The sequence below is a fragment of the Arvicanthis niloticus genome, assembly GCF_011762505.2.
Source record: "Arvicanthis niloticus isolate mArvNil1 chromosome Y unlocalized genomic scaffold, mArvNil1.pat.X SUPER_Y_unloc_1, whole genome shotgun sequence".
Lineage (NCBI taxonomy): Eukaryota > Metazoa > Chordata > Mammalia > Rodentia > Muridae > Arvicanthis > Arvicanthis niloticus.
In genome coordinates, this window is record NW_023044978.1 from 5,402,681 (window position 1) to 5,474,769 (window position 72,089).

Consider the following 72,089-nt stretch of genomic DNA (forward strand, 5'->3'; position numbering starts at 1 on the left):
GTGGTATTGGGGATGTTCCTGGTCACAAGGAATTACTTAATATGTCTCCACTTAACAAATTAATATGAAATGCTTTCATTTTGTTCAAGAGGGTTTGTTCCTGGCTGTTTGGCTTCTCTGTCTGACACTACCCCTCTAGTGCCTGACACAAGAGACTTTCTACTTCTCCTCAAAAAGGTTTCATCTCTAAGCTTTCTAACCCAACAGGACGGGTTCCTACATTCTTCTTGACTTGAAATGCTCTTGGAAGATTCCACATTTCACCAAGGCTGTCCTCTCTGGTTAGAAGTCCAAGAAATACAAGCTGGTCCAGAAAATCAAGTATAGCCTTGAGTCCAATTACTCATAATGGTGTGGTTTCATCTACACACAGATCTGAGTAGATGAACCCAAACCTGAAGTGTTAGTCTTGTTTGGCATAGCTATCCAACCTGTCCAAAAATAATGTAATTGCTGCCTGGATTCTCAAAGTTTCTACTAATAATATGAACATCCTAAGCTGTAAGGAACTGTAGACTGAGAGGACAATAAACGTACGGGTAGAATTTATTATTAAATTTATTATCATTAAATAAAGATAAATCAGTATAGAAGACACCATTCTGTTTCTATGAAGCATTAATACCATAAAGAAAAGGAAAATGATGAGAACAATTGGTTATGTAAAAGCTTTCTGATGTGACAGCAACATGAATTGAGAAGCAATTTCTTTAGTACTGCACATGATGTGAAAACAACAGTGAACTATTGTAGTTGAAGTCTACAAAGTGATTTGCCATTCAACTAAAAAATTAAATGTCTTTACTTTTCTGGCCTCCCTGATTGATTCTTCCTGGTTTAAGTTTAAAGTCCAAGTTGTTTCTCAAACAATTTTTGTTCATAATTAGCCATTATATTCATATGACAATGTAATTTTAATAGGAATCTACTTAGCTTGGACTCTGTGTGAACATTTTCCTGCATTTGAATATAGAGACCATGGTACATAGATTCAAAATTTTCTTAGGGTGATATCATGAAACTTTGGGAAAAGTAGAGTAAGGAACAGGCAAGATGGCTAATGGTCATCAGCTATTGGATTAGGGTACCTGGAATGCCTTATTAGCATGGAAAAACATTTCAGGAATCTCAGTTACTGAGTGAAAAGTGTTTATAAGAAAAAATAAAATCGATACCATAATAGAATTGAGAGTATGTGATGTTCATCTGGTAGAGAGAAAAGTGGATGTTTTCCCCAAACAAGCTCAGTGAAGAAGAAATCCTGCTATTTTAAGGAGTCTCCCATATTGCATTGATAGTAGAAGATATCCAATCACAGTGGGCTTCAATGTAATTTAGAAGAGTTTCTCAAATGTATATGTGTGTATTCACGCACAAACACGCAAACACACATACAAATATATATATATTTATATATATATTATATATATATTATATATATATTATATACAAATATATATATTTATATATATATTTATGTATAAATATATATATATATAAATATATATTTATATATTTAATTTAATGATTTCTTGAAAATAAAGAAATTGCCCCTTCCCTGAGTGCTGAATTATTTCTCAGCCATTGTGTTAGAACAAACGATGAGTGAGTAGACCTGCTGAAAAGCATAATATTTTGATTAACATTTATTAAATTCCTGCCCATGTTTAAAAATTTATTTTATGAGACCTTGACATTGTTTCAGGATAAACAAAAGTTTACAAAGTGGAAGATTCTGTGTGGTTTTATTTGTCAGTTTTTATTTATCAGTTTTTCTCAGAATCTCCTTCCTGTAGCATAGCTCCCAATTGCATGAGTAAAAATTGTAATAAGCTCAATAATTTTAATTAGAAAAGTTTCCTTTTGTGAGAGCATACACATATGTGCATGCACAACCCAATCAGAAATGCCAAAGCTCAGAGGCTGTATCATCCACAAGGACTACACATTTGTTTCCTGTGGTAGCTTACCTATGGTTGCTTTTCTGTTTAGCACAAGGGAATTTATTAATTTCCCTTAACCTTGGAATTGGTTATATGAATCTATACAGCTTAGACTCTGTGCAAACTTTTTGCATTTGTTTGTCAGAAGTACTCTTTTATGTGATCTTGGCCTATAGATATCTGGTAGCTAAGACATTTAAAGACATAAGTGTGTTTGCAGAGTACAAGAGGCTATAATTACATGATACATCAGCCTCAGGATATTCAAGTGAAAGTTTAATTTAAATGAGTAGGTAATTTTAGTAGGTTTATGTGAATGTAGGAAGTAACTTCCAGGAATCTTCAGGCAGGTGTTGCTGAGACAAATCCCTCAGCTCAAGTCTTCTGATGGAGATGCTTCATGGCAGCCACAGGCTTAACTCTGCTCTTTGGTCTAATTAAGCACATCCCCAACAACAGCATAATGATGTTGAAGGCTGAACGAACAGCTGTCAGCATTCCCAATGGGAACACATGGGTTTTGTGGCTTCTTAGCAGATCATTTTTCCAACAGGAAACGTTGGTGGAAAATCAAGGGTACTTTCTCCATAAAGGTCCACCACATGGTTCCAGCTCCCAGTGAACTTTGCAAATAATAATTAGAAACAGAAACAAGATGGAAGTGTTGTAGCACTTGATCATAAAATCAGAATATGGGGCTCTGATTCAGCAAACCATAATAGCTACAGAAGTAAAAATAAGGACAATGGGCTGCATAAAATTAGGTAATATTATAAGGTAATATTATAAGATCCCAAGCATACTCAATTTCAATTGAAATAGTTCAGTTGGAGTTCATAGCGCTGTGTACTGGCATTCTGATTATTATACCTTATATGTTAACTTCTTGATAATAGTAAGATTTCCAAAGTCCAATGTTATCATACATAGAGCCTTGTGGTTAAATTCCCAAAAATGCCAGTATCTACACTTCTGATTGAGCATTACCAAACTTATAAAGGCTTTGATTAACATTTTAAAAAATGTATAAAAGCAAAAAGGAAAAGACGGCATGGAATAGTGGTTTCCTAGGTAGAGAAATGGGAAAAGGGGATGGCATTTGAAATGTAAATAAAATATAAAATAAATAAATAAAAATGAAATACATGAAAATACAATAAAAAGGTTGAAATCTTTAAAGAGGAAACAAACAAATTTCTTAAAGTTATACAGGAAAATATATTTTAACTGGCAAAAAATAAATCAAGATCTGCATCACCTGAAAGTGAAAATAGAAACAATAAATAAAAATAGAGGAATTTTAGTTTAGCAATAAACTAAACACAAATAAAGGTAATCATAGAGATGGAAACCTGGGGAAGAGAGCAGGAACAAGAACAAATAAAAACATCACCAACACAATACAAGAGATGCAAGAGGGAATCTCAGGCATAGAAGATACAATAGAAGAAATTGATAATCAGTCAAAGTAAATGTTCAATCTAAAAAATTCCTGACACAAAACAGCAAGGAAATCTGTGATATTATGAAAAGACCTAAGCTAAGAATGATAGGAATAGAAGAATGTGAAGAGTCCCAGCTCTAAGGCCCAGAAAATTTTCTCAACAGAATCCTAGAGAAATCTTTCCCAGCCTAAAGAAAGCAATGCCTATAAGCATACAAGAATCATAAAGAACAACAATTATACTGAACCAGTAAAGAAAATCCTCCTTCCACATAATAATCAAAACACAAAATCTACAGTGCAAAGAAAGAATATTAAAAGCAGCAAGGAAAATGGGGCAGGTAACATACAAAGGCAGACCTATCAAAATTACAAACTTCAATTCTCAACAGAGACTGTAATATCTAGAAGGTCCTAGACAGATACCCCCCCAAAAATCAGTCAAAATAAATGATGGAAACAAGATATTTCAAGACAAATCCAAATTCAAACAATATTTATCAACAAATCCATCCAAACAGTTAATACTAGAAGGTAACCTCTAAACCAAGGAGGATAACTACATCCAAGAAAAAACAAGATATAAGTAATTCCATACCCACAAAACCAAGAGAAGTACACAGTACACACACACACACACACACACACACACACACACACACACACACTAACACTAACACTCCTGACATTAAAATAACAGGAAATACACACTGGTCATTCATATCTTTCAACATCTGTAGACTCAGTACACCAATGAAGAGATACAGGATAATAATATGTATGTGAAAACCGGATCCATCATTCTGCTGACTTAGTACTTAAAGGTACTTTCTGTCCATCCTGATAATCTGAAACCAATGCTAAGAACCACAAAATAGGAGGAGAAAAATCTCAAAAGCTGTCTTCTAAACTTCATACATATGAATGGTCTGCACGTGTGCACAAATGCTCTCTCTCTCTCTCTCTCTCTCTCTCTCTCTCTCTCTCTCTCTCTCTCTCACACACACACACACACACACACACCACTTACAAAATAAATAAAAAAGACATATAATAATACAGAATTCTTCTAATTAAATAATGAAAGATATTCCTGGGAATCATAGTGTTGAATTAATTCTAGGGGAAAAAAGCAGGCAACATGACTTTCAAGGTCTCTGCCATTGGCAATATTCATAACCTGGTCATGCCAGATTTCAAAGCTATTTCATTCAACCTGAGAAAAAGGTAAATATTTATTCAGGTCTTTCAATTTTGAAAAAATAAAAAGGCTCAATTTCTTGAAACCTTACTTTTAAATGAGTCTAAGTCCAGGACTCCTTGTTCTGCAAGCTGCAAATGTCCTCCACTATGAGCACTCCCTTTGTCATACCTAGAAGTCTACACAATCCAATGCTGTTTTGTTTCTTTAGTTAAATTAAAAAGTCCTTGCACATGGCTTTATAGAACTACCAACTGCGTCACTACTTATAAGCACAGTGTGAATTTACAGGGTAAGTTTAGGAACAGAAAATCAAGATAAGAATATCAAACATCAATGGATTTCTCTAGCTACAAAAATAGTTTATACAAGTGATATGAAATGAAAACTTTTGTTTCTTCAACACAGACTAGAAAGCTATTCGTGACAAGCCATTACCTTCAGTAAAAGTCTCTCCAATCAGGTCCAGACCATGAGGTTCCTTTATACATTGATAAGAAATTCAAAACAGCATGTGCACCTCTCTGGGACCTGTATACAGAAGGATTGAGAGGGAAGGCAATCCTCAATTATATAGCAAGTTCAAAGCCAACTGGGACTACATGAGACTCAGTCTTAAATCATAAAACAAAACAAAAAATACATGAAATATATTAATGTATGAAATGAACTTCTATCAAAAGTCTCCAAGTTTCACATATTGCTAGATAGTGATATGCATTTTGAACAAATCTACTCCCTGTTGTCTGTTTTATTTAGTTTTGTTTTTGGTGAGTGGTATAGGAAATGGAATGCAGGACTTTTCCCATGCTCAACAAACACTTTCAACTAAACTATATACTCAATCAGGTCTGTTTATGAGAGATAAACTCATAGAGGGAAATAGTATTATCTTAATTAACTTTGAAATTTTACACATCAACTGATGAATCTTGAAAGTATATACCTTTATATCTATATGCCTTTCATATAAATCTATCAAGTCTATAGTTGCCTCAATTGCTAACCCAGGAGTACAGACATAAGTAAAGATTCTAGATGCTGTGTGTGCCCTATATAGCTTGGTGAAAAAAATCTTAGAAAAAGGGTCTTATCTTGTAAGACTAACAATGACCATCAGACACAAAAATGTGCTCTCTCTCTCTCTTTCTCTCTTTCTCTCTCTCTGTCTCTCACTCTCTCTCTCTCCCTTTCCTTTTTCCTTCCCCCTCTCTGTTTCCCTCTCTCTCTCCCTCCCCCTCCACTTTTCTTCTTCCCATCTCTCTTTCCCTCTCTCTCTCCCTCCCCCTCCACTTTTCTTCTTCCCATCTCTCTTTCCCTCTCTCTCTAAATCTCCCTCCCTCTCTACCCCTTCCTCTTCCTCTCTTCTTCTCTTTTTCTCTGATGTGACTGTGTGTGGTGTGTGTGTGTGTGTGTGTGTGTGTGTGTGTTTGTGTGTGTGTACATATACCCATGGTTAGAACCAACTCAAAAGAGCTCTCTTTCTCAAGATTTTACTTAGCATTATTTGAAAGAGGTCATTTTTAGTATAATCACCTAAGATAATATGATTAAAAAATGGATTTGATAACTAAAAGTTTTGGGGTTCAAAACATCAAAACAACCTGAATAGTCACAAGAGTCAGGCAAAGCAAGATCTTTATTTGGATTAGGTAGCAAAAATTGACCAGTCAGGGACAACAGCACAGAGTCAGGTGCTGGGCCTTTGACTATTCATCATAATAAGTATACAGATGGCAATTTTTTATTGTACTCAGGCCCCTACTGATCCATAAGGGTCACAGAACAGATTCAGGAGCTGACCTGTGACTCTGAAGGGAAATTGTACATTATTTTTAAAGGATGAGATCACAAAGCCAGGGGGAGTGGGTGGGCTGTAGCATTGTCCACTCATATTTTGACACACGGAGTTGAACAAGGATGTAAGCATTGGTGACTAACCCTTATCTGCATCACATGCTTTTCAGATCCTTGATTAATAGTATTAGTGGTCCTTCTAGTGGACTTTTGGTCCTTCTGGTGAACATTTGGTGCAGTAACAAAGGAAAGGAACGACTACCTGTAGTCAATTAAGTCATAACAGGCAATACATTTACAACTTGGGTGTCTTAGTTTAGATAGCAGGACACTTCACTCTTCACATTCTTTACTAGTTGACAGCCAAACATGAAACACCTAAAGAAGCAGGATAGGAGTTGGTGCAAGAGCTTGGAAGCATGAACTCAGTTTTGACCCTGTCAGCAAGATGGAGATTGTTCCTGAGATGACTCGACTCAGGCACTTTTTCAGGAACAACCAAAAACATAGAAAGTCTTTTGGGATTGGGCTTAGGATGTAGGTCAGTTGGCAGAATGATTACCTAGTATGCACAAAGACTGGGGTTCTATTTTTAGGACCACATAAACCAAAAGATTCATACATGCCTATAATAATCCAAACACCTGGGAGGTAGAGGCAACAGGAAAAATCTCAATATTATCCTCAGAGCTATGGAGACAAGAAGAAACCCTGTCTCAAAAATGTCCTAAAGTCAACACAATGACTCTGTGTGTAAAGGTACTTATAGTCAACACTAATCTAATCAGTTCAATCCCTGAAACCCACAGAGTGGATAAAGAGAATCAACTGTCAAATTATCCTGTGACCTCCCAAAGCACACCTTGATATGCATGTATGTGTTCATGTGCACACACATAAATATACACACATTAATACATACAAATTTTAAATTTCTTATGGACTCTATAAAAAAATCTACTAAAAGTAAAAATGGAAGACAATCATAGAGTATATAACCAATGCCCAGAAACCTGCTGTAGGCCTTTCTATGGGAAGATTGCATTTTGTATTTGACTGTGGGGATTGCAGCAGGAGATAATAGGGATGAAGAAAAAATATTCAACATGCTTCTCCTTATCACCAGAAATGTTAAATTAAATCTCCCTTGAAGATGGGGAGATCCAAGGGTCTGGTTCATAATCCCTCCCCCAATTTGTGATTTTTCAGAGAGAAATCTATGGATTTTTCAAAGACCATCAACTCTTCCATGCATCCTAAGGATTTCTGGGAACAACAGTACAGGCAGAGAAATTTCTTATCAACAAATCTCTCACCTTAAGTATAAAAATTCACTGAAAAGACATGAGACAGCTGCCCATCCTTTATAAGAGTTCCCTTTTCAGGTTTCTCTATTTGTGTTTTGTTCTTCTATGTCTAATAGTGGTGCATAATTTAACTGCATGATTTAATTATTTGCCAAAGTTCAAAAATGCAAAATTTTATGTATGAATAATTACTGACACAGGCAAGCAGTTGTTATTTCAGAATAAAGAGCCAGGAGCTAATTGTGCTTGCAATTACTTAATTGAAACTGTAGCAAATTCTGAATTTGTTTTACATTCAAAACAGATTTCATCCTTTTAAATTAAAAAATAATTTGAAATTTAAAAAGTAAATATAAGATTTTATAAGCCATTGGGCATAATACCTAATTAGAATGTCAGTGAACCATTTGTAGCAGATGAGATTGAGCATTGGATTTTTGTTACAGCTGACAGATTGTATAAGATTGAAAAAAACAGTGAAAGAAGACATGGGAATTTTTTTATTGTGTTTCCAGAAAACACTTCAAGGCCAACTTTGATTTTCTCCTTTCTCATATCAAATCTTCTATTACTTCCATGTAAGAAGGCTGTATAAATACAGAAGCCTACTTCTGATATACTGGATCTGAGTACTTCACACAGAAATATTGTGAAGATACTACTAAACAATGACACCACATTTCTAGATATTGTCACCTGTAAGATGGCAGTTCTATTTGTAAAAACATGCAGGAAAATGGAGGGTTTTAAATTTTTCTTCAATGTAGGTTACATCTAAACGGCCAGTCTGGTATCTGTATTTTAGGGTAAAAATAAGTAGCCATAAGTCATAGAATTAGATATTAGGTAAAGAGAAGAGAACAGAGAGAGAGAGAGAGAGAGAGAGAGAGAGAGAGAGAGAGAGAGAGAGAGAGACAGAGACAGAGACAGAGAGAGAGAGAGAGAGAGAGAGAGAGAAACAGAGAGACAGAGAGAGACAGAGATAGGGAGGGAAAGAAAGAGACAGAGAGATCACCTATGGTATAAAGAATTTAGATAAAACTAAGTTCCAAGAATTAATTTCTTTAATATAGAGAGGAATAGTCAGCAAGAAAGAGTAACAAGGAGAAGGTTCTTAGCCAGAGGAGGCAAAAGGGAAATGGTTAGCAAAAGAATCAGCATTGGGAGTAAATGGGGGATTTGACAAACTGCTGGTTTTTATTTTCTTTGGTACGACCTGGTTCCATAAAGGTGTAGCATGGAAGCTGCACATTTGTGTGTTAAAGAGTATTGTGAGCAGGGAGAGAGAGAGATGAATGAATGAAGACAAGGGCTCATAAATTGAGTAGAGAACTGTCTTGCTAGAGGAGAACACATGGATATCAAAGAATGATGTATTTTAACTTAAGGGACATGAACACCATGCTTGCATGCTGATTGGAACTGGTAAAATAGAAAGGTGGATTATGGTGCTGCAGAGGGACTTACACAGAATGGAGTGATAACCAGAATGTACATAAAGATATCACTCACTGTTAGGCAGAAAACTTCTTTTAGCATGAGGAAGGATTGAGTACAGAAGTTGGCCAAAAAAAAGTTCCGCTGAAGAGATTCTGAAGCAACTCCTGCCACATACTTCTGACTTCTAAATTGAACATAAGGAATGCAAGGCACAGTGAGCTTGAGAACTACCAGGAAGTCTGAGCATGAGACTGGAAAGACTCAACACATGAACCTCCTGAACAAGGAAGAGTAAGTGAGACTACTGAAGCTTGTGAGCTTATAAGCTATGTGATTTGTTCATCAACATTTGTGCTTATTTTTCTTTGTATGGAGACTCTGAGAGTAGACAAATGGATTTATCCAATACTGGCTACTTGTTCCTCAACTGGAGCACAGGCAAGGAGGGCAAAAGACTGACTGTGGTAAGAGAACATAATGTCTGAAAAGGCTGAGAACAGAACACATGGGAAATATTAACTTGAAAGCTCACAAAGGAGGCCACTGAAGAGCTACAATTCCTATACTGTACACGAAGGGGCAAAAGATGACCAGAAATGAGTCTGACCACTTCCTATCTTGCTTGGGACTCTTGTGTCCAGAGTATCTTTGGCTCTATTGCCCCCTCTAAACACATCTTGAACTTCAAAGTGCCTGGAGATACTTACTAAGCTGGAACCATTGCTGATACCCACCCAATGGCTTATATGTGGTGTGGTGTGGTGTGGTGTGGTGTGGTGTGGTGTGGTGTGGTGTGGTGTGGTGTGGTGTTCTGTAGTGTGCTGTGCTATGATGTGCTGTGCAGTGGTATGCTGTGGTAGTCTGTGTTGGTGTGGTAGTATGATGATATGGTATGGTAGGCAAGAACAGAAGAATCTGTGAGAATTAAGAAACAATGGGAACCTTCTTTATCTGTGCTTGTCTTGAGTTCCTGGTCCATGTTAAGGATTTGTCAAGACTCCAACTTTAAAATAAGCACAGAAAGCACACACTGTGTGTTCTTGGACACCACAAGCTATGGGAAGTTGTTGTGAAGATGAAATTTAATTTATATTCTGGGCTTAAAAAGCCTTTAGACCTTTGATTTGAGCCTGAGACCATGCTATGTAGCATCACAGGCTGAACCTAAACCACAGCAATCCTGGAACCCAATGTGCAGAGCCTTTCCAATGTGTTCTTGCTGATGAAGGGAGCCACTAGCTAGTAAATCTTCCCTAATGTCTTGTTGTCAGGCCTAAGATGAACATGGGCTGATGAGACAATATAAAATCTACTCATTTTTGCCTTTATCTCTCATTCATTTACTCTTTACCTTTTCCTTCATGCATGACAGGAGAAGAGACAAACAGGCATGTCCTAGGTCAGTGATTCTCAACCTTCTTAATATTGTAGTGACCCCCAACCATAAAATTATTTTTGTAATTTGGCTAATGTTGTGAGTGGTAATGTAAATATCTTACATGCACATGGTCTTAAATAGCCCCTGTGAAAGTGTTGTTCTAATCCCAAAGAAGTCAAAACCAAGAGGGGTGAGAACTACTCTTCTAGGTGACAGATGGGAGAAAATGGCAGATTCAGGTAGATATCTGAGAATTATCTGGGTGACTGAGAGTCTGGAAAGGACTGTTACTGAGGGAAGAAAGTACAATGACTAGATGAGGGAACCAAGAGAGAAGATTCAACTGGACCAAGTAAATGGAAGGGACTGTGAAACCTATTAGGAGGGGCTTGTCTCACAGCTGCTCGGGAGGAGGCTTCAGGGTGAGTTTAAGATGACTAAGATTTCTTTGTTCATTAGTTCTGAGATCCTGGAGAGCTTTGGAGTACAAATAAAGCTTCTGCTGTCAAGCAACTGTCTTTTATCCTTTTCCCTGTGATCTCATGAATCAATAGAGATTCACAGGAGGTCCAGGTCATAAGTCAAAGTATTGTCTTGGTTCTCCTAAATCCAGAAGAATGCACTTGTTGGACAACAACTCTCAGTAGATGAGGAATGTGGAATAGAATAGCAGCACTAAGCCAGATAAACCACATCACCTGTCCTGGGAAATTCACTGTGCAAGAGGACTCTACAAAGTCTTGCCTAGCAGATCCAGAGGCTCAGGTTTAAACCACCCCATGATATCAGCCCTCTCCTAAAACCTAGAGCTTATTTTCTTGCTGCAGTCATACCGCATACCTAGACAGATGAATATTCAGCTCCTCTCTCACCTACTTGCTCCACAGGCTGCAATTTGGATTATAAAAACACTTGAAGTCTCTATTCTAAATACTGAAGTTTGTCTGTTCTGTCTGCTGACATTTGCCTGTCTGCATTTGCTAGGTTTTGATTCTGTAGTTTTGTGGGTTTTGTTTCATCAACAAGGTGACTATGTGATTAAGGAAGCTAGGGCTTCCTCCCCAGTTTCTACAATCTAGAGGGTTTTGCAGCTTTCCTGTTGTGTGGAAGGGAGGAACAGGTCTCCTGGAACAGCATGGCATGCCAGATTCAGCTGTTGACTCCAGTGCTCACAAGCTCTGGAGAACTCTGTGCTTCTACTTCCCCTTAGCTGTTATGGTCTAGGCAGATGTAGCAAGGGAAACAGCCAAACCAGTAAACTCAGTATGTCTCAGCATTTACTCAACAACCTAACAATGTGAGGGCACCTGTGCTCAGATGTCCCAGGGCTGTGTGAGGAGGTTATCACCAAGAACAGCCACACTCTAAACAGTGAAGTAATCCAGTTTTCTCCACAGGTGGCCTCTGGTCTCCTGGGATTCCCATGCCTCTCCCTTAGATGTGCTTATTCTGATTGCTGCATTCTGTAGTCTTATGTTTGGGAGTAAAGTGTTCTGTTCTCCCATGTCCTATTCTGCAGCAGAAGACCAAAGTACTAAAGTCCCTTTCAAAATGCAGAGCTATACCTGTGATTGTAAGAAATATAAGTGATATGTGGGAAGACAAAGGGAACTCCAAAGTCACTCTGGTACCAGGATGGTTGAGGAGCTATCAAAAGCCACTGCCATACTCCTATCCTCAGAACCATAATCACCTCTCCAAGACCTCATCTCCAAATCCACCACACTGGAGATTAAGGATCCCAGTGAATTTAGGGAGCACAGAAACTTTCCTTTTCTAACCCTCGGGCATAAACCGTGAGCCCGGAGGCATGCCAGACTATTCTTGGTTTTATTTGATTGTTTTGTTTTCTTTAAAAGTAAGGCTGAGACAACACACACATAAAGACAAACCAAAAAGAAAGGCTGCACTCAGGAGGACAGTGTCTATACTCATAGCCACATGCAAGAGTAGCAGCCAGTGACATTGTAAGTGTGGCAAAAAAAATGCTAATACACTAGGAAAAGGTATTGCATGAGATGTTTAGCTCTAAAATATGGGCTCTTCATCAGGACATAAGCACAGTCTACCAAGTCAGTAATATTCCTAGGATATCAAAGTCAACAATACAGACATAAGACTTGTAGTCGAGCATAGTGTTTATTAAGTAAATATGTACATTATTCTGAACAGATATTAGTTGCTCACAATTGGATAACCATTTAACATAGGATATCAAATAGCACCAGGCTACAGAGAAGAGATAGAAATTAAAAAAAATAAAAATAAACAGGGCATCAGAATTTGGGAAAACTGCATGATAGAACAGGTTCCTCCCTGTGTTGCAATTCTATGGTATTTTAAATTTCATCAAGAAAATTATGTAGGGCCCTGACATACTGCTCATGCCACAACAAAAGCACATCTGGATATACATATACACAAAGTGGTGTTGAAAAAGCAGGGGCCAGGGATCACCTGTTATCACACACCAAGTTGGATGTAACAGTCAACTTCTTCAGCAATATTTACAATAAACTGACTATGCATACGAATAACTACAAACTTAATTTGCAAGCAAAGCAGTATAACCCACACACCCTCTCCCATCAAGGGACTCTCCCATTTTGTATGGCCTTTTTCCATGCAGACAGTGGAGGTCTGTCTTCAGCCTCATCTTCCCTTCATGGGTGAGGATTAGTATCCTCTTCAGCCCAAAAGGAACCAGAGTGATCTTGTCCAGGGGGCAGAAAGCATGGAATGTTCTCTCTTCGGTGGTCAAAAGAAGCATGCTGAGAAAATAAAGGGGGGGTGTGAGAGTGGTTAACTTAAATGCTTGGCTAGAATTCTTTCATTAGATAATCTGTGCTGAGGAAGACAGAATGTCGATTGTACCTGAGAACCATCCATCTAGTTCAGTCATATACACATCCTAGTAGACACTGGTTTTACAAAGCAATGAGTTCTACATGTGTAACTTCCTCAACTTGATAATACTTCATGTCTGCATTTCAAGTAGAGACTATATTTCTAGTGTGTTTCCCTTATGAAGAAGAGGCTCAGAATCCTTCTAAATGCAAAATAATAAAAGCTATAGAATATCTCAACTTTTAATACTAATTCTCTCTTTGCCTGGAAACCCAAGAGTGGACCTTTACTAAATGATAATGTTCTGTAATGGGGCCTATAACATTATTCTATAGCTGCATAAAATTTTCTGAGGATTCCAGGGCAGGTATTTTTAAATCAAGGTTTCCAGATGATTGAGAAGCACCTACAGGTCACATTGCTGATTGCTGATATGATGCTGCCAATGCTTGTTGTGACACCACTGATGCTTGACGTGATGTTGCTGATGCTTGACATGGTGGTGCAGATGCTTGATGTGACACTGCCAATGATTGACATCGAGGTGAAGATACTTGATGGGTCACTACAGATGCTTGACATAACAGTCCAGATGCCTGATATGAAGCTGCCAATACTTGACATAACTGTGCAGATGGTTGACATTTTGATGCATACATTTGGCTTAATGGTGCATATGCTTCACTTATTGGTGCAGAAACTTGACATATTGGTACATATTCTTGATGTATCAGTACAGGTACTTGACATGATGGTGCAGATGCTGAACATGATGGTAAAGATGCTGGACATGACACTAATGATGTTTGACATGACAGTAATGTTGCTTGACATGAGGCTGCCAATGTTTGATGTGATGCAGTCATTTCTTGGCATGATCTTGATGAATGATGCAGAAGTGGAGGGGTACAATCAATAGGATCCTCCCAACATCTGTAAGAGAAGAAATTTGGAGCAGTGACATAAGTCAAAGTATGATGGCTCATGAGAAATTCTCCATGCTACATATAACCTGACCCACATTTATATATTATTAGCTCTCCACAGCATGTAACAGAAATCTTACATCTATATCCCTGGTTTTCATAGCCAGTGCCTTCATTCCAAAATGTTAAAGAACAGACATGAAACTGGGGAATTACTCAGCTGTGGTCAATAAAGACTCTCTACAAACACCCTGTACAGAAACTCTGAACTTGAGTAATGAAGCCAACTAATTTCAAGGCTTAGATTTGAAGTCTCTCGATTTGAGGCTGTCTTATCTAGGCTTTCTGTGTGAAAGATCCTCCATTCTATTAATAGGTAATCAGATAGGCACTACTAGGCAGGAACAAGGAAAAAGGCGATGGCCTCCACCCTTCTTCCCAATCTATCTCTCACCTATGTGTCTCATTTTGTGAATGCTGAGAATTGTCATTTCCAAAAAATTCCATGGTGGGTGACCCCAAGTCATCAATAACAGTCACCACCTGTACAAAACAACAGAGTTATTGTAAAAAAGGTACAGGTATACCATACATCCCTGTCTTACATTTCATGCTCAGTCTATCCCAGTACCTGTTCTCGTGGACGATGCACACAAGATCCTTGTCCTTGCCTGGTTTGATGCTGCCCTGGTCGTTCATATTTTAAGTTTTGAAGCTTTTCAATACATTGGGCAAATTCATATTCACATTGTTCTTGTTCTCTATCCTACAGGTTTTGATTCATCAAAAAATAAACATAAAAGTAATTCAATGTCTGAAAAAGACACTGCCTCCCAAGAAATGAACTTAACATTCAAATGAATTAAAAACAATAAAAGTCTGGTCTCTGTACATATGAGGCTATAGGAACTACTGACTGCTTTGCTAGCACAGTATTCCGGGACATGCCCCTGGGTTACAGACTTCTAAAAATCCAGAACACCCACACAAACATGTTTATATCATCTAGCCTATATTCATGTCTACCTTGAACAGATAATTTTCACTTTCTGGGACCACTGAATTACAACATATTGAGTAGGCTAAGCCAAGTAAAGTAAGCAACCCAACATTTTTTGAAAATGAAATGTCCTTTCAGTTATAAAAGTAAACTGAATTTCAAACCGACTCTTCAATATCTCGGTAAGAATGTTGTTCATCATGGAAGGATCTACTTATATTCAAATCATAGACCTCTGTCATCATCACTCATGGCCCACAGAGTTGGACAAACTTTTCCCCAATAAGTGGACGCTGGTATTCATATGTTCTCTTTGGCTGCATTTGTAAGTAAACAAAGTAACAAAGATCTGCTCTTAGTCTATGCTTTTCCTTAATGTACGAAACACAGTGAACATGGAGAGCAATTGCTTACCCAAGCCCTGAAGAAACCCCAGACATATAGATGTTCCACTGGTCCCTGCTAAGACCTGCCTGGGCCACCACCTCCTATACATAACCAGACTGCAGACCCATTACTCATTATTATAAGAAATAAAAAATCATATCTACACTGAGAATTTAATTGTGTACTAATTCAAAAATTAAAAAACCCAAAACATTTTAGTTTAAAAACTTTTTAAAAAGGATAAATGTATTCACATAAATTTTCTTCTAAATAGTTCAATGAAATTTCATGATACTCCAAAAAAAAAAAAATCCCTGCAAGGCAAGAAGGCCTTTTCAAAATCAAAGATGCCAAGACTCAGGAATTTGCCATTGTCACATTGCTGGGGCTAAACTGAAACAACCATCTTTTAGGTTTTATTCTATGAATATTGCCTGGGGAATTGGGGGTGGAGTATCTGCATTTTGGATCTGTAAGAGATACAAAGAATTCTGCATAACTGATAAAAACTCACTCCCTTGCTTGATCATCCTGTATATTTAAGAATCCGGCCTTTTAGAAAATCATTATCCAAATACATGGTTATATCCACAATCACAGATAGAAGAAATGAAGGCCAGAAGAAGAAAAGAAACTAGCTTATGCTGCTGTTTGCTGAGGAGAAGGTTGGGATAAGTCTTCAAAAGAGCTGCCCTCTCTTGAGATTTGCCCACACATGAGGAAAATCTGGACCAGTAGAAATCTAGTATTTTCATAGCAGCTCAACTTACTTCAACTATTCTCTGAAGCACAAAACATTCTTGTATATTTGAAAAGCTAGTAGATTAGAAACTATAAAGTTAACCTGTACAAAGTGAATTTAAACTCGACAGTGTTAGAGGTGCAAAAAATGCATTTTGAAAAACTATCAGATGTACCTCAGCATTATGGACCTGCAAATCTGTGTGTACTGTGGGTTCTACCACAGCTTCTGGGTACACAGCCTGTAATGGTGTGGTTGGACAAGATGGGGCAGCCTCAGGTGCCTTCTGATGTCTTTGTTCTTGACCCACAATGACTTCTTGGAACTTAGGGTCTTTCTCGTCTTCAGAATCTTCTCTTATTATACAGATTTTAGCATCTGAAGAAGCATCATGAAGTGCAGAATATTCATCAATTACATGTTCCTTAGGATTGGATATCTTTGCCTCTACCAAGGGTTTCTTCACATCCTCTTCAGTGCATTCTCCTTGTTCTGGAGAGGCCTGTTAGTCTTGGCTGTCATTTAGGAGCAACTCTGGACCTACTTCAAATTCTCTGTCTTGGGGCTCTAGCATATATTTTGGATCTATCACATACCCCTGTCCAGATGTAGGGGCTAGAGAAGAAAGCACAGAGAAGATTGTGACAAAACAGTAAAATGTGCCAAAAAAGGAAAAATCAAGTGAATAATAAGAATTCTATTGAATTCTTCCTATTGGAAGAGCGAGAATCTGCACATATCTCATTGGGATTTCTAGAATGTACAAGACTGGGGATTGATTGAATCTGTGAAGAGATATTTAACTTTATTGCTCTGAAATCATCTCCAAAGGTTTACAGAAAACAAGCAAAGTTACACTTGACATCTCTGATTTCACACCATTATAAACTGAGCATGGTCTTTATTTTAAACCTTGCTATGACCTTGAAGGTCATCCCAATTTTTTAGACCACATCCAAATAGCTAATTGTACGTACATGATACTGGTGTTGTTGATGAAATATCTGTAGATGAAGAACTTGTGCTTGTCCTCATGCCAGCGCTTATGCTTGTGGCTGCATTTAAGTCTGGGGTTATGCTTGAGTGAGATGGTGTCCAGACCTGAACTAATTCAAATGGCATTCGCTGAGTGGCTGCTTGAACTTCTACAATCTCAACCTGAATTTCCAACAGAAGATAACACATTTCACTTACAAGATAGAATAAGACAGGCATCCTAGGAAAAACAGGGAGACCTGTCCCAAACCTTAGACATACCTCACAATATACTTCAGTCATTGAAGAAAGACACAAAACCTTCACAAACACACACACACACACACACACACACACACACACACACACACACACACACACCTATACATCCTTAAAAATATTGTTGGGGTTCTAAGCCTCAAAGAGGAAGTGGCCACTGATGGGTTTTCTCAGAGTTCCTACACATGTAAGGTAGGCTTCAAACACAATAAATGCCAAGTATGAGATAATGTTTTAGACAGATTAAATGGAAAATATCAGTAAGAGTATTTTGGCTGTAAGAAATAAATGAATTGTACACTAGAATTTCTAGGGTTAACACTATAGTGCAAGTTAGGAGAATAAAAGAATAAAAGGAACAAAAGATGTCAGTTTTCATTAAGCATGCTTATGTTTTAGTCAAATGTTATTTTAAACCATTTGTAGATGATCAACTTAGGGTCAGGATAAGCACAAGGATTATTCTAAGCATGAGAGTTACTTACAGTAAGGAAAAATATAACAGAAACTTTCATGCTCATAAGACACTTATTGAAATGAAAGTCTTTCTATATTGATAACACACATTAACTAAATAATAACATAACAAGAATAAAGGCCCCAATGGTTCTCTGGGTGACTGCCAATGTACATACTTCTGTGCCTGCTTCAGGACACTCCTCCACGTTCACAACTTCAGCCTGAGCATCTGTATGCATTTTGTTCCTACGGTGGCATTTTCAAAGCCTTAATAAAGCCATAAAGAAATCATTATTAATATGTCTTTTGTGTATTGGTCAGGAAGCTTCCTCATTGCTGGATAACTTTCATAGTACTTGAAAGGGATTGAGGAAAGAAATTCATCAACAGGCTTACTAGCTGTGAACACTGTGATCAAGGATAATGCCTAGCATGGCAAGACATGCCCATGTTTACAATCATGGCATTACAATGTTATGGGTGCAACCAACCAATTTCTGACTGGATTGGTGGCCACACCACAGGAGAAAATACATAGGAACTTATCTGTGAAGCATTAGGAAGAAAAATTGGAGATAATATAACCTAAATACATTGTGTGAAATTCTTAAAGAATGAATAAAATCATATTAAAATTAATATTGTATAATGATATGTATGCATGGAAATACCATAAGTCAACCCACTACTTTGTTTGTCTAACTTTAAAATGTCCTGTGTCATAGGATTAGAGGTTTGATTCCGTGGAAAAACACTTAGCCAACATAGTTTATGTCCTGGTCCTAAATCTTATTCTAGGCTTGCAAAGACAAGAACACAAAAACAAGGTTTATATTTGGGAGGTCAAGCAACAAGAAACCCACAATCAGTACAAAATATGAGAGGTTGATATATAGTAATATGTCTCTCTTTTAAAAAATAAACAGCCGGGCAGTTATGGTGCATGAATTTAGTCCCAGCACTTGGGAGGCAGAGGCAAGTGGATTTCTGAGTTCGAGGCCAGCCTGGTCTACAGAGTGAGTTCCAGGATAGCCAGATCTACACAGAGAAACCCTGTCTCGAAAAAAAAGAAAAAGAAAAAGAAAAACAAAGAAAGAAAGAAAGAAAGAAAGAAAGAAAGAAAGAAAGAAAGAAAGAAACAAGATAACCTAACAGTAAATGTGCTAAGTGATATTTATGAGATTCTGATGGCATAAAGAAGAGTTAAAACAGGAAAAGCCAGTTAATGAGTTATTGCAGCCATCTGCATATGTTATCTGTGCATGAAATGTACAATTTTTACTCTTACTGGTTTGATTTTCAGTGTGAAATAATTTAAACACAAGCATATTATTTACAATAGTTAACACTTAGAGAAAATTCTAACATAACACACATACACATGTATGGGTGTACATATATACAACACACAAGTTGATTTCTTCTTGAAGGTAGGATCTCACATATCCCTGGCTAGACTTAAACTCAGTATGTTGTCAAGGAAGACATTAGAGTTTTTATTTTGGGGCTGGAGGAATGACTCAGCAGTTAAGAATACTGACTTCTCTTTCAGAGGCCCTAGTTTCAATTCCCAGCTCCCTCAATGGAAGCCTACACCTCTCTGTAACTCCAGTTCCAGAGTATCTCACACCCCTTTCCAACTGCTGTTTTTCACTGGAGATATGCAGTGTACAGACATACATGTAGCCAAAATACACAGATAATGATTGTCTTTAAATTGCTCTATGTGCCCCCACCTCTCAACTCAGATATCAAAGGCATATGCTGCTAGGTTTATGCTATGTAAGCCCTCTGTCAACTGAGCTACATTCCTGCCAGTGGGGAAATCCTTTTTTTTTTTTAAAGTGACAAAACACACATTTCAAACACTTCAATTAAAGCTTTCAATTCAAGGATTTTTGGTCGATTCAGATCATAAGATGATTATAATGATTTTAGTTCCCTTTGCATTTTTAGCCTTTTCATATTTACATATTTCTTTATATGCTGGTGACTTACTCTGGGGAAGCACTAAGATAACTCTCCAACCCCAAGACAGTTTGAGAACATTTTCATAGCTCAGAAAAGGTATTCCACTGTTCTAGCTACCATTCCTCTCTGTCCCCATCCACTCTGCACACAATACTGGCCAGAGGCAACCTCTAATCCACCTTCTGCCTCTGTTGAGTTCCCTGTTATGAACTTATAGATGAGCAAAATTCAGTTTGTCTAGGCAGGCTTCACAGCAGGTAGGCTTGTTGGCCAGCAGGCTTTGAACAGAGCCTTCACAGGCTTCTGATTGTAAGCCCTGGGTCTTAATGGACAACCATACAATACTCAGATTCCTCCTTGTTTTCAATTGAAAACAGTCACTGAAGTTTAAACACTTCACATCATCCTGGACTTTTTCTAAGCCCCAAGCCTTGGCTGCAAAATACTGTTACTTTTTATCCATCTGTTTCCAATCGTGATTTTTTTAAGGTAGTAAGTAACCTGGGACCCCTAGCTCTCCCATGTACTTCAGACATTAATCTATCTTTCACCTTAAATTTACTTGGCTTGACAGAACTGTCTCAAAACCAAGCTTGGGTTTTGTTTGAAAGCATAAGGCAAATTTTTGCCTTTGAATTGTCTTTCAGGCTGTGCATGGTGGCCCACTCATGTAACCCCTGAACATGGGAGGCAGAGGCATGAGAATCTCTGTGAGTTGGAGGCCAGCCTGCTTTATATAGTGAGTTCCTGGAAAACCTGAAAATCTCTCTCTCTCTCTCTCTCTCTCTCTCTCTCTCTCTCTCTCTCTCTCTCTCTCTCTCTCTACCTCCCTCCCTCCCTCCCTCCCTCCCCCTCTCTATATCTCTCCCTCTCTCTCTGTTTCTCTCTTGCTGAAAGTGAGCTGTTTCTCACTTTCTCATGCACTCAGGCTTTCTCTCTCCTCGAGCCTCTCTCCCAATTCTCCCTCTCCCTTTCCTTTTCACTTTCCTTCTTTCTCCCTCTTGCCCCTCCCCTTTTCCCTCCTTTCTCCCACACACAAACTGACAAATAATGTGACCTGCACTAGACATCTTTTCACCTGAGAGCAAGTGAATGTTTTGCTCCATTGTCCTGTGTGGATGGAACAGGATATAAGCCACTGCTACATCATAAGGGAACAACCTCAGATGTATATTATGTGCTCTTTTCTGTCATTTTTTCTAGAACCATTATTGGATTAATCTAGGAAATGATACAACAGACAGTAGTTAAATGATTCCTTCCATACATTAAAATGTACATATCTGGAAACTGGAAGAGGTATTGGTGGTGGTCTACTCAAACATACATACAGATGTATGTATGTATGTATGTATGTATGTATGTATGTATGTATGTATATAGGTAGGTAGGTAGGTAGGTTGGTAAGCAGGTAGGTAGTTGAGAGAAAAATAGACAGAAAGGTAAGGAAAATTCTGTAGTTTTAAACATAATTTGAGTATGTTAAAAATTAAAAATTAAAAACCATTTATCCGTGTTTATTCTGTTGGAAGACAATAAATTATATTAAATGATATGGTAGATTCAGAAAAGCTAATTCGTCATTTTAAAATTCTTAATCTTTCTTATTTTGCCTTTATTTACCAAAAAAAAAAAACTTGTTTCAGCTCTGCATTATTTACAGCCATGATACCTCTTACCTATGGTGTTGTATAGTACTGTCATCATTGGAATCATCATCTACAGCATTTGTTTGAATGTTAACTGGTTGTGCCTGCAAAAAATTAGCATCATCAGTTGTCACTATTTTAGCATCTCTGAGAATCAAATCTACAGCTTTGTACAGAGAAGAGTTACACCTTCTTCTAACCCCCTAATTGGCATTAAATGTACCTATGTACTAGAAAAACTTGACATTTCTAACATGCATTATATATTCAAGTTAATCCAAGTGTCACGTCAGTTTGAAAAAGATGCTAGGTTTACAGGTATAAAAACAATTTATGCACATACAGTGGTTTAGTCCAACACTAGTAGATCAAGGAATTTCACTTTGATTCAAGTTCACTGCTTGCTATTTTACACCCTCACACTATAAAGACTCCTCTGACTGCTATCTCTGTTCTCTTTAATTTGTTTTCCAAAATATCAACTGGTATAGAAACAATATCCTAGAGGCACAGAGAGAAAAACTGGAGGAAATCGCAAATAGACTTTCTGGTGCCATGATGGAGACTAGTGAAATATGGGTGGGACAAGCAAAATTTGTTTTCTCTTTCTCAGAATAGGAAACAGATCTTGGGCTGAGTCATCCTGTATATTAGAAGTCTACATTCTTGTGGCAGAAGATAAAACTCAGATCCCAGAGGGTTGGTATGAAGGAAGAGTGAATGAGGCAATCAAATCAGACAACTTCCTTCAGTCTTCTCATCTATACAACTTTCCTCACTCTCTTCAATATGGAAAAGTGGTTTGTTCTGAAATTGAATCTAGGAGTGATCTACTATGGCATCACAATAGAAACATGGTCCACAGCCAAACAGAGCTCTTTATATAGGCTGTTAACACTACCCAGTCTTCAATGTTCTAGTTAGCCCTGTACCCATTCATTCCAAATCCTGGAGTTTCCATCCCCATGACTAAAATCAACCCAGATTCCTACCATTCACATCTGGTTATCTCCATTCTTGTTTCTTTATACTTCATGTTCCACATTCAAAGCAGCCTAGGGATTTCAGTCTAGATCATACTCTGCTTAGCATAAATTCTGTATGTATTACTACAGTGAGCAAAGTTCTGCACAATCTATCACTTTCCTGTCTCCACCATCCCCTTCACTCTTTCTCTTATTTGAGTCACATAAGCAATTTTATTACTTCAAACTCTCCAAATTGAGGTCAGTGCACTCTCTGTATAGACTGCCTTTGTTAGACTTGGGGGTACCCTATTCAAAACAGAAATCACCAGCTCACTTTCCCATGACACCTTTTATCAGTGCCTTGTCTGTTAGCTGCCTGTATGTGTTTCCTTGGTACTTACTGCAGTATCTAGGACATGAAAAGTATTTCATGTCATTGAAAATACAAACTAAATGATTTTCCATCTAACACTTGCATTTTAATAACTAGCTTTTCCTTTGGCCTGTAAAAAGCCTTTACAATCAAGTACCTAAGGTTGTGAGAGAGGGAGGACATGAAAATTCACTTTATAAAACTAATATACAAGTTGTTCTTTCTTTGCTGAATACTAAATGTATGTACACTGATGTCAAGTAGCTGGAAGTGAAAATGCTGTGCCCATCAATAAGAGAGAGATATAGAGCATACTCACTGACTCATCTGGCGTACGTAGAACAGAAATGTTTCCCACAACATAGTACTTTCCCTCCCATAACAGCCTTGGAGCAGAAGACCAAATCTTTCTGCTATTAGGACCGAAGTTTCCAAAAAATACAAATGACTCTAAGGGTGACAGACATAATGGCAATTAAATCAGAAGCAATCCTGGCTAAGAGAGCAGGCAGACAACTTCCACATCACAATGCTGTTTGTCACCTCACTGGCAGTTTTCAAGATTCTGAGCCATGGGCTTCTCTTTATCTCCCTTCCCTTCCAGCTAAGATCCCCAGATTCCCCACATGGTCACCACTAATGTATGAGGCATTCCTCCTGAAAAATCAAAGGTGTGATTTTTGTGCTGATGTCAATCTTTTTCTTTTGACCTATGGATTCTTGAGTTAGTCTCTAAAAGAAATAGTGTTTGTTTGTGTGTGTGTGTGTGTGTGTGTGTGTGTTCATGCATCTGTCCAAGTGATTTTTAATGATATTTCACCTTTAACTTTCAAGAAAGAAATAGGAGAAATGTTTTAACATGCATTTGGGTACCTGAAGCAAACAGTATTATACCTCACCTCTGATTAACTCAGATATTTTAAGGGTCAATTTTAATTTTGTATCTTGATTTCTCAGCTTGTACTTCCTTAACCCTCAAAAACTAGGTCCCATACTACACCTGACATAAATGTTATCTATTGAAAAATTTAGGTGAAATGATTACTTTCCCCATGTCTGTGTATAGAGATTTAGAGTTTATATTCTATATATTGGCCCTTGATATAATGTTAGAATTCTAGATTCCAGTGAACCTAATTTGTGGTATGGTTTACAAACTACAAAATCCATCTGTAACTTATTCAAGTTATTCATGGAGCTCCCTTTAAGCTATTCAGTGCATTAAACATTTTTTGGATTAGGTTTTTAAAATTATTTTGTTTTGTCTGAGGAGACATCCACATCCTCAACCTATATAATCATCCATGTTTCTTTATGACCTCACCTTATAAATTTCAGTATTTTTAAATATCTAATGTAGTCAGAAATTGTGAGTGTAACAGTATCAGGTATTTCACAAGTGACAGTAATACAAGAATTAGTATGCTAGCAATCAGGGAATACAGCACTCATGAACATCAAGTAAGTATCATCATCTGGGTTGCTTACCATCATAAGAATCCTGTAGGTACAAGATGAATTTCACGTACTCATATATATATCTCCCTTGGTACATGGTCCTGTAACAATATGTGTCCTGGCCACTCTGACCTACATTTCCTTTTCTTATATAACAGCAAAATTCGATTAGGCTTCCCACTAAAGAGAGCAAGATACAAGTAAAGTTACGTAGTCTGATGGATTATTTCAGACAATAATAGTCTTCCTTAGTCAAGACAATATTGTAAAGAACACAACTTTCTTTCCATAAATGCTGGTCCTCAGAAGAGATATCATTCTTATATCCATAAAATAGGCACTATCTGGAACACAGTACACTAGTATTTGTATAGCACTACTAAAATTCGAGAAAGGCTGCTGTAATTATGTTTTATTGTAAAGACTAAGACAGGGTGGGATGATTTCTCAATTAATTAATTTTATTGACTCTTTTAGAATTTCATATATGCATGTGATATATTTTGATCATGTTCCCATTCCCTCCAACTTAGCTCAGATCCAGTACCACATCTCCACTCAGTCCTTCCTAACTTTGTGTCCCCCAAAATACACAATTCCAATGTGTACTACCCATATCCTTCCACTAGAGCAACAGTTCTCAGCCCTTTGGGGGTAGAACAACTCTTTCATAGGAGTCACCTAAGACCATGTACATATCAGATATTTACATTACCATTCAAAACAGTAGCCAAAGTACAGTTATGAGGTAGCAATGAAAATAAATTTATGGTGGGGGGTTACCACAGCATGAGAGACTGTATTAAAAGGTCTCAGCATTAGGAAGGTTGAGAACCACTGCTAGGGGCTACATCCTTAGAGGTCACCCACTCTTCCTCCCACAGCATCCATCAGCTCTCTTGAGCACTTCCACAGCTTCTGAGGGCTCGTCATCTGAGAGTAATATCCTGTTGAGCTCCTCCATAATTCTCCAGAGGAAATAATTTTTAGTGTGAGAAATGTAGTATTTGAAATTATAGGCTATTAACTTAAATAGATATATTATCAGCAACTTCACTGATTATTTTTTCAAAAACTACTAAGGTGTAAGAGAGCAAGGAATTGTTCAGCTAAGTATTACTTTTCACACACAATTCAAAAATTAAATTAAAAAAGAAAACAAAACCATGTATGCATACCTATATTTGCCAATGGAAGATTTACAATGATCTTCTCAGATATGTCATCCTTTTGTTCATCATGAACAAGATTTTTTTTCTTTACATTTTCATATATATATATATATATATATATATATATATATATATATATATATATATATATATAATTAGATCTTTCATTTAGTCTGGCTAAGGGTTTGTCTATCTTGTTGATTTTTTCAAAGAACCAGCTCCTGGTTTTGCTGATATTTTGTATAGTTCTTTTGTTTCTACTTGTTTGATTTCAGCCCTGAGTTTGATTATTTCCTGCCGTCTACTCCTCTTGGGTATACTAGCTTCTTTTTGTTCTAATGCTTTCAGGTTTGCTGTCAAGTTGTTGATGTATGCTCTTTCCACTTTCTTTTTGTGAGCACTTAGAGCTATGATTTTTCCTCTTAGTACTGCTTTCAATGAGTCCTACATGTTTTGATATGATGTGTCCTTATTTTCATTTAAATCTAAAAAGTCTTTAATTTCTTTCTTAATTTCTTCCTTGACCAAGTTATCATTGAGTAGAGCATTGTTCAGTTGCCAAGTGTATGTCGGTTTTCTGATGTTTTTGTCCATGTCAAAGACAAGTCTTAATCCATGGTGGTCTCATAAGGTACTGGGGATTATTTCAATCTTTTTGTATCTGTTGAGGCCTGTTTTGTGACCAATTATATGGTCTATTTTCGAGAAGGTACCATGAGGTGCTGAGAAGAAGGTATATTCTTTTGTTTTAGGATTCGGGGGGATCCACAGATCCCATAACCAGCTTTAGGTAGGAAAACCCACATACTACCCTGAGCTCATAGCTGGGCGCCCTGAGTGCTCAGAACCCAGCAGATACCCCTCCCCGCCCCCCTTTCCCTGCGCCCCTGCCGGCTAGCACCCCTTTTCTGCCCATCTCCCGGGTCTGAGTCCCAGACCAGACCTCTACCAGGTCTGCAGTTGTGTGGACCCCGGATTCTGCCTGAGACATACTGGAAGGTCCGCTCAACCCAGAGCCACAGAGGAACAACTGAACTCAGAGTGTCAGACAACATACCCTGAGATATCCAAGAGGAGACACTGCACCCAGAACAGCAGACATCTAGCTGGACTGCTACATAGGAGGCACCATATCCTGAGGCATCCTAGAGATACCACTGTAATCAGGGCAGCTGGAAAAAAATCACAAAGACATCTGGACTCCTAGAAGACCAAACACAAGCGAGACAACTGGAAAGACAGGCTTCAATCAGAGACAGAATTATGGGTAGCACTAGAATTAACCAGATGGCAAAAGGCAGGCTCAAGGTAAGCAACAGAAATCAAAGTTACATGGCAACATCAGAACCCAGTTCCCCCATCATAGCAAGCCCTGAACACCCCATCACACCAGAAAAGCAGGATTCAGAATTAAAATCACTTCTCATGATGATGATAGAGGACTTTAAGAAAGACACAAATAACACTCTCAAAGAACAGATAGAAACCCTTAGAGAGGAAACACAAAAATCCCTTAAGGAATTGCAAGAAAATGCAACCAAACAGGAGAAGGAATTAAGCAAAACCATGCAGGATCTAAAAATGGAAGTAGAAACAATAAAAAAATCACAAAGGGAGAACACCCTGGAGATAGAAAACTTAAAAAAACGATCAGGAGTCATAGACACAAGTATTACCAACAGAATACAAGAGATGGAAGAGAGAATCTCATGAACAAGATTTAATAGGCTCGTCCCAATTATATCTTCCTAGGGAGCAGGAGAACGAATAGATTTTGCTTTCAATACTAATACCATTGGTCTGCCCTGTATCCTTGCCATAGGTGTTTAGTGCTGCCCATGCCATTTATAGCTATAGGTGCAGTGCTTCAGTCAGTTTGCATTACCCTCTAGCAATTACTCCACATTACAATCCATTCTGTCCACAGTTTTCCTGTGCATTATCTCCCTCATGTAGTTGGATTCTTCCCTACCCATCTCATAGACCTCAGATGCTGTTATCCTCACCCTGTCTTGTTTCCCTCTTTGTATGAGCCTGGAAAAAATTCTCAGCTCTTCACCCATAATGTTGTCTCCAGTCTTGAACCAAGCAAGTGAATCTGGATGGAAAACCCCACACAACTGTGCCACACAACCTTGCCACAAAACTGTGCCACACAACCATGCCACAGAACCATGCCACACAAACGTGCCACACAACCAGTGACTATACAACTCTGCCAGAAAGCCTTTCCCCTGACTCTGCACTTTCTCACACTTCAATGTGAATCCTTTCTTTTTTGCACCTTCCTCATAGTTTCAAGTCCCATGCCATCACTACATTTTAATTTATCACTGTTTATTTTGATGGAAAATGTTCAACACTTCCCCCTGTACCATAAAGGGACACTTATCTTTTCAAGAAAAATATTTTCATTGGTCCATATATAAAATGGAATGCCCTGAGTCCAAGAACAACCTGAGGCTACATAAGGAGTTTTGGGGTGGGCTGAACTATAGAATGCTACCTTATCTTACCAAGAAAGAAAGGAAAAAAGAATGAAAAAAAAACAAAGAAAGCCATAGTGAAACCCAATTATTTTGTGTGTTAATTTTTTAAAGGAGTTTGACAAAAGTTAAAAATTAAAAATTCAACAAATTTGATGTGAAATATAAAGAACCAAGGGGTGTTACCTATTCTTCCATTGGTTGACGAGAGGTGGGGCATCATTACAAATAGAATCATTGGGTTGGAGACCAGCTCAGTAGGTGTATGCTCACTTGATATCGACAAGACCTTTCTTTAAATCAGGAATGAAAGCACAAGCACTCAGTCATTACAAAGAAGTCAGGCATTAACCCTGCTCAGTGCCATTTTCTGAGACTCTTAACAAGAAGCATGTTTTATTTTTCTGACAGACATTTCATCTTAGACACACATGAGAGGAGTGGATAGGGTGAGGGAAGAGTAAGAACTTTTCCTGGAATCCCAGCATGTTTTTATTGACTAAACACTGAAACTAGTAGAGAAGATGATGTCACAGAGTCATAGCTGAACACCAATGACTTATATGAGCATAAAATAAATAACTTATGAACAACATTCCAGAATGACCAATTTCCACAAAAGCTGCAAGAACTTACTGGACGATAGCCAAGAAGAGGTGTCACATTCTGGGATACAAAAACAACTTTTCCTTCTATGTTCAGTACAATTGAAATATTTTCAAATGACTAATAAAGACAGAATAATAACATAAATAAATAGTGGAACAATAATAAAATGATAGCTTTATTTCTGAGTGTATAAATTATTAGAATAGAACACAGAAAATGTATTGCATTTCTTACATATCTATAAAGTAGGCACATCCTTAATTAAAATTCTATTATTCTGCCTCCTACACAGAATCTACTTCACCTTAAGCATGAGATATTTATCAATGATGTGCCACTTGGACAAACATATTTCAGTGTACCCAAAATCAATAACTAAACTTTCCATCTCACACTAGAAATATTCATTTCTTAGCGTAGATGGTCTCACTTTAAATATGTTAAGTATTTGAATGCTAAACGTTTTTAAAGACACATTCATTTATACTTAGCTTAGTGTTCAACTTAAAAATATAGTTAGTGCTATCAATTTTCTAATGTATAATGGTGTGAAGTCAGGTTTCCCAGAAGGTGACATTTAGAGCATGTGAAATACCAAAATGTTTTCCAGAGAAAGGAGATGTGGATACCTGTGTGCCTGCCTCAGCATCACCTCTAAGAAGAGGACAAATAAAGCAGGGCTCTCCTAGGAATTACTGCTAATCCAATGTACTCATTCATTTAAATTTAGAGTTGTGATCCAGATACTGATTGTGTGATCCTCAATTCCAATATTTATTTTAAAGCAGTACTTCCTTACCCTATTCTGCAATAAAATGATTATTTTAAGAAACAAGCTCATAGAATTCATACAAGTAGATAGTTGCAAGTAACAGTACCTCATTGTAAACACAAAATGGCAATAAGTCCTTAGAAAGAAGCAATACTGGTGATAAATCTCTGATAAAGTGAATTGTACAATAAAAAAGCACAAACGTTTTAAAATATTTTTATTTTGTGTGTATGAGTGGATTTCCCAGCATATGTGTCTGTGTACCATGTGTGTACCTGGTACCCATACAGGCCAGAAGAAGGCATCACATCCTCTGTAGCTGGGACTACAGACCATTGTGAGCTTCAGTGTGAGTGCAGAGAATTAAACCTACCTCCTCTGAAAGAGCAGCCAGTACTCCTATGTGATCATGAATATCTTCATACCATAATCATTAGTGAAACAAAAAATTAGTTTCAAATATTCTCTTATTACCTGTTGTGTTTTGGAACTGGTTTGAGTTTATCCTCACCCAATCGTTCATGCAAGAGAAGATATTTGTAGCACATAAATAGAAACTGACCACATCCTAGAATCATTGTGTTAATCAAAAATTGTATGCTACTTTTGCTGAGTATTGAATTAAGGATTACCCACATGCTAGACAAGTGCTATTATTGAGCTAACAACCCCAGCTCAATTGAAAAACAAAAACTTCAAATTTTTTTCATGAGTCAAAATATCAAAACAATGTGTCCCTGTTTCCACAGCCACTAAAATTATTATTTTTCCCATTTTTGTGCTTAAAAACAGCTGTGATCATACTTACAACATATTTGTGCCATAAAAAACTTCTCCAAGAAAAGGTTTTCCAGGTAAGTTACTAATACCAGACAGAAGCTAAAAGGTTGTAGAAGAGTGACTCTCACAGTTTCACAGCACACAGCCTGCACTTTTGCCTACAACCATCTCTGCAGTTTATAGTCACCTTCTGGAATAGTTTAAATATGCATTTGGTTTCATAAAAGTATTGACAGATTTCAAATGAGATATTCTGAAGCCTCTTCACAACACAAATTTCAACAGATGATACCTACCTACCTACCTTGTGTTTTTAAATAAAAGTGCTTGAAAGGATAAAAGATGCCTGCACATGGCTTAGGTTTCCATCTAAGAGTGTGTATTGTTATAATATTTGCTTTGTTATTGTTTGAAAACTTGTTCTTTTCCAGCTGTGCTTTGAAATGTGATGTAGTGCATCTTGCATTCTAGGTGATCAACATGTAAATGTAAACAACAAATTAAAAGACCCTTACCTGAAGAACCGTCTTATGGTATTCTTCATAGGTATTAAAAACAGGAACTGTGTTTTGTTCATAATTTGTTTGTACATTGAACATTCCTGTGCATAAAAGAAATGACAGGTGTTAAATTAAGATAACTATTGATATTAGAATTCTCAGCTTATAATTTAGAGAAATGCTTTGTTAGTTTGGTAGGGGGTGCTTATGTGTTCCATTACTCATGTGTAGAGATTCAAAGACAACTTTGGGGGGTTGAATCTCTCCTTCCATCTTTATGTGAGCTCTGTGAAAGTGATGAGAACAAGGTGTGTGTAGAACTCGTGAAGTAGGGTGCTAGCAGCTATTGGCATTTTGAAGAGTGTTGAAGAAGAAATGCATTGTAAGGGAGTGGACATGGCCTAGAAAATATATTTGGAAAGTTTAGCCACAGAGAGTGCATAGAATCAGGGAAATGGACCTAAGTCAAACCTCTTTGAGAAGACAGAGAGGCAATAGCAAGCTGTTCTCTGAGTCTCTTTCTAGATGATCCATATCCAAGTCTATTCATCAGTTTCTGAAGTCTCTTCAGCAAATTGCAAAGATCTTCATGGGTTATCCTCTGGCATGGATTAGAGGCACCACTAATTTACAGAGAAGTAAACATGGGCTTTATGTATGGTAAAGCTGAGGCTAATTACTGATATAGTGCCCCCAAAAGAGGACTAAGATGACAGAAAGACAGATATTTTTCATTCACATAACATCCAAGGTCTTCATTATACACTATAACTACTGTGGCAGGATATGTCAGAAAATGGCCTTAATCCCAGTACTCCGGTGAGATGGCAGAAGGATTGTGGATTTGATGCAAGTCTTGGGCTAAATATCATGAGCTAATTTCGAAAATAATTGATAAATGAACAAGCAAACAAATAAGATCTATTTCTATTAAAACAGTAACATGAAAGTCAATGTTTCCACCCTTTGACTGTGAGGCTGTTAAAAGTAAAAACCAATCCATTTCCATGTCTTCCCAGTACAGCCTAATACAATGTCTGGCACTGTTGTTTAGCAATCACTTAAGTTAAACCTGAACCAGCTTGAGTGAAATGGCAAGACTTAGCTTCCCTTCTGTTCTCACCTGCTTTTTAACAGTAATTCTTACCAGGTCTTACAATGAAACTGGGGGAAGAGAAAACCCACAGAAGAGACCAAAATATCCTCAGCTTCCCTGACAAAGTTTGTCTACATCTGAAATAACAACAGAGGTCAGAACCCAAAGCTTTGCCAATTGTATTACAAATTCTTACCTCCTCATTTTTTGTGTATTCCTCTCCATTTTTTTCAGTCGGTTAAAGGTGGATTCTAAAACCAAATAAGACCATTATTTTACTAAGTAAACATCTTTGTACAATCTATAGCATCTACTTGCTGTAGCCATCTTATGTCTATCTAGCTCAATGCCTGATAATCATCTTATGTCTATGTTTGCATGTATCCTGTTGTTATCTTGAGTCTATCTCCCATCAAAGGATCTCCTACACTGCAGCTATTCTGAGTCTATCTTCCATTTATGGATCATCTATACCCCAGCTATCATGTGCCCTTGTTCCATCTATGAATCATCTATGTTCTAGATAGCCTGTGTCTCTCCCTATCATATTCCCTCTACCTATCATGTGTTTAACTATCATCTGTCAATTATCAAATAGTTCTCCTGTGTCTACATTATCTCTATTATCTTCCACCAATCAGTCATCTATCTTTCTACACACCTCTGTCTATCATCAATATGTCTATGGCCTATCTTCCGAACAATCTGCTATATGCCTTCTACCCAACTATCATCTATTCCCTAGAAATCCTAACTATGCTGTGTCTATCTTTCAAATTAACTACATTCCAGCTACCCTGTGTCTATCCACGTGGTAGATCTCCTGTCTACTATCTATCCTTTGTCTTCTCACTGGGCTACATCTACCATCTATTCTATAGCTATCTTGTCTTTATTATACTACCTATCAGCTATCCTGTAGCTATTCTGAGTCTCTAGGCTATACCTAGATACCTTTGAGTAACAGAAATATCTGTTATCTATCTATCTATCTATCTATCTATCTATCTATCTATCTATCTATCTATCTATCTATCTACCTATCTATCTATCTATTTACCTATGTACCTACATTATCTATCTATCTATCCATCCATCCATCCATCCATCCATCTATCTATCTATCTATCTATCTATCTATCTATCTATCTATTTATCTATCTATCTATTTATCTATCTATCTCTCTTTCTCTCTATCTATCATCTATCTATCAATCATCAATTATCTAGCTTTCCTGTGTATGTCATCTATTAACTACTCTCTGGATATATTTTGCCTATCTTCCATCTATCTATATTCTATCCTCTAGCTATCCGATATCTCTATTCCATCAATGCACCACTTATCATCTAGTTACCCTGAATCTCTGATCTCTCTATTCTTTATCTTCTAGCTATCTTGTATCCATAGATCTACCAACTATCCTCTAGCAACTTTAGGTCTGTATTTTACCCATGTGCCATCTATCTTCTAGCTGCCCTGCTTATCTCCTATCTATCATCAATCTTCCAAATTTTCTGTGTGTATGTTTCAGCTATGTATCATCTATCATCTATCATCTACCTATCCTGTGCCTGTATTCCATCACCTATACGTCATCTATCCTCTCCTTATCCTGTATGTCTATACCATTAATATATTACCTATCCTCTAGTTACCCTGACTCTGTAAACTATCAACTATACTCTGGCTATTCTGTGCCTGGATTCCATCCTTATATCCAATATCCTTCTTCCAACTACAGTGTGACACTATGCCATCCATAGTTCATGTATCTGCTAGCTAGCCTGCATATCTATCTATCTATCTATCTATCTATCTATCTATCTATCTATCCATCCATCATCTGTCTCTTAGATATCCTGTGTAACTATGCCATCATGAATCATTTATCTTCTAGTTTTCGTGCATTCTATTTATCTATATCTATCTGTCTATTATCTATCTTTCTTTCTACCTACCAACTTATTTACCAACCTATCATCAATCTTCTTTCAATCACCCTCCTGTGTCTGTCTTACATCTCTCTATCACCTATCCTCTAGCTATCCTGTTTGTCATCTATTATCTATGCTCTAGCTAGTCTGCATCTTTTTACCATTGATGCATCTTTTATTGTCTAAGTATCCTGAATCTCTGTAATATCTATCTATCTATCTATCTATCTATCTATCTATCTATCTATCTATCGTCTAGCTATCCTGTTTCTATATTCCATCTATCTATACAACCTCTATCCTCTTTCTATCCTGTATCTCTATACTATAGACATAGCACTTATCCTCTAGCTACCCTTAATCCCTATAATCTAAGTATCATCTATCCTCTGGCTCTACTCTGTTTGGCTTCTATCCATACACCTTATATGTAACCTCCAGGTATCTTGTATTTCTGTAAAATCCATGGAACATATATCTACTAGCTAGCCTGTATCTATGTTTATCTATCTATCTAATATCTATGTATCTCTCTTTGCTCCATCTCTCATATATATACCTGTCTACATATCTATCTATCTATCTATCTATCTATCTATCTATCTATCTATCTACAATTCAATAATCTCCTGTATATGACTTCCAACTATCATCAATCCTCTAGCTATCCCGTGCCTTCCTTCCATCTATGGTTCATTTATCCTCTAGCTATCCTGTGTTTGTGTTCTATCTATCATCTATCCTCTAGCTATCCTGTGTCTGTCTTTCATGTATCATCTGTCTCCTAACAACCTTGTGTCTGTTTGCCACGTATCTACCATCTATCCTCTAGCTGTCCTGTGTCTGCTTACAATCCATGTATCATTTATCCTCTGGCCACCTTTTTCACTCTTTCATCTATCCTTAACATCTAGTTCCTATGTGTCTCTGTTTCGTATAATTATCCTCTTTCCTTTACCTATTCTTTGTTTATCTCCTATTTATCTATCATTTATCCTCTAGAAGCTAGAGTGTAGCTATTTTGTCTGTCTTCTATCTATCTATTATCTATCTTCTTGTTATCCTATGTCTATCTTCTGTCTATTCTCTATCTTTAACCTGTGTCTATGCCCCATTTCTATGTTGTCTACAGTGTCTCTATCTCCATCTATTTAGCATCTATCCTCTAGATCTTCTACATACATCATCCTTTTCTCGCTCTTCTACACTTTATACATTCTGTGTCTATTATCAAATCAATTTTCCTTTAACCCATATCTCTCCTCTATCATATATTAGCTAATGTTCATCTTTTTCTTCTCGGATACTCTTCAATTCTTCAATTTATTATCTACTATCTAATCCTTTATATTCTATATTCTATAATTTATTATCTCTTGTTTATAATCTATCATCATTTTAAATTAATGATCTATAACTTATCACTTATTATTAACCATCTTTTATGTAGTTGTTGTACTGTCTAAAATCCATTTTGTGGGTGGAGGTAGACAATAGAGCCACAATCCTATTGGGAAGACAGGGAATGTTAGATTCTCTTTTATGCTGAATGAGTGGCATAAGGCTCCCTTGATCTGACATCCCTTTAAGGAGAAAAGACTCAAAGCAACTTGGAAGGACTAGGAATATATAAAGACCATGTAAGGCGTAGTAAGTGCTCAAGGCCTCACTTGGCAAATGAGGTCGAGGGAAACACTAGTCCTGCAAGACTTCTTCCAGTCTGTTCAATATAGTAAGAAGTAGTAAGTTAACACTCAGAAAAGTGAACCCCATGTAAGAAAGGAAAACTCTGATGCCCTATTGACAGAATCTCCTAGAAGCAGTGTGAAGGTGCCATATACAATTCTGTCAAAGGTAAAGGTCCTGTTTTTTTTTTTTTTTTATACAGTGGAGACACTTTCTATCAGTGATCCTAAGTTTTCAGTTCTTATTCAGAGTTTTGTATCATTTTAGTTTGTGTTCATTCTGAGAGAAAGCAGGCACTAACTTATTTCTCTTTCCCAATGTTTTGGATGACTGTTGCTGGCTAGGTTATTTCTAGTTTCAGGCAGAAATGTCGACATTATTACATTTCTATGGACTTACCTGACATCAGATGGCACAGGTTCTATGCTCTTATTCTAAACTTGGACTATGGGCCTCAAACCAGTGTGGACTAGGGTCCCTTGTTTTAAAAAATGAGTCAATTATGAATCTATGCCTTATCATTTAGATACAAAAACTACTTTAACTATAGGTGGGAAGGTCATTGGTCCCATTTTTGAGAGAGATAATATATTGGGAGGATAAGGAAGACCAAAATGGTCACATAATTTTTCAGTGAAAAGATTACATTGAGAATTGAAAGAAGGTACAGAAAATACCATTTCAAATGCAAATGTCCTCACTGTACAGAATACCCATGTGTTCTGAGACTCAGAGATGTGCTTCCCAGCAATCAGAATTTTTTTTTCTTACAAATTAGTTTGTAGTCTTTCACTCTATGTTCTCCACAAGCAGTTTATCAGCAGCACAGGCATGGGCAACAAAGAAGGATCACCTCCATTTCAAGTGGCAATCTGAAAGATAAAAGTAAGATCAGGGCACAGATTGTTACTGTTACGTCTAAAAACATCATTATTTGTACCAGGATAACCATTCCAAGTGGTATGCCATCCCTTCATTTACTTGGGAATGATTTGTCACTAACATCAGAAGGTAAATATTAAGACCTCCTAGAGAAAGAGAACTGAGGATTCTATGACTGGAAGTTTATTCTCTGAAGAAACCATTGTCAGCAGATGTTTGCTCAAAATGTTATGGAAATTTTTATACTCAGATCATCTCTCCTGTCACAAAGAAAACAGGACCTCCCTTCTTTTCTGGGGTATTCACTCCTTCTACCTTTGATTAAGTAGACATCATATTTTATTTTCTCACTGAAGCAAAGGGAGGCTCAGATCATTCCATTATGTCCAAATGAGGCTTAAACATTCATTTAGGTTGAGGACTCCCATACACTTTCATGAACATCTCTGTGAGTTTTTATGTCAGTGGCTTCTCTGTCAGCCATGTAATCAGAATAATTGGTATTAAGTCCCTTTCAAATTTAAGGGTGTCAAGATTTCCCTTATTCCAAGAAGTTAGAACATGTGCTCTTTCATTGACAGTGTATGCATGTCAAAGATTCTTTATATCATCATTACTGAACCTAAAGTTTTCCTTGAGCTGAGGGAGAAATTTGAGAAACTATAGTCCACAAATTTCTGATATTATGGACTGAACCTCAAATATTTTTCCTACTGTTTCACAGATTTCTTCATTAGTTCAAGGAAAACTGTAGGTTTAATAATAATGCAGTGAAGAATCTTTGACATACACACTCTGTCAAGTAAAAAACATATATTATTTCTTCTTTGAATAAGGGAAATCTAGAGACCATTAAATTTGAAAGACACTTAACACAAATTCTTCTGATTATGGAGCCTACAGAGAAGTCACTGATATGAAAACTCACAGATATGTTCAGAATGTAAATTGTATGTGATTCCTCAAACTAAATAAATGTTTAAGTTTTCAGACACACTGCAATGATCTGAGGCTTCCTTTGCTTCAGTGAGAAAATATGAGGTCTCCTTAATCAAAGGTAGAAAAAGTGAGTACCCTAGGAAAGAAATGAGACCCTGATATTTTTGTGACAGTAGAGATGATCCGAGAATAAAAATTCCCATTATATTTTAAGCAAAAATAACTTTGCTTACCTTAACTCATGAAATCTTAGCATTGCCTCAACTTCTAACCTTTTTTTCACATTCTACAGTATTCATATCTTTAGCTGAATGAGCAGGAGACCAAACACAGTTACCATCATTTATGATATTCATGGTTATGTGTCCTCAGCATGATTACCTCCTGAGACTTATGTTTAACCAACCAGAACTATGATAGACTGATGATTTTGCAACATGTCATGTGACTTTACTTATGAAGTTGTATAAGGTTCCACAATTTGCTTCCTCTCTTGATTTCTGTGAACTTTGATTAAAAACAGAAATGCTTCTTGATCAGAGGTAAAATATCCCAGAGGCTGCTGAGAAAAAAGAATTCTTGTGGGAGTCTACTGAGTCAAATGGGTAACTTTTAAGGCCTCAATCATGAGAAGAAAAAAATACCAAAATTTTGGAAAAGAGAAAGCCCCTCAATCCTGTTGTAGAGTAGGGAAGTATCCCTGTTTACCTTCTGTAGAGGAGGTTGGTCCAGGCACTCCAGGCTCCACATCTTCAGAGAACTCTAGAAAATTTTTATTTTTAACAAAATCAGACTTGACAGTGTTCTGAGGTTTCTTCTGACTAGTTGGGTCTAAGTCCATGGATCTGTTCCCTATTTAAAATTAAAATAAGCTGCACAGGTATGGGTGTGGAGGAATGTTACCTTTCTGGTGATCAGATTAAAGATAGATGTGCTTGGATCTAGTTTGAGTTTATCATTCAGTGGCCATTGGACTTGAATTCAGAGTTCTCTGAGGTTTTTTTGGGTGGTCAAAGGTGTATTTCCTGACCAATAAAGTCTAATGGAGAATCTCTTGTTTCTGTTAGTTGAATGGTAGACCTGATTCTACCATGAACAAAGAGAGAAGCTTCTGTGCATTCTTGGTGAAAAGGATTCAGTCTGAAGCACATTATAGGCAAGCCTAAATGTTTGAGACACACTCTTCATTCACAAAGACAGTTCTATAGCTTTCTTCATCAGAGTGGAATGTGTAAGACCACTCCAGAGAAGACAGAGGAAGAATAAAATGTTTTATTCTCCAGGTCAGCTGACCTCTTTGGCATACCCTTAATGTCAGGTGCTGCTGTGATTAGAGATAATAAAATAAGGTCCTCTTCAGAAGATATTTCAAAATGGAATCAGTCCCCTTAATGACATGGGTTAGTTTACATTTGAGGTTGCATGACTTGAAGGAGTTATTAGCTGGAGGCATAAATTGTCCTTTAGAAGGGTACATCTTGGTCCCCATTGTGACTTCATCAATTCTATTGCATGCTGATAGTAGGGGTTATATCTGTAGCTTTCTTAAAATGTTGTCAAGGACTTAAATCCTCTGCTTATTATGTCATAGGTCTCAGAACCTTTTTTTGTCATTGAGGACCTAAGTGACACCTTATTTCTTAGGTGGTAACTCTGAGATCAATTTGAGCAATTAATGAATGTCTGAGGTTTCAGGGTCTCAAACGTATTGTATGTTAATGCTTCCCTGAACATTGGAAAGTCACTGTCACATTTGATATTGAGGAAGTACATCTGAAACCACCTTGTGTTATTGGTGAAAGTTGTCAGGCACATTGGTTCTAGATAATTAAGATTAAGATCACTTAGACTATATGGGAAGATCTGAGAATCCCTGGTTCAGAGCAGATAGATCAGCAGTTCTCTTTATTTATACAGAAATTTTGAAGATCAGTAGTTCTTACACTGTAGGTCTGAAGCCTACGTGAGAAAGACTGGAGTGCATTTGCCTAAAAGGTAAAGACAGAATATGCCCGAGGACCCCATGAGCCCTTGAGAATGATTTTAGTCCCACTTCAGTGACTGGGGAAAGTGTGAGTCTTTCTGGTTCTGTGTCAGAAACACAATTTCAATTACCAATGAACAGAATGAGAATGTAGGAATATCCAGAAACTATTAAGAATACCAATCTTTAGAGGCAAATGTCAGGGAAAGCAAAAATTTTAAAGACTCTTGTATCAGGGAAAGATCAAGAATCAAGTTGGAGGATAGAGAAGGCTGAAACATTTCCTTATCCAGTATTCATGGAACCTAGAACATCCATGTCATGCAGGCCAGGCAGCAGTGAAATCAATCTCCATCACACTAAGAGGCAGTTCCCAGCTAGGTCTCCTGATAAATCAGCTGCCTATTTTTGAATATGGCATAGATTTCCTGTTTTTGCTGACCAAATTTAAAATATATATGCTCGGATTATAACTTTGTATACTACTCTAAGACATTAGATGTTCAGTCACCAGAGTCCTACTCTTTGGATAGAGGTCATAAGTTCAGGGGATAAGAGTAAGATGCACTCAGTTAAATTAAGATAGTGATAGTTGATTTTTCAGCAATTAGGTCAGACCAAATAGGCTTAGATCCACATTGGTCAGAAGAAGCACATGTTATTCTCCATGAGGAGCACATTGTAAAGCATGCTGTTTTGACTACAAATTGTGAGCTATTCTTAATCAGAAAAGGAATCCTTACAATGCTTTAGTCAGAGAAACTTACCTGATGCTTTACTGTGTATGTGAGGCAGCTAAGAGTGGTAGTTGTAAGTTTGACAAATGGTTGACTAGAAGAAAAAAAGTAAAACTCCTTTTTTTGGGGGGGCACAGAAGGAAAAAACATCAGGGTGGCTTTTAGATTAGAAAAGAAGAATTGAAGATGCCATGGTAAAGAAAAGTAGGGACCAGGCAATCCTCTTGAGATGAGCTTTCTTAAAGCTTCCATTTGGCAGACTGGGATGCTCTGATGCCATGTTAGAAAGAAGAGGTAATTAGGAAGTTTCCTAGGGCAGAACCTGAATGTTTCATCCATTGTTGATTAGAAGACACAATTCTGAATTTTCTTTGTAACAAAAAGCAACTGTGAGGCGCAGTGTCTTAGATGGAGCCTGTGACTGGCCATGTCTTTCACCCTGAAACATTCTGAGGCTGCCTGAAACAGGGGGAACATATCCAATATCCCTTTGGTGAGAACTGGAAAGACTGAATCAATCGACATTGGTCAGACTGAGTAGGACTGATTGCTCTTTTAGGGGAGATGATAGAACTGCATCACCCCCTTTGCCAAGGAATCCATTTGAGATTGTTTCAAACAAAATGTGTATATCTTTGGTCTCCTAGGGCAAAAGGGTCGCAATATGGCTACCAAGGCTCATATTGGAATGCTGGGTCTCACTCTTGGTAGGAATGGTAAGGTACCAGGTTCTCTGTTTGACATATGTCATGTCTGAAATTTCCTTGACTAACAGGGAATATAGTTGCACTCCCTTTTGGAACTGTTGTAGGGATGAATCACCATAAGATATGAACCAAAGCTGTGGGCTCCAGTCTGGAACTAATAGAATGTTTTCCTTCCTCTTGGACAATAGGAACATGTTATGAGCTCTACTTAGTAGAAACAGGGTGACTGATATCCTCTTGGGGTGATGAGGAGAGGTTGACACTCCCTTGGGGACTGTCTCTGTCTAGAGATGACTCAGTGTCTTTTTGGTCTTCAACAGAAATTTTTAGGGCTCTCTGGGTATCAGAGGCATTCCTCTGTCTTCTCCTGGTAAAAGTAGTGTGTCTGGGAATCTCACAAGGAGAGGTGGAATACCTGAGGCTCTCTTTATGAGAGGGAGTGGTTTGTGTGCACTCTTTTGTAGAGATGGAGGATGCTATGCTGTCTTAAAGAATATTTTTCAGTTTCCTATCTCTTTTGGAAGATGAAGAATGTCTGAGCTCCTTTTGTGACAAAGACTATGGTTTGCAGGTCTTATGTTCCGAATTTAAATATTGAGTGTTGCTTTGGCCAAAAGAGGACACTTTTGATTTGCCTTTTGTATACTTGGACTCTCTGTGAATGTCTTGGGGAGATGTGGTACTTCTCAGGAGATGGCAAAGAGTCACAGGCTCCTTTGGCATAATCAGAAGTTGGGAGTTTTTTATTGGTCTCAGTTTTAAGTTTTTAACACCTTTTGTCAGATTTGTAAGCTCTTACAACTGTTATGGAAGAATGCAGTTTCCAGCTCCCATCTTCTGGTGGCACAGATTTTAAAACTCTTTGATCTAAAGAGGCATGTCTTGTTCTTGTTTCCCTCAATTTAGAATGTCTAGACCAACCTCCTAAAGAGGAAGTATGATTGAGAATTTCTTTATTAAGTTAACTAGAACTTGAGTGTATTTTGGCATACTTGAAAGATGTGAGGAATCATTCAGCAGAAAAAATATGTTCTTTTCCCATGAGACTCAGGCAGAGTCACACAGGAAAGAAGGATTCGAACCTGGAGAGTTGGGCACAGTCAGCCCTCTGGAAATGAACAATAAATATGTTTTCAGACATCAAGTTCTGAAAGAGAAGCACTGATAGCCTCTTCATGAAATGGGACAGATTTCAATATCATTTGGGTAACACTGAAAAGAATAGAGCCTTTCTTGAGAAAAGAGAATTGTCTCTAGCATTCTTGAGAAGGGATAGCAAAAAATTCATCATGTGCACATAGTGACAGTCCCAGAAAGTCTGTTGAACAGGAAGTTTCCACAGTGACTTGGGTAGATGTCATAGGTTCTAGAAGCCCCTGGGCTGGTTGAGAAACTTCTAGACATTTTTGTGGAGATGTTGTTGTTCCCAGGATTACTTGTTCAGATATTAATGTTCCCAGAGCACCTTCATTAGGTTTCAAAAGCCCCAGAGAATGTGGCACAAATGGCTAAAATTCTACAGAACCTGTAACAAAATCTGAAGTCATAAAAGTGGATTGGGTAGATGGCAGAGGTCCTTCTGACTCTGGACAAAGTGATGAAGAAGGTGAAAATCTGAAGGGATCTTGTGCAAGTGACAAAGGTTCTATAATCTTTCAGGTGATAGGTAGTATTTCTGCAGTGTTTTGCATACATGTCAATGTTTCTAGTGTTCCCAGGCAGATTCAAAAGCTCTAAGATCTTCTGGATCAGATGTTGACTTTCTTAAAGCCTCTTTTTCCACTCAGGCCCTGGGGGCTCTTGAGATAACACAAATGTTTCTGGAGGCCCTTGGTCAGATGTCAATGTCCCTAGAACACAATGGGCATACAGGAAAGGTTTCAATGTCAATAAGTCAGGGTGTGACACTCTCAAATCAAATTGGACAGATGGAGAAGATCCTAGCCTCACTATGGAAGATGGTGATAATTATTAATATCCTTGTGAAGCATTGGTTATTCCTGGGTTTTATGTGTACAGGTATAACATTCCAGATTCTCCTGTAAAGACAGGCAAGGGCCTCCAGGTTCTTCAACAGATATCATATGTTCAGGATTTACTTGAACACATAGAGACATGGTCAAAAGCCCTAGGGAAGATGATACAGATCCTAGTATTTCTTGTGCAGATAAAGAAATTATCATAGGACATTTGGAAGAATGCATAGATCCTGAAGATTCTGAAGCAGATTGATGTATTTCTTGGACTCACTGAGTGAAATTTAAAGAATCTTTTGGTCTGCAGCATGAAGTTTAAGGTCCTAGAGTACCCTATATACATTTACAGAGAACAAAAGTCATTCTACAGAAAGGGAAGAATCTGAAAGCCTTAGGGAAGTAAGAAAGGGAATAAGCTGAGCAGATATTAAAAGTTCTAGAAATGAGCCACCAGATATCACATGTCCTGGGGTAGCTGTTGAATTTTTTTGCACACCTTGTGCAGATGGTGAATATACTAGAGGCCCCTGGGGAGATGGCAAAGGCTGTATAAAGCCTTGTGCAGTTGCAGAAATCATCAGAGATCTTTGATCATATTTCAATGTTCTTGCCATCTTTTGATCAGGGTTGCTATGTTTCTGACATACTTGAGTAGATGGTGAGTCTGATACAGTGAACTGTGTAGAAGTGAACTGTATTCCATATATGTTGTATATGTGAAGAAGGACTTGAAAGCCTTTATGGAGATGTAAAATATTGGGCAGTGTTTTGTGTACATGTGGACTGACATACTGTCCTCTGTGAAGATAAACATGGACCCACAGCTTGATGAGCAGAACCTGAAGATGATTGAGTACCCTGTACTGTGAAAGAAAGACCCAAAGGACTATAAGAAACTTCAGAACATTGTGATGTAATCATTATTGCCTGGGCTGAGATGGAAAGTTTCCAAAGCTGGTAGGATGATTGCAAGGGTGCTCAATACCCTTCACTGATTCCAGATGTTTCTGCACCTCCTGATGATGAATATGAATGTAGAAGATGAATGTCTACCAGGTTCTAGAGGTTATGGGACAATGCTTCTAGAGTCTCTGGTGCAGGTTGAAAATATGCCACATTCTCCCTTACAAAAGGCAAATGGCCCGAGGTATTCTGTGTTTCTTCAGGCAAAGATCCCTCTGTTGTCCTGGAAATTTTCTTGGGCTTTTGAGAAGATAGCATAGCTCATAGATCTCCTGGAGAAAGTCCAGGAGTCTGTGGGGAACATGGTGAGTATTGTACAATATGTTGAGTAGATGGGGAATATGTAAGAGAACTCTGAGAAAAGTTGCAGGATTCAAAGACATTAGGATAGATGATACAGTGTTTATAGTTCTTGTTTGGATGTGGACACTTTCAGAGACCCTTGGGCAGATAAAGAAGTTCCCCGAACTATTTGTGCAGATGACAAAAATCTTACAGTTTTTTTTTTCAGCAGATAAAGAATTCTCAGATGCACTTGAGCAGATGGAAAAGTTGCATGTTGCTGCTTGACACTTTAATTATATCCTAGAGTCCCTGACCTAGGAATCAAAGCTCCTTCAGGTCCCCGGGCAGCTATGTGTTTTTCCAAAGTTTTTTTTTTTCCATAAAGGGAAGCTTTTGCAGTCTCCTGAGTAAATGGTGAAGGTAAGGAAGTAATTTGTGCAGAGGTGTTTAGCTCAAGAGCTGCTTGTGAATATAGGGAATTCGACACAGCTCTTGTCAAAGATGCTGAAGGGGTTGGACTTGCTTGTGTTTGTGAGGAATGGACCAAAGGCTTTGGGGTATGTGACAAAGTTTCTGTAGTCCTTGGAACACATGGAGACATTCCCAAAGAACCTGAGACAGAAGAGAAATCATTATGAGTACAGTGGGCAGACTCGGATGTTCCAATAATCCTTTGGGAAGATGACTGCTGGAGAGATTCTTGAGTATATGGTGACAGGCCAGGGTTGCCTGAGCAAATATGCAAAGCTTGGTAGACAGCCAATGTGCTAGTTTACTTGACACTTGTAAAGAAAATTTCCCAGATTTTTGATCATTTAGCAAATGTTCTGTAGGCTCTGAGAGAGATGACAAAGTGCCTGTAGTCACTTGAAGAGATGGTGAGGAATTCTGAGATTATATGATGGTGCCCTAGCTTCTTTTGGAAAGATGTTGAATTCTCTGGAAACACTGAGGTAGATGTCAAAGAAACCACAGTCCCTGGGACAGACATAAAATTTTCTAGAGCCACTTGCTCACTTCTCACATTTGTTAGAGTCCCTGGTATTGTTTGGGAAGGTTTCTAAGCACATGGTTCAGATGATAAAGTTTTCACACTCCCTTGGGAAGATAACAATTGGTTTTAGTTCCCTTAGTAGAACAAGAAGATCCTTGTTTAGATGGCAAAATTTTTAGAGTCCAAGTTTCAGATTTGGGCCATCCCATAGCCCCTCTAGAAGACAGAAAATGTTTTTTTCAGGCCCTTGATTAGTTGGCAATATTTGAGTCTTCCTATATGCTTGTCTAGTAGATCTTCAGGTTCATTCTTACATGGTGAAGACCCTCAAGTCCCTTGAGTTTATATAGCCTGTCTCAGGTAGTCATTTTGATTGGTGTTTTGTCTTTATTGTTGGTCAGATACCAAAGGCTCAAGTGACCCTTCTGTAGAAGGATTTTTAGATGCTATAGAAGTCACAGAAGCGTTCTCACACATTTGAGATAATGACCCACACTCTAGACATTTTTTTATTTGTACAATATCTCTTAGACCTTTGGAAATATAGAAAATGTTGTGTACTTCTGAATTCTATTTTGCAGTGTTAGAAATAACTTTGAACATAGAAAACATATTCTGGAGCTTTTGGTAGAGATGAAGAAATTCACTGAAGCCCTGGAGCAGATGGTGAAAATACTAAAGCATTTTTGGTAGACAGAGAAAGCCAGAGACTTTTGGGAAAATATGGATTGTCCAGCATGCCCCTGGGTAGATTGGCCGCTTACCACACTTCCTTGGTCATTTGTGGAACATTCCAAGGATTTTGAGACAGATATAAATGATGTGGGACAGACCTGAGGAGTAGATGTAGCTTCTGATGATTCTTTGGCAGCAGTAGATTATGCAAGCCCCCATTTTGCAGAATGCAGGAGGTTCAAACTATCTTCATCAGACAGGAAAATTTAAGCCACCTTTCTCAGAAGAATCAATGATAACTTGGTTTTTTTTCCTCTGGAAGCTGGTTGCCTGGGGACCACTTTGGGAGAAAGAGAATGCCTACAATTCTTCCCAGAGAAGGCATGTAAAAGAAAATCTTTTGGATAGATGCAGATAATTATAAAGCACCATGGTCAGATATGGTAGATCCTAAGGCATTTTGTTGAGATGAAGAAATTCTTAATGTGTTTTGTGTACCTGTGCAAGAATTGACTGTAACTTCAAACTGAGGGGAAAATACTAGAGCTACCTATGTAGATGAGGTCTCTCTTGAAGCATTATGGACACATGAGAGAGGTCTAATTGCCTCATGGGCAGACATGGAAGTTTCTAGACCTCCTTCTTGTGTACTTGTGGAAATTGGAAGGGAACTTTTGTTAGCTGCAAAAGGGAATAACACCTTTTGTGTAGAATGTCATGTTTCATAGCCAACTTGATGGGCAAAACAGATTCCATGGATCCTTTGGAAGATAAGCCAAATCCATAGCCTTTTGAGTATTAGAAATATGTTCTGGAGACACTTGTGTGCATGAAGAAGAACCAACTGCCCTCTATGCAGATTGGAAAGAGTCTATACTATCTTGTGTAGATGGAGAAGATAGCTGATGCTCTTGAAGGAATAGGGAATTTCCCAGCCCCTTCTCAGAAGTTTGGGGAGATCCTATGGATACTTGTGCACAGACAGAATTTAATGTATCTCCTTCTTTAGATCTACAAGAGGCTACAGAATCTTGTGTATGAATATCATGTTCCATAGGCCCTTGTTCACATGGAAATGGATTCATAGCCTTTTCTACAGATGAAATATGTCTTAGAACATCTGTTGTAGATGTGCAACATCCAAGAGCCATTTCAAAAATGGAATTGTGTCTAGAACATTTTTTGTATATGTATTCTGTCTAAGAGACCCTTTCTGAGTTATTGTAGTACTTGAAGAACTTGGTACAGGTTTGGGAAATCCTAGCTTCTCTGATGTATTTGTTGTAAATTTAGGAGCCTCGCCTATCAAAGCTGAATGCTTTAGAGTCTCCTGGGTAGGCAGGGAAGTTTGTATCTTCTGAGCACACTGTACAAGTATGGAGCTTGCATGGCTCACTGGCATGGTTTTGGCACAACCTTGGCTCTTTTGGTCCTGATGAAAATCAGGAGGGCCCTTTTGGATGGTAGGGGACATTTGAATAATTCTCTGTCAGATTAGAATATTTTGAAGACTGGTTGTTTAGAAGGAGGATCTTTCAGTGTTGTTTTGCTAGAATGGAAATTTTCAGGGGCCCTTTTCATAGAAGGAAAAAAATTAATTTTTTTCTGTGGGAGAGCAGATTTGTCTTTGAACATCTTCTCTAGAGGGGGTCAATCCTAGTGACCCTTGACAGATTGGGAATGGATCAGAACCCCTGGTGAAAATGGTAAATGTACTAGATTAGTTTGTGTGTGTGCAGAAGGCACAATAATAATTTGGGTAGATTCAGGGGTTTCTCCCACATCTTGTATATGTGTGGAACACTCAAGAACCTCATCTGGAAATGGAAAGTGTCCTTAAACTCCTGATGTACTTGTAGAAAATTTTGTTCTTTCTTGGGGATGTGTTAGTATTGTGAGGCTCCCTTCTGGAACTACAATTGCATTTAATCCTCTTTGGACTGTAAGAGATGATCTAAGCCCATTTTTTAATGATGAAGGACTTTGATTTTCTTCCTGATCTGATGGGCAAAGTCTGAAATCACCCTGGTCAGCAAGCTCAGGTCTCAAGTTCACTTTACTGAAAGCAGATTACATAGAGAATTTGTGGCAGTTGGAAATACCTTTGGTTGTCTTTGAGAGAAGACTTATCTATCTGCCATGGTTTGGCAGCTGTCAAATGTGTTAAACTCTCTTGGGACCAGTGGTCCGACTTAATCTATTTGAGAATTGTTAAAGGAGCATCATAATTGGAAAGTGAAAGGTGTGCTGAGAAGATTGTGCTCTCCCATCCTGCTTGCACCAGGATAGCACCCACTAATGGGAGGCCATCTGTGTTGTAGGAATGTTTGTTGGAGCCTTGTTAACTGAATAAGACAGGCTGATTTAGAACCTTGCACCTCAGAAACTTTGGGGGCTAAACAATCACTTGGACATTGTTCTATAGAAGAACAAGTGATAAAATTTGAATACAGTGTATGGAATACATGGAATGATATTACAGATATTATTCTGTATTTTAAACATGACTTATCCTAGATAAATATATGACAACTGTGAGTCATCCTGGATGCTGAAAGGCATCTTTAAATGACTAAAAATACCCACTACAATCTAATTGTTGTACAATTGATATTTTAAGTATTGTTTGGAGAATAAGAAAAAAACAATAGTCTCCATATGGTACAGTTGCCAGTTGCTTTCCAAATACTCTCATCTGTGTGTGACTAAGTGCATCGGTTGAGAACACAGATGCTGTTGTACTTGTGAATATACCACATATGGAATTAAAAAATTTCTTTTCCTCTCACAGTTTACATGTTGAGTCTCTATATCATTTATATATTCGGGTTGCTTTTGAAAGGTCATATAATTCTCCTGAAGGCACAATAGGCTAATGGCTCATATCAGTAGCTCCAAATGTGCCATTCACTTTCATTCCAATGGCACAGCTGGAACATAGTTGCACAGAGTGATTTTTGAAACACTTTGTCAAGTTGATTCTTTCAAATGTCAGGCTGTAGAGCTGTTAATACACTGAGAAAGTGTAAAATTGAGGATATATATGAAGATACCATTTTACTAACTGAAACTTGATTTGGTTGTTACACATCCTGCCAGTGTTTTGTGCAGTTTTTTGATCTTGCTGGTTGAAACGCATTTGTTTGCTTATTTGTTTGCTTGTTTGTTTGTTTGTGTACTTTATTTTATTTTGGGAATGATTTCTGTTTCCGTTTGGCTACACAGCCAATCAGCCTGGCATCATTCAGATGCACAGGGGCACTTTACTTTCATCTAATTATTTCCCTGTGCTTTTATTTTTCCTTAGTGCTTTACTGCCTTGATATTTCTTGAAATTTCAAAACTCTTAATTACCTGCTTTCTTTTTTGGACCCAAATATTTCCCAATAATTCTAATTTTAGAGGCATCTGCTCCCAGGAAATCCTTTCTTTTCCTACAAAGTTTGGTAAATTCTGTTCTTGACTAATTCTGTATTCACCTTGGTTATCCCCGTACTAGTACAAGTCATAACTTCTATCTCGCATAAATAAACTTCCCATTGGTATTTAAAGGCTCCCAGAGATGGTGTATTCTTGTTTTCAGAACTCTCTGACAAGAAAAATGCCAGGAAGTCACCTGGGTGATCATCTAAACAGATCCCTTACTGGAAAGAAAAGAAATCCAGAGGCTTACTGAATATCTGAACTAGACTTTGTTTAACTGACTTCCAGTCTCAGGCTTCTCCCATCCTAAATGAATAAAGTTACTAATGTGGTTGTTGACAAGGCTTGGTCTTCTCTGTCTTTCCAGTGCATCCAGTTGTTTATTCATGCAAAGGAATGAACTTGGTAATCAACAAGACAACAGTGAAAAATTCTTTTAAAAACATGCAATATAATAAAAAAGCATATGTATGTGAATATGTATATGAATAAAAGCATATGCATGAATGTGCTGTAGTGAATCTGAGTTCATTGTAGTCTGATAAAGAAAATGAATAACTTTGAAAAGCTTGAGAAAATAATATTAATCACTGAAGTAAATGCTACAATATATACTATTTAGTTATTTTAATTTTTAAATTTACTATGAAAAAAGTTATTTAATCTGAACAACTTTATAATGTTGGTATTAATGACATTATTTAGGAAATATTCACAAGTGTTGAAAATAATTCACAGAAATCTTAGCCAATCGTAAATCAAGAAATGTCATATATGTACATATAACTCTTACTCAGTTTACATTGATAGATTATGTGAAGTAAACATAGTCACTATAACTGAAATTGTTAAACCCATTTAGTGTTGACATTAGAATTGCCGAGTTAATTCTCAAAAGGTATATATTATCTAAATTGATACTAATAATTTTCTGTCCATTAACCCTGCAGCAAGTTCTTCATGCCTAGCAGGATTATTCTGGTTTGTAAAATCAGTCTCTTCAAAGACTGTAAAAGACCAACTGGAAATTCAGATAAGCCAACCAAAATTCTGATACTTAATAGCATGGGGATAATTACTGTGAATACATAAATAGTCAAGAACAGAATTTACCACAGTTTGAAGAAAAATAGTGGATTTCCTGGAAGCAGATAGATTCCTTTAAATAAATATTATTTGCATATATTGGTTTGAAAAAAAGAAAGTGAATGATTAACATTTGGAAAATACAAGGAGAAAGAATGTTGCACAGCACTAAAGGAATTGCACAGTATTTTAATTAGATAATAGAAAAGTGCTTATGTGCTTCTAAACTACACAAGGCTTATTGGCTGTGTAGCCAGAGCTAAACAAAAATTATTCACAAAATAAATCAAATAAAGCAGAGAAACAAACAAAGCCCTTTCAACCAACAAGATCAAAATTCTGCTTAAATATACTGACAAGGTGTGTGAATACCAAATCAAGTTTCTCTGTCAGTAAAACGGTATCTTCATACATATCTTCAATTTTACACATGCTCTCTGTACCAACTGCTGTACAAACATGACCTTTCTTTTTTTTTTTATTAGTTATTTTATTTACACTTCAGATGGCATCCCCTTTCCCCTTCTCCCCCCTTAGGAGACCCCTATCCCATGCCCCCTTTTTCTTTTTGCATTTATACATTTTTTAAAAATAATGTTAATCATAGGCTTTATAAGTTTGGAATTGTTCAATCAGAGGTATAACCCACTGACTACCCTAGGTATAACAACAATCTTTGACTGGTGGAGATACTTGAACCTCTGCCTCCCTGTCTCCCCCCTCTTTCTCTCTTTCTTCATCTAGCTTCTCCTCTCTTTCTTCTTATCCTCTTCTTACTCCTTTTCTTCCTCTCAGTACTCGTCCTACCTTAGCTCCTACTATACATCACCCTTCCTGTTAAAAGGAAACTTTTCTCTCAAAATACAATTAGAACATAATTATGCCAATTTGTACCAGAAAGGTACAGGATAGTCCTAATACCCAGTCCATCCTTTTGTTGACTAACCAGCTCCTCTGTCATCTATTCTAACTAAAACATGTAGTTCTGAACCTGGCTTTAGGATGAATGTCCGCTGATGACCATCCACTCAAGTCTTCTCTCTTAAGGTCAATAGCTATATGTTTTCAACCCCATCAGAAATCCAGAATGACTGAGTTGGCTATAATTGTGGGAAGCACAAAGCATAGCTTCTAAAACTTAGCCAATTTATAGTGACCTCTGAACACCTGGACACTCGCTCTACTTCAAATCGTTGGAGCATCTGTTCTTCTGCCTTCTGGCCCAGGATCATCTGACAGACCTTAGTGCTGCAGAATTATTAAGGGCTGATTACTCTGTCTAGGCAGATATAATCAGTCGACTATTTTGCAAGTGTGTCCTTTTCTGGACAGTAATTTGTCTGTAGAAGGAAAGTGGCAATTCTTGCATAGTGGCTGTCTCACCACAACTGGAGTAACTCCAAGGATGCTCAATTTCTTCTTAGAATTCAATATTGGAAGCTGTCAGGAGCAGACAGGTCTCTAATGAAAATGAACATTAATACTGAAATGTTTGTCATGTCAATTCTAAGGATTTCTGATGTTTTGAAAACCAGCTATCCATGTAAGGTAATCTGGAGTGTTGCCTGTTAACACCACTCACCTATTTCTAAATAAAACATAGAGAACACCCTTATAATAAACTCCAAGCCATGAGTTTGCTATAGTCCCTTAACTCACAGGCTAACCATCTCAAATCAGTTAAAAAAGTTAAAGAAGGACTGGGTCTAAGCTTTGTATTCCTAAATGTGTTATACTGGTACAATGCCTATGGGAGTAATAATATTCATCTCACTCTTATATCACTAAGAAGTTCATGCCAATGAAAATCTTAAAATTTGTAAACAAAGTAAATTGGTGCCATTTAAGAATTTATATCTTCATCTTGATATTAATTATACAGATTTCTACGAATAGGTTATGGCTATGCAATAAACCCTAGTTAATCCTCTCTATTCCGACAAAACCACTACTTTTCCCTAGAGAGACAGCCCAACATTTACCACCTTAGTCCTCAAGTCCAGGGAATAGGGGCACTGACTCATCATTAGCTTCTTCAAGCTGATTATGGGCATTGAGATATTAGAAGAGGAGTGGGGTGGGGAGAGCAAGTGGACAATCCTCTGATTCTGTGTCTTCGCTGCCTCCAGATGGAATTCCCGGACCTCAGAGGTTTGAGCCCAGCTTGCTTGTTGAGTAGATACACCAAGGCTGATCATTCTGCAATATACAATTCTCAAAACAACTTTTAGTATCAAGATATGTTTTTTAAAGAGGACTGACATTTTATTAAGAATGTTGGTTCTAACTGCTTTTCTATTTTTTCCCCTCTTTTATTGGATATAATATTTACATTTCAAATTTTATCCCCTTACCATATTTCCCCCACCACCCAGGAACCCCTTATCCCATCCCCCCTCCTCCTGCCTCTATGAAGGTGTTTACCCACCTACTCCCAGCCCACCTTCCCACCCTCAGATTTCCCCCCCCCCCGTGCTCACCCTTCAGGGTACCAATGATCTTGTCTCCCACCTATGCCCTACAAGGCCATCCTCCCCTACATATACAGCTGGAGTCATGTGTCTTTCCATATGTGTTCCTAGGCTGGTGGTTTAGACCCTGGGGAGCTCTGGCTGGTTGGTATTGTTGCTCTCCTCACGGGGCCACCAGCCCTTAAGGTTCCTTCTATTTACTCTCTAACTCCTCCATTGGGAACCTTTGATCAGATTAATGGATAGCTGTGGGTATCTGTCTCTGGGTATGTCGGACTCGGGGGGACCTCTAAGGAGATAGCCTTATCTGGCTGCTGTCAGCTTTCCCATCCTGACATCCCTATCAGCATCTATTTTTCGTGACTGCCAATGGAATGAATACCCAGATGGAATGGTCTCCCTACAACCCCCCCTTCAGATTCTGTCCCACACTTTGTCTACATATTTGCTCCCTTGGGTATTTAGTTACTCCTTCTAAGAAAGACCTAGGCATCCTTACTTGTTCTTTCTTCTTCGTGAGCTTCATGTCCTCTGGTAGTTGAATCTTTGTTGTTTCAGATTTTTGGGCTAATCTCTACTTATCAGTGAGTAAATACCATGTGTGTTCTTTTGTGATTGGGTTACCTCACTCAGGTTGATATTTTCTAGTTCCATCCATTTACCTAAGAATTTCCCAAATTCATTATTTTTAATGGCTGAGTAATATTCCATTGTGCAAATGTACAACATTTTTTTGTATCCATTCCTCTGTTGAAGGGCATCTGGGTTCTTTCCAGCTTCTGGCTATTATAAATAAGGCTGCTATGAACATAGTGGAGCATATGTCTTTGTTTTTTGTTGGGGCATTTTCTGAGTATATGCCCAGGAGTGGTATAGATGGGTCCTCAGGTAGTGTTATATCCAATTTTCTGAGGAACCGCCAGACTGACTTCCAAAGTGGTTGTACCAGCTTGCAACTCCTCCAACAATGCAGGAGTGTTCCTCTTTCTTCACATCCTCGACAGCATCTACTATCACCTGAGTTTTTGATCATAGCCATTCTGACTGGTGTGAGGTGGTATCTCAGTGTTGTTTTGATTTGCATTTCCCTGATGACTAAGGATGTTGAACATTTCTTAAGGTGTTTCTCGGCCATTAGAGTTTCCTCAGTTGAGAATTCTTTGTTTAGCTCTGTACCCCATTTTTTAATGGGGTTATTTTGTTGTTTGTTGTCTAATTTCTTGAGTTCTTTGTAAATATCCGATATTAGCCCCCTATCGGATGTAGGATTGGTAATGATCTTTTCCCAATCTGTTGGTTGCCGTTTTGTCATGTTGACAGTGTCCTTTGCCTTACAGGAGCTTTGCAATTTGATGAGGTCCCATTTGTCGATTCTTGATCTTAGAGCATAAGCCATTGGTGTTCTGTTCAGGAACTTTTCCCCTGTGCCTACGTATTGGAGGGTCTTCCCCAACTTCTCTTCTAATAGTTTCAGTGTATCTGGTTTTATGTGAAGGTCCTTTATCCACTTGGAGTTGAGCTTCGTGCAGGGGGATAAGAATGGATTAATTTGCATTCTTCTACATGTTGACCTCCAGTTGAGCCAGCATCACTAGTTGAAAATGCTGTCCTTTTTCCACTGGATGGATTTAGCTCCCTTGTCAAAGATCAAGTAACCATAGGTGTGCAGGTTCATTTCTGGGTCTTCAATTCTATTCCATTGATCATCCTGTCTGTCTCTGTACCAATACCATGCAGTTTTTATCACTACTTCTCTGTAGTACAGTTTGAGGTCCGGAATGGAGATTACCCCAGAGGTTCTTTTATTTTTGAGAATAGTTCTTGCTCTCCTAGGTTTTTTGTTATTTTAAATGAATTTGTAAATTGCTCTTTCTATCACTATGAAGAATTGATTTGGAATTTTGATGGGTATTGCATTGAATCTGTAGATTTCTTTTCGCAGGATAGCCATTTTTACTAAGTTAATCCTGCCAATCCAGGAGCATGGGAGATCTTTCCATCTTCTGAGATCTTCTTCAATTTCTTTCTTCAGAGACTTGAAGTTCTTGTCATACAGATCTTTCACTTGCTTGGTTAGATTCACTCCAAGATAATTTATTTTATTTGTGGCTATTGTGAAGGGTGTCATTTCCCTAATTTCTTTCTCTGCCTGTTTATCCTTTGAATAGAGGAAGGCTACTGATTTGTTTGAGGTGATTTTATATCCAGCCACATTGCAAAAGTTGTTTATCAGGTTTTGGAGTTCTCTGGTGGAAGTTTTAAGTTCACTTAAGTATACTATCATATCATCTGCAAATAGTGAAATTTTGACTTCTTCCTTTCCTATCTGTATCCCTTTGACTTCCTTTTGTTGTCTAATTGCTCTGGCTAAGACTTCCAGTACTATATTGAATAGGTGAGGTGAGAGTGGGCAGCCTTGCCTAGTCCCTGATCTTAGTGGGATTGCTTCAAGTTTCTCTCCATTTAGTTTGATGTTGGCTACTGGCTTGCTGTATATTGCTTTTACTATGTTTAGATATGGGCCTTGTATTCCTGATCTTTACAAGACTTTTAACATGAAGGGATGTTGAATTTTGTCAAATGCTTTCTCAGCATCGAGTGAGATGACCATGTGGTGTTTTTCTTTGAGTTTATTTATGTAGTGGATTACATTGATGGATTTCTGAATTTTGAACCATCCCTGCATTCCTGGGATAAAGCCTACTTGATCTTGATGGATAATTGCTTTGATGTGTTGTTGGATTTGGTTTGCGAGAATTTTATTGAGTATTTTTGCATCAATATTCATAAGAGAGATTGGTCTGTAGTTCTCTTTCTTTGTTGGGTTTTTCTGTGGCTTAGATATGAGTGTAATAGTAGCTTCATAGAATGAATTGGGTAGTGTTCCGTCTGTTTCTATTCGATGGAATAACTTGAAGAGGATTGGTATTAGGTCTTCCTTGAAGGTCTGAAAGAATTCTGCACTGAAACCATCTGGCCCCGGACATTTTTTGGTGGGAAGATTTTTAATGACTGTGTCTATTTCTTTAGGTTTTATGGGACTGTTTAGGTGGTTTATCTGCTCCTCGTTTAACTTTGGTACCTGGTATCTATCTAGAAAATTGACCATTTCCTCCAGATTTTCCAATTTTGTTGAGTATAGGCCTTTGTAGTAGGATCTGATAATTTTTTTTAATTTCCTCTGTTTCTGTTGTTATGTCTCCCTTTTCAGTTCTGATTTTATTACTTTGAATGCTGTCTCTGCGCCCTTTGGTTAGTCTGGCTAAGGGTTTGTCTATCTTGTTGATTTTCTCAAAGAACCAGCTCCTGGTTTTGTTGATATTTTGTATAGTTCTTTTTGTTTCGACTTGGTTGATTTCAGCCCTGAGTTTGATTATTTCCTGCCGTCTACTCCTCTTGGGTATACTAGCTTCTTTTTGTTCTAATGCTTTCAGGTTTGCTGTCAAGTTGTTAATGTATGCTCTTTCCACTTTCTTTTTGTGAGCACTTAGAGCTATGATTTTTCCTCTTAGTACTGCTTTCAGTGAGTCCTACATGTTTTGATATGATGTGTCCTCATTTTCATTTAAATCTAAAAAGTCTTTAATTTCTTTCTTAATTTCTTCCTTGACCAAGTCATCATTGAGTAGAGCATTGTTCAGTTGCCAAGTGTATGTGGGCTTTCTGTTGTTTTTGTCTATGTCAAAGACATGTCTTAACCCATGGTGTTCTGATAAGGTACTAGGGATTATTTCAATCTTTCTGTACATGTTGAGGCCTGTTTTGTGACCAATTATATGGTCTATTTTGGAGAAGGTACCATGAGGTGCTGAGAAGAAGGTATATTCTTTTTTTTAGGATGAAATGTTCTATAGATGTCAGTTAGGTCCAGTTGGTTCATAACTTCTGTTAGTTTCATTGTATCTCTATTTAGTTTCTGTTTCCATGATCTGTCCATAGCTGAGAGTGGGGTGTTGAAATCTCCCACTATTATTGTGTAGGGTGCAATGTATGCTTTAAGCTTTAGTAAAGTGTCTTTTATATATGTGGGTGCCCTTACATTTGGGGCATAGATGTTGAGAATTGCGAGTTCCTCTTGGTACATTTTTCCTTTGATGAATATGAAGTGTCCTTCTTTATCTTTTTTGATTACTTCTGGTTGAAATCTGATTTTATTTGATATTAGAATCGCTACTCCAGCTTGTTTCTTAGGACCATTTGCTTGGAAGATTGTTTTCCAACCTTTTACTCTGAGGTAGTGTCTGTCCTTTCCACAGAGGTGCGTTTCCTGAATGCAGCAAAATGATGGGTCCTGTTTACGTATCCAGTCTGATAGTCTATGTCTTTTTACTGGAAAATTGAGTCCATTGATATTAAGAGATATTAAGGAAAAACGAGTGTTGTTTCCTGTTATTTTTGTTATTGGCAGTGGAGATATGTTTGTGTAGCTACCTTCTTTTACGGTTTTTAGAAGATTACTTTCCTGTTTTTTCTAGGTTGTAGTTTCCCTCCTTGTGATGGAGTTTTCCACCAATTATCCTTTGAAGTGCTGGGTTTGTGTTGAGATACTGTGTAAATTTGGATTTGTCATGGAATATTTTGGTTTCTCCATCAATAATGATTGACAGTTTTGCTGGGTATAGTAGTCTGGGCTGACATTTATGTTCTTTTAGGGTCTGTATGATATCAGTCCAGGATCTTCTGGCTTTTATGGTCTCTGGTGAGTAGTCTGGTGTAATTCTTATAGGTCTACCTTTATATGTTACTTTGCCTTTTTCCCTTACTGCTTTTAGTATTTTTTCTTTGTTTTCTACATTTGATGTTTTGACTATTATGTGTTGGGAAGTATTTCTTTTCTGGTCTAAACTATTTGGAGTTCTGTAGGCTTCTTGTATATTTATGGACATCTCTTTCTTTAGGTTAGGGAAGTTTTCCTCTATAATTTTGTTGAGGATATTTACTGGTCCTTTAAGTTGGGAGTCTTCCCCCTCATCTACTCCTATTATCCTTAGGTTTGGCCTTCTCATTGTGTCGTGGATTTCTTGTATATTTTGGGTTAGTAGCTTTTTGTATTTTGCATTTTCTTTGACAGTTGTGTCAATGTTTTCCATGGAATCTTCTGCACATGAGATTTTCTCTTCCATTTCCTGTATTCTGTTGGTAATACTTGTGTCTATGACTCCTGATCGTTTATTTAAGTTTTCTATCTCCAGGTTATTTTCCCTTTGTGATTTCTTTGTTGTTTCTACTTCCATTTTTAGATCCTGCGTGGTTTTGTTTAATTTCTTCTCCCGTTTGGTTGCATTTTCTTGCAATTCCTTAAGGGATTTTTGTGTTTCCTCTCTAAGGGTTTCTATCTGTTCTTTTAGAGTGTTATTTGTGTCTTTCTTAAAGTCCTCTATCATCATCATGAGAAGTGATTTTAATTCTGAATCCTGCTTTTCTGGTGTGATGGGGTGTACTATGTGTTCTATGGTGTGATAGGGCTTCCTATGATGGGGGAACTGGGTTCTGATGTTGCCATGTAACTTTGATTTCTGTTGCTTACCTTGCTCCTGCCTTTTGCCATCTGGTTAATTCTAGTGCTACCCGTACTTCTGTCACTGATTGAAGCCTGTCTTTCCAGTTGTCTTGCTTGTGTTTGGTCTTCTAGGAATCCAGATGTCTATGTGATTTTTTTCCAGCTGCCCTGATTACAGTGGTATCTCTAGGATGCCTCAGGATATGGTGCCTCCTATGTAGCAGTCCAGCTAGATGTCTGCTGTTCTGGGTGCAGTGTCTCCTCTTGGATATCTCAGGGTATGTTGTCTAACACTCTGAGTTCAGTTGTTCCTCTGTGGCTCTGGGTTGAGCGGACCTTCCAGTATGTCTCAGGCAGAATCCGGGGTCCACACAACTGCAGACCTGGCAGAGGTCTGGTCTAGGCCTCAGACCCTGGAAATGGGCAAAAGGGGGGTGCTAGCCGGCAGGGGCAGGTGGCGGGGGGTATCTGCTGGATTCTGAGCCCTCAGGGCACCCAGCTATGAGTTCAGGGTAGTATGTGGGTTTTCCTACCTAAAGCTGTTTGTGGGATCAGTGGAGACCCCAGAATGTGTCTGGCAGCAGTAATAGGGTGCACTCACCAACAGGCCTCACACCGGAAGGGGGGCTCGCGCCGGCAGAGGAGTGCTAGCTCTGGCTATGGGTTCTATGGATCCCCCAGAATGTGTCTGGCAGAATCCTGGGTACCCCACAAACAGGCCTGGCAGAGGTCAGACCCAGGCCTCAGACCAGAAGAGGGGCGTGCCCAAACATGACCTTTCAAAGAATCACCTTGACTAAGGGTTTCAAAAATTATTCTGTGCAACTATGCTCAAGCTGTGTCATTGGAATGAAAGCAAATGGCCCAAGTAGAGCCACCAAGATGAGCCAGTAGCCTATTGTGCCTTCAGGAGAATTATGTGCTCTTCCAAACACAATCCAAATACATAAATGTTATAAGAACTCAACAAGTACACTGTGACAGGCAAAGCAATTACTTAAGGTGCTACATTCAAGAGTCCAACTGCATCTGTGTTCTGAATCTATACACTTAGTCAAGCACAGATAAAAGTATCAACTTGCATCTATACTCTAAGTAAACTAATATTTTGTCTTTATTTTCCAAACAATACCTATAATCGTATATAATTTGCACAATAATAATATTGCAATATATATTATTTAGTCATTTAGTAATGTCTTTCAGCATCCAGAAAGACTAAGAGTTGTGATAATTTTTTCTAGGACATGTCATCTTTACAATACAGAATAATATCTTTAATATCATTCCATACATTTTACCTTCTATTCAAATTCTATCACTTCTTTTTTCCATAGCACAATACCAAAGTGATTGTCTACTCCACACAGTCTCTGAGGAGCAGGGTTCTGGATCAGCATTTTCCATTCAGTTACCAGGCTCGAATAGACATCTCTGCAACACTGATGGCCTCCAGTTGGAGGGTAATATACTGGAGCAAGAGGGACTTGATGCTTCCAATTAAGATGCTTCTTTAACAATTCTTGGTCATGGCCATTGACAGGGGCACCAGTCCAGGTAGCACTCTGGATTCTAAGGAAGAGGGTCCTCAGTGTCCCTCCACATTCAGAATGCTTGGATGATTGCCCTGCTACTGCAAGCACAGCTGCAAGGTGAGACACCTCGAGACAGGCCCATGCAAGTCCAAGGCAGACACTCTGGAGCTTTACTTGATTCTATAGAACAATGGTCATTCTAGTTCTCTGCCCTTTGCCTCCCAGACATGTCCACAGTTGTTGGGAGAGAAATCTTCTCTCAAATGGTCCTGCTTAACTGCTTTTATCTGTAATTTACCATTGGCAAGTACGTTTACTGTCTCTTCAAACAATGAAAGCTTATTTCCCATTTCTGCTGTCAATTTTGTTAATGACTGAAAATGAGCAGACATGTGAAAAAAAAGGCCAGCGAGCATCAACACGGACTTTAACCTCTGATCATAGACCTCTGGTTTCTCAGCCTCCATGGCCTGAGACTCCTTATATTATCTGCCATCCAAATATTCACATTCTGCCCCAAGGGGGTAAGCAGTTACTGACTTCCCAGACTACATGTCCTGGAGGGCCCCTTCAGTGTCCCGCAATGGGGGAAGCATTTGACTAGCAAAGACATGAGGGACTTTGCACCTCATGGTCTCATTAGACAGACTTGTCACAAGTTCAGGTGTCCAAAGCCCTACAAAGATCAGAGATTCAAAAAGCTGGATGCTAAGTTACAGAACAGCTACAAAGGAACTCTGGCAAATAGTGTAGCACTTTTTCATGATCTAAAACAGCACCTTCTATTGGATTCACTGGGCAGGCACTTTATAATTTACAGTTGGTACTGAGCATCCAATTGTAGCTTAGAGCTCGTGGCAGTGGACAACCCATGATTAGTCTACATTAAGCCCAAGAAGACATGAGAAGGACCCTCTGTCCAACACTGCGTAGATGGTCAGGATCTAAAATTTTATTGGTACAAAATGCTAAGTTAGAACCAAAGGGGACTTTGGCAACAAAAGTCATTGAAATAATTCTTGATATTTATATCAAGATCACTGTCTTACCTAAGCATCAGAGACATTTTTATAGCAGCTGATGGTAGCATATACAGAGATTCACAGCCAAGCATTTAGTAGAGATCAGGAAATTGAGTGGAAGATGAGGAGGAAGGGTTGTAGGAACCAGAGGGTCAAGGACACCAGAAGAGGACAGCCCACAGAATTATCTAAGCAAGGTTCATAAGGGTTCAAGATAGAACCACATATCTCCTGTGGGTCTTTAGTAGGCCCTCTGCATACATTCCGTGGTTGTTTAACTTGTTATTCTTGGACTCCTCACAGTGGGAGTGGGGATGACTCTGACTGTTTTGTCTGTTTATGGGACAGTTTTGTTTTTAATGGATTGCCTCATCCAGCCTTGATATGATAGTTTATGTTTACTCTTGCTCTATTTTTTTTGGCATGTTAAGTTGATATCCCAAGGAATCCTTCTCTTTTGGAAAGGAAACAAAGGAGCAGTGGATGAGAGGAAGAAGGAAGGTGAAGGAATGACTAAGAAAAGTGATTGGTAAGGCTGCCGATGGCATGCATTACATGACAGAAAATTAAAAAAAAATCAATGTAGCCTTAGAGGTTACACACATGTACAAGGTTTAATGTGACCAATGTCTTTTACCAAAAGGAACATACATTTCTTTTCTTCGAAACATGAAATTTTATATACTCTTTTGAACAATATTACCTCATACCTTTCAGCATTATTTCATGCATGGTAAACTCAATTCCTTATACATTGGGACACATCAGACCTAAGCTACTCTAAGTGAGAGAGACTCCCATTTTTAACCCAGATGGCTAGAAAAATACCCTTATGATAGAAGGAACCTCATACCACACTGATTCTTGTTTCCAGAGCCCACAACTCATGTTATGTGTCTTTATGCTGATAATCAGTCATAGTGGAAAATCTACCTTTCATAACAACCCCTACGTAGCTGATGATAGATTTAAGATTACAGAAAGAATGCCTATGAGACTAGTATATGTACTTTAATATTGCTGCCAACCTGCAATGTAACTTCCAGACATATGTCTCTTCTAGACTTTGAGAATGAATAGAAGCCGAGTGGTATTGGGGATGTTCCTGGTCACAAGGAATTACTTAATATGTCTCCACTTAACAAATTAATCTGAAATGTTTTCATTTTGTTCAAGAATGTTTGCTCCTGGCTGTTTGCCCTTCTCTGTCTGACACAACCCCTCTAGTGCTTGGCACAAGAGACTTTCTACTTCTCCTCAAAAAGGTTTCATTTCTCCCCTTTCTAACCCAACAAGATGGGTTCCTACATTCTTCCTGACTTGAAATGCCCTTGGAAGAGTCCACATTTCACCCAGGCTGTCCTCTCTGGTTAGAAGTCCATGAAGTACAAGCTGGTCCATAAAATCAAGTATAGCCTTGAGTGGAATTACCCATAATGGCATGGTTTCATTTACACACAGATCTGAGTAGCTGAACCCAAAACGGAAGAGTTAGTCTTGTTTGGCATAGCTATCCAACCTGTGCACAAATAATAAAATTGCTGCCTGGATTCTCAAAGTTTCTAGTAATAATATGAACATCCTAAGTTGTAAGGAACTGTAGACAGGGAGGACAATAAGGATATGGGTGGAAGTTATTATTAAATTTATTATCATTAAATAAAGATAAATCAGTATAGAAGACACCATTCTGTTTCTATGAAGCATTAATACCATAAAGAAAAGGAAAATGATGAGAACAATTGGTTATGTAAAAGCTTTCTGATGTGACAGCAACATGAATTGACAAGCAATTTCTTTAGTACTGTACATGATGTGAAAACAACAACGAACCATTGTAGTTGAAGTCTACAAAGTGATTTGCCATTCAACTAAAAAATTAAATGTCTTTACTTTTCTGGCCTCCATGATTGATTCTTCCTGGTTTAAATTTAAAGTCCAAGTTGTTTCTCAAACGATTTATGTTCATAATTAGCCATTATATTCATATGACTATGGGATTGGTAATATGAATCTACTTAGCTTGGACTATGTGTGAACATTTTCCTGCATTTCGGTATAGAGACCGAGGTACATAGATTCAAAATTTACTTTTTTACTTAGGGTGATATCATGAAACTTTGGGAAAAGTAGAGTAGGAACAGGCAAGATGGCTAATGGTCATCAGCTATTGGATTAGGGTTCCTGGAATGCCTCATTAGCATGGGGAAGCATTTCAGGAATCTCAGTTGCTGAGTTAAAAGTGTCTATAAGAAAAAATAAAATCGATACCATAATTTAATTGAGAGTATGAGATGCTCATCTGGTAGAGAGAAAAGTGGATGTTTTCCCCAAACAAGCCCAGTGAAGAAGAAATCCTGCTATTGAAAGGAGTCTCCCATATTGCATTGATAATAGAAGATATCCAATCACAGTGGGCTTCAATGTAATTTAGAGTGTTTCTTAAATGCATATGTGTGTATACACACACATGTGCACACACACACACACACATGATGCGCACACACACACGCACATATATATATATACATATATATACAATGAACTTTAATGATTTCTTGAAAATAGAGAAATGGCCCCTTCCCTGAGTGCTGAATTATTTCCCAGCCATTGTGTGAGAACAAACTATGAGTGACTAGACCTGCTGAAAAGCATAATATTTTGAATAACATTTATTTAATTCCTGCCCATCTTTAAAAATTTATATTGTGAGACCTTGACGTTGTTTCAGGATAAACACAAGTTTACAAAGTGGAAGATTCTGTGTGGTTTTATTTGTCTATCCATTTTTCTCAGAATCCTCTTACTGTAGCATAGCTCCCAATTGCATGAGTAAAAATTGTAATAAGCTCAATAATTTTAATTAGAAAGGTTTCCTTTTGTGAGAGCATACATATATGTGCATGCACAACCCAATCAGAAATGCCTAAGCTCAGAGGCTGTATTATCCAGAAGGACTCCACATTTCTTTCCTGTGGTAGCTTCCCTATGGTTGCTTTTCTGTTTAGCACAAGGAAATTTATTAACTTCCCTTTACCTTGGAATTGGTTATATGAATCTATACAGATTAGACTCTGTGTAAACTTTTTGCATTTTTTGTCAGAAGTACTTGCTTATATGAACTTGGCCTATAGATATCTGGGAGCTAAGACATGCAAAGACATAAGTGTGTTTGCAGAGTACAAGAGGCTATAATGAAATGATACATCAGCCTCAGGATATTCAAATGAAAGTTTCATTTCAAATTAATAGATAATGTTAGTAGTTCTATGTAATTTTAGGAAGTATCAGGAATCTTCAGGCTGAGACAGATCCCTCAGCTCAAGTCTTCTGATGGAGATGTTTCATGGCAGCCACAGGCTTAACTCTGCTCTTTGGTCTAATTAAGCACATCTCATACAATAGCATAATCACACACACACAAATTATATATATATCCACATGGGCGTATATTATCACAAAAGCTGATCCCATGGCCTTGTCACCAAGGGACAATTAATAATCAATGCTCATCAACAATCAATACTAATCTGTAACCAATAGTGATCAATAAACAATGATGATCAATAATTTGTGATGATGATGATGGTAACAGGGATAGTAAACATTGCTTACTTCTTTCATCCTCCCTTCTGGTTTTGTTGAGAGAAACTCTTGCTACATAGCACTATAACATGCTATGTAGAGCAGGCTTGTGTTAGACTCCTAGACAGCCACCTGCCTCTGCTATCTCTGTATTGGATCTAAAGGTATGGGCTGCCACACACAAATGATTTTGCATAAATTTTATCAAAACTTCTGTGTAACTTCACATAGTGGTGTTAACACATTTAGGATTTATTTTAGGGGATAAGTTACATGTGACTCACAGGAGAGAACATATCCTGATTTATTTTGAGAAATTGTTAGTGCCATAATTTTGATGGTACTGGATTTTGTTTTTTTGTTGTTGTTGTTTTGTTTTGTTTTTTGAGACCAGGTTTCTCTGTGTATCCCTGGCTATCCTGGTACTCATTCTGTAGACCAGGCTGGCCTTAACCTCAGAAATTCCTCTGCCTTCCAAATGCTGAGATTAAAGGCATGCACTATTAATTATTGATCATTATTGGATATTGATTAGTATAGATTATTAGCCATTGATTTTACTGAATAGATTATCATAATTATTGATCATTATTCCATCACCATCATCCTCCTGCCTCTGCCTACCTAGTGCTGGGATTAAAGGCATGTGTCACCACTGCCTGGCTGTGGTACTGAATTTGATTAATCGCATAAACATTCAAAGAGAGTATCTGGAAGTAGGCATTCTCCCTCACTTTTTCCTCATGGTAGGGGTAAAGGGAGAGTCCATGCACTAAGGGCACTACCTGGGATAGCTTGTCATCTCTCAAAAAATAACTACGGATATGCTCATAGGTGTGTCTCTAACTTCATTGAAATCAAGCTGAGTTGATAGTCAAGATGAACCATCCCACTAGCAAATCCTCCCCATTTGATGTCTTTCTGCTATATCACTTTAATTAGTAAATGATTATAGGTAATTGATTACTGTTAGTTATTCGTATTGATTATTGATCATTAATAGTTGTCCCTTAGAATCCATCTAGGATTTACCTACTGGCTTTAGAATTTGGGCTATCTGCTTGTCATTTAAATTCCTACAAAATGTTACCTATCTCTTTCAGTCTGCCCCCAAAACCTCTTGTTTCCTTTATATAGCTGTCTTAGACTTTTCCAAACACCCCTCCTCATTTTTATTTTCTGAGCCAAGGATTCTCTGTTTAGCCCTGACTGTCCTGCAATTCAATTTGTAAACCTGGCTGGCCTCAAACTCAGAAATTCGCCTGCCTCTACTTCCCATGTGCTTAGATTAAAGGCAGGTACCATCAATTACTGATTATTATTGGTTATTGATTAGTATTGATTATTGATTAGTATGGGTTATTGATTAGCATTGACTATTGATCTTTATTCCATCACCATCATCCCCCTGCCTCTGGCTCCCAAATCCTGGAATTAAAGGTGTGTGCCACCACTATCCAGCCCAAACATTCCTTTTAACTTCAGGCCCGTGCCTGCAAGTAATTTTTCAGATATGTTCTTTAAGGAAAGAAATTAAGTGTCTGGAGAGATGGATCATCTGTTAAAAGTGCTTGCTACTCTAGCAGAGACCAAAGTACTGTTCCCAAACTCAACCTGTAACTCCAGATCCAGGAGATCCAAATGTCCTCTTCTTTTCAGGCATATGGGGGTGAGAGGTATTTAAAAAATTAAAACATCTGTTCTGAAAATAAAATATTTTTCTGATACTATGCATAATTAAACTTAAGTCTTCAGAGGAATGTAGATGAAAAATTGGGTAATGGCATTTTTTTTCTCTGCTTTTTGCCATTTAGAGGTAATCTCAATGGAATGCTTTATTCAGTCCTTACATGTAGTCTGGAAACACATTGAGGAATTTCACAAGCTTTTTGACATACCCATGATGTCACACCTGTGATGTCAAAACTGTGATGTCACACCCATGATGTCACGCCCATGATGTAATACCTCAGTGATGAATGACAGCGGTCATTGCAGTCAAAAAAGAATAAATAATAATAATAATAATAATAATAATAATAATAATAATAATAATAAATAAAGTGAACCCAGATACTTAGCTAATGAAGTACTGATCATGGATATTGTTGGAGGATGCTGAATCAGGATTCACATTTATTAGTTTAGTCATTTATTTATTTATTATTTATGCATTATGGTCTGAAAGTATATAATTGACATGAAATAATTTATATATATATATATATAATTTATGTATATATACATATACATACATAATTTTTTATTATTGGATAATATATAAAAATTTGTAATATATTAATATCAAAATATATCAACATATAATAATATATAATATATATAATATCTCCTTATATATTTTTGGATATTTTATTCATATCACATTAATATATGAGAAATCTTTGATCTGAGAATGTATAATGGCCATGAATAAATTTTATATATTCTTTGTTAGTATTGGATAATATTATGCATATATGTAATATAATATATTTAAAAATATATAATACATTAACATATATATTTATATATAACATATTAATGTATAATAATAGTATTAAATATTACATAATGTGATATAATAAATGTAATATATCCTTATATATTAATTGGTGGATATTTTATTTACATTATACTTGCATTTCAATAACAATCTATCTTCAAAAAATGAATAATAGCTATGAAGAAATTATGTATTTTTTTATTATTGGATATTTTATTTATATTTCACGTATTGTGCATATATAATAATTAAAATTTAAAGGTGGAAATTTTTCACTATCGTAAGAGAAGCAGAACTTCCTGTGACTGGAACTCTTCTCTTGTGTCCTGTTATTGATTGTATTGATCATTTTGATCATATTGATTATATTGATTTAACTTCATCTTTCACCATCCTGGGTCACATTAGAGTACTGTGTCCAAGAAACCTAATTTCCAAATGAGAAGAAGACAGGAAGTAAATTCAAGATAGAGAGGAGCTGGGGAAAATCTAGAAACAGTGTGATATAGTATATAATATATAACATTGTAATCTATACGTATTATAGTAGTAAGGAATCTATTTTCAAGAAATTTGAGTGAAAACTGTAATTAATATATATTATATATACTAATTATATGTGTAATAAATCTTATATATATTTATAATGTATATTTATATATAATTAATATATATGTATATATTTGTATGTATATTTTATATACTTTATTTATAATGTATACAAAATACATTATACAGAGTAATGTATTATATATACATATATATATATATATTTATGTAAATATAATTTTTTTAGGTTGAGGCTATTTTCCTAACCCAAATTTATATGCATGTATTTTGTTTCATCTATCTATCTATCTATCTATCTATCTATCTATCTATCTATCTATCTGAAAATAATTCATGAAACTATAATCAGTTTATATTTTAGGACTAATAAATCTATTATCAATAAACGTGAAATATGTCTTCTTCAGATCTTCCATCTGATGAAAAACAATGTGAAATGTTAAAAAGATGACCCTTTGTGATATTATGAGTGATGGCAGAAGTTAAAACTAAAAATGATTTAAATGATTTAAAAATTATTAAGAAATAATTTAAAAATTTATTTAGGAGGTAATGTCCTAATTCAAAATTATATAAAATTATTTAAAATTATTTTTAAAAATTCATTTGGAAATAAATGTCGTAAATTAAAATAATTAAAATTATATAAAATTATTAAAAATTGTAGAATAATTTATTTAATACCAATTTGAAAATTATCATTGTAAATGTTAATTATTTAAAATACTTTAAATTATTTACAAATTATTTAAAAATTCATTTTGAAATTGATTTCCTAAATTAAAACTATTTAGAATAGTTTAAAAATATTAAAATAATTTTAAATTATATAATAATTTTTATAATTTTTGTTAACATGATTTAAATCTTTTTTGTATTATATATTTTTTATTAGATCTTTCATTTACACTTTAGATGCCATCCCCTTTCCCCATTCCCCCCTTAGAAAATCCCTATCCCATGCCCCCTTTTCCTTTTTGCATTTATACATTTTTTAAAAATATGTTAATCATAGGCTTTTTTTTATCACTAGCTGTAGTGATAAAAACTGCTTGGTATTGGTACAGAGACAGAAAGGACGATCAATGGAACAGAACTGAAGACCCAGAAATGAACCCGCATACCTATGGTCACTTGATATTTGACAAGGGAGCTAAATTCATCCAGTGGAAAAAGGACAGCATTTTCAACAAGTGGTGCTGGCTCAACTGGAGGTCAACATGTAGAAGAATGCAAATTAATCCATTCTTATCCCCTTGCACAAAGCTCAACTCCAAGTGGATAAAGGACCTTCACATAAAGCCAGGTACACTGAAAATATTAGAAGAGAAGTTGGGGAAGACACTCGAATACCTAGGCAAAGGGGAAAAGTTCCTGAACAGAACACCAATGGCTTATGCTCTTAGATCAAGAATCGACAAATGGGACCTCATCAAATTGCAAAGCTTCTGTAAGGCAAAGGACACTGTCAACAAGACAAAACGGCAACCAACAGATTGGGAAAAGATCATTACCAAACAACGCCAAACAACAAAATAACCCCATTAAAAAATGGGGTACAGAGCTAAACAAAGAATTCTCAACTGAGGAAACTCGAATGGCCAAGAAGCACCTTAAGAAATGCTCAACATCCTTAGTCATCAGGGAAATGCAAATCAAAACAACACTGAGATACCACCTCACACCAGTCAGAATGGCTAAGATTTAAATCTTATACAAATAATACATTTAGAAATTTATGACCTAAATGAAAATTATTCAAAATTATTCCAATACTATTTAATATTATTAAACTTATTTTAAAATATTTAAATCTCATACATGAAATACATTTTGAAATTAATGTCCTAAATGAAAATTACTGAAAAATAATGAGAATTATTTCATATTCTTATTTATAATTACTTAAAATTATTTAAAATTGTTTAAAATTAAAATTATTTGATATTATTTAAGATTATTTGAAATTAATTAAATATTATTTAAAACCTAAATTTAAAACCTAAATTAACGTCCTAAATTTGAGTGAAATTGAAAGAATTAATGAATATTCTGATTATAAACTACTTTACATAATGTGTGTATTCCAACGATAGATTATTTTATATCACAGGTGTATTCCAATGTGTGCTTGGAAGAAATACTATTCATGGATGTCATGTTTTATTGATTAGATATCAAAACAATTGATAGAGGATGAGACTCACCTAAAACAAACAGACAAGCATATATGTTGTTTCACATATCTATATACATGAGAAATATTATTTCTTCAGAATATAATATAAAATTTATGAAAGTATAATCATTATGTATTATATGAGGAAAAATTCTATTAACAAACAATTTGAAAAAAAATACAAAATTAAGATTTACATGGAAAAATGCATTAAAAAACTGAAGATGTTTTAAGAAAAATTACAGAAAAATTGAATATTTGCATGGAAATAAATTTTGATAAAACTAAAGGTTTGTATTAAAAATTAGTGATAAAAATTAAGGTACATATAAAAAGTTGTTAAAAACAAAACATTTGTAGAAAATTTTGGTTTATATGAAGTGAGATATAGAAAAATGTATGCAAATATTGAAACTGTAAATGAATGTAACTATGAATGAAACTCTAAATGAAATGTAAATATTATATCCAATAAAAGAGGGAAAAAAAGAAAAGTGGTTAGAACCAACATCCTTACTAAAATGTCAGTCCTCTTAAAAAAAAACTATCTTGATCCTAAAATTTGTTTTAAGAATTGTATATTGCAGAATGATCAGCCTTCGTGTATCTACTCAACAAGCAAGCTGGGCAGACCTGCTCAAACCTCTAAGGTCCGGGAATTCCATCTGGAGGCAGTGAAGACACAGCATCAGAGGCTTGTCAATTTGCCCTTCCCCCACTCCTCTTCTAATATCTCAATGCTCATCAGCTTGAAGAAGCTAATGAAGAGTCAGTGCCCCTATTCCCTGGGCTTGGAGACTAAGGTGTAAATGTTGGGCTGGCTTTCTAGGGAAAAGTAGTGGCTTTGTGGGAATAGAGAAGATTAGCTAGGATTTATTGCATAGCCATTACCTATTAGTAGAAATCTGTACAATTATTATCAAGATGAAGATATAAATTCTTAAATGGCACCAATTTACTTTGATTACAAATTTTAAGGTTTTCATTGGTACCAGCTTCTTATTGATATAAAAGTGAGGTTAATATTGTTACTCTCATAGGAATTGTAGCAGTATAACACATTTAAGAATACAAGGCTTAGACCCAGTCCTTCTTTAACTTTTTAACTGATTTGAGATGGACAGCCTGTGAGTTAAGGGACTATTGCAAATTCATGGCTTGGAGTTTATTGTTAGGGTGTTTCCTATGTTTTATTTAGAGATAGCTGAGTGGAGTTAACAGACAACAGTCCAGATTACCTTACATGAATACTTGGTTTTCAAAACATCAGAAATCCAGAGAATTGATGTGACAAACATTTCTGTATTAATATTCATTTTGATTAGAGACCTGTCTGCTCCTGACAGCTTCCAATATTGAATTCTAAGAAGAAATTGTGCATCTTTGGTGTTATTCCAGTTGTGGTGAGACAGCCACTAGACAAGAATTGCCTCTTCCCATCTACAGACAAATTACTGTCCAGAAAAGGACACACTTGCAGAATAGTCAACTGATTATATCTGCCTAGACAGAGTATTCAGCCCTTAATAATGCTGGAACACTAAGGTCTGTCAGATGATCTTGGGCCAGAAGACGGAAGAACAGATGCTCCAATGTTTTGAAGTAAAGGGAGTGTCCAGGTGTTCAGAGGTCTCTATAAATTGGCTAAGTTTCAGAAGCTATGCTTTGTGTTTCCCACAATTATAGTTAACTCAGTCATTCTGGGTTACAACTTATAGCCTCATAGCCAATCCTGGCAATTTACCATAAGAGAAAATATTTGAGTGGATGGTCGTCAGCTGACATTCATCCTAAAGCCAGGCTCAGAACTAAATGTTTTAGTTAGGAGAGATGACAGAAGTTCTGGTTAGTCAACAAAATGATGGACTGCGTATTAGGACTATCTTGTACCTCACTGGTACAAATCGGCATATTTATGCTCCAATTGTATTTTGAGAGAAAAGTTTCCTTTTAACTAGAAGGGTGATATGTAAAAGGTGCTAATGTGGAAGGAGTACTGAGAGGAAGAGAAGGAGTAAGAAGAGGAGGAGAAGCAGGAGAGCAGAAGCTAGGTGATGAAAGAGAGAAAGAGGGGGGAGACAGGGAGGCAGATGTTCATGTATCCCTACCATTCAAAGATAGTTGACATATCTAGGTTGGGTACTGGGTTACACCTCTGATTGAACAATACCAAACTTGTAAGCTTATGATTAATATTTTTTTAAAAATATATAAATGCAAAATGGAAAAAGGGGGCATGGGATAGGGGTTTTCTAAGAAGGGGAATGGGAAAAGTGGATGGCATCTGAAGTGTAAATAAAATATGTAATATAAAATAAAATAAAATAAAATGAAGAAAGAAAGTATAAAAATAGTGAATCTGTTTATAGAGAAATCTCTAAAAAATTCACAATTGATTGACATAGAAAATTCATTATAAAAGTGAAGACTGTTTAGGAAAAAATAGAAAAAAAGACAATAGTAGCATGGAATATTTTTAATAAAATTGAA

General features: G+C 37.1%; 1 protein-coding gene across 1 annotated transcript; it reads right to left on the reverse strand.

Annotated features, from left to right (window-relative positions):
* Positions 1 to 13,173: 13,173 nt before the first annotated feature.
* On the reverse strand, positions 13,174 to 32,184 carry LOC117695953 (uncharacterized). Its single transcript, XM_076928137.1, is given in 17 exon segments — positions 13,174 to 13,281; positions 13,780 to 14,290; positions 14,738 to 14,826; positions 14,915 to 15,049; positions 15,448 to 15,600; positions 16,588 to 17,027; positions 17,390 to 17,570; positions 18,302 to 18,392; positions 21,776 to 21,849; positions 23,406 to 23,536; positions 24,575 to 24,724; positions 25,723 to 25,801; positions 27,432 to 27,464; positions 28,839 to 28,928; positions 30,879 to 30,964; positions 31,335 to 31,486; positions 32,156 to 32,184. Coding segments are annotated over 17 exon segments (2,532 nt in total).
* Positions 32,185 to 72,089: the final 39,905 nt, after the last annotated feature.